The sequence below is a fragment of the Coptis chinensis genome, chromosome 3, assembly GCF_015680905.1.
Source record: "Coptis chinensis isolate HL-2020 chromosome 3, ASM1568090v1, whole genome shotgun sequence".
Lineage (NCBI taxonomy): Eukaryota > Viridiplantae > Streptophyta > Magnoliopsida > Ranunculales > Ranunculaceae > Coptis > Coptis chinensis.
This window is the reverse complement of record NC_141458.1, coordinates 93,046,083-93,118,171: the sequence shown is the minus strand read 5'-3', so window position 1 is coordinate 93,118,171 and position 72,089 is coordinate 93,046,083. Positions and strand designations below refer to the sequence as shown.

At 37.2% G+C, this 72,089-nt stretch overlaps 2 protein-coding genes, 2 long non-coding RNA genes and 1 pseudogene across 5 annotated transcripts; 1 reads left to right on the top strand and 4 right to left on the bottom strand.

Annotated features, from left to right (window-relative positions):
* The first annotated feature begins 22,600 nt into the window (after positions 1–22,600).
* On the top strand, positions 22,601–28,067 carry LOC147511710 (hexokinase-1-like). Its single transcript, XM_086603382.1, is given in 11 exon segments — positions 22,601–23,130; positions 23,233–23,383; positions 23,465–23,647; positions 24,027–24,101; positions 24,556–24,711; positions 24,886–24,984; positions 25,066–25,136; positions 25,138–25,194; positions 26,210–26,291; positions 27,364–27,420; positions 27,422–28,067. Coding segments are annotated over 11 exon segments (1,701 nt in total). The 5' UTR covers positions 22,601–22,651; the 3' UTR covers positions 27,713–28,067.
* Positions 28,068–28,911: 844 nt separating this feature from the next.
* Positions 28,912–32,450, bottom strand: LOC147511709 (uncharacterized). The gene is made up of 2 exons (XM_086603380.1): positions 29,683–32,450; positions 28,912–29,595 (listed from the first exon to the last, which is right to left on the bottom strand). Exons 1-2 carry the CDS (start codon positions 32,309–32,311, stop codon positions 29,129–29,131), a joined length of 3,096 nt encoding a protein of 1,031 aa, XP_086459506.1. The 5' UTR covers positions 32,312–32,450; the 3' UTR covers positions 28,912–29,128.
* A 5,536-nt stretch (positions 32,451–37,986) lies between these two features.
* On the bottom strand, positions 37,987–46,658 carry LOC147511708 (amino acid permease 6-like; annotated as a pseudogene). The gene is made up of 8 exons (XR_015219491.1): positions 46,530–46,658; positions 42,614–42,719; positions 40,803–41,036; positions 40,564–40,644; positions 39,810–40,052; positions 39,281–39,420; positions 38,965–39,175; positions 37,987–38,543 (listed from the first exon to the last, which is right to left on the bottom strand). The product of XR_015219491.1 is annotated as an amino acid permease 6-like (transcript).
* Positions 46,659–47,591: 933 nt separating this feature from the next.
* LOC147511707 (uncharacterized) lies at positions 47,592–60,960 on the bottom strand. Its single transcript, XR_015217059.1, has 3 exons — positions 60,651–60,960; positions 52,538–52,609; positions 47,592–47,800 (listed from the first exon to the last, which is right to left on the bottom strand). It is a non-coding gene; the product is annotated as an uncharacterized LOC147511707 (long non-coding RNA).
* Positions 60,961–66,821: 5,861 nt separating this feature from the next.
* Positions 66,822–70,571, bottom strand: LOC147511706 (uncharacterized). The gene is made up of 5 exons (XR_015219490.1): positions 70,407–70,571; positions 69,487–69,558; positions 68,320–68,459; positions 68,003–68,242; positions 66,822–67,109 (listed from the first exon to the last, which is right to left on the bottom strand). It is a non-coding gene; the product is annotated as an uncharacterized LOC147511706 (long non-coding RNA).
* Positions 70,572–72,089: the final 1,518 nt, after the last annotated feature.

Sequence of the window (72,089 nt, the reverse complement as noted above, 5' to 3'; positions counted from 1 at the left end):
TGGACACGTGTGTGGTATTCATTGGATGTGAATACTACTCCCTCACAAGAGAAAAGGAAAAGGAAAAGACTTTCCTTAGTTTTTGCATAACAAATAGTCATGGAAAATGAAAAAGGAAATAAAGTTTAATAAAAAAAATATGTAGTTTTATATTCATTTCTTTTCTTAAGTTTTGGCCTCACAAACATCATAGATTCCATTCCTAGGTTTTCCTTTCCTTTTCCGAAGTAACTAAATAGACACATCAAAAAGAAAAATTCATTACATTCATTTCTTTTTTATTCCATAGTAGACCACTTATGGGTTTTCCTTTCATTTCCTCAAGTGAGTGAGTAAACAAACGTAACCATATATATAACTTATTCCATAGTCGATCTTCCAGTTTGTGTTCAAGAACTCCTTCAACTTTTGCGACGTCTTCTTCTCTCTCATCACCAGGTATTACTACTTAGAAGTTTGCGTTGTTGAATTGTTTCAGATTGAATTTCATGGACCAAGTTTTTCATACAACAGAACAAGCAATAGAAGAAGAAAAGAGTATTACTAAATTACCCTATGACATCTTCCAAGAGATACTAATATGTGTTTCCACAGAGACACTTTTCACACTCAAACGTATCTAAGCGTTGGAACAAAACTATTTTTGATCCGTGGTTTGTCAAATGTCACCTCCTTCAGTCGAGATATCTTCCACCCGGATGGATTAAGCGTGATGAGATTACTTTTTCATACTACTGCAATAATGTCATTACTGGAGAGAGATATGACATATTTCATGACATGTTCAAATGACTCTTGTGATGGTTTACCTATGTTAGGTGTTTACGACAAGGATCTAGACCCCAATATTTATACATATCCTGATTCTTACCACATTGTCAACCCGGTCAGTCACTTTTCTACCAAGATACCTCCTCCCCCAAAAGAGGTATATGATTTTTTTCGACTAATCTATGATGATACTATATAGCAGTATAAGATTATATTCTTGATTGGTATATATGAGGCATGATGATGATGATGATTATTATTATTATGATGATAGGGAGGAAGATGAAGTATATGATACAATGAGAAACATTAGATCGTTGTTTGAGAATTATATGAATAAAATGTGGGAATATAATATCTCTACCGTATGACACATTTCACTACAACAGAACAAGATAATGAAGAAAGAAAAGGGAGTTGTTGATTCTAGGGGTGAAAAAGATGATGAAGATGTTAATAGTGTTTGTACTGATAATTGTGGAAGAAGCTTTCCAAGCGATCATACATTTCCTTGTGGTCGTCATCATCATCATCATCATAGGTGTTAGGTTTGTGGAACCGTCGAGCTTTGCTCTGGTGTCCGACCTTGTTACCTTCTGTTTTTTAGTTTGGAGAAGGGGGCACGACCCGCGCTCAACCATGCTTTGGACAAGGCGCGCCATGCGCTGAAAACACTAGAAGTCGGGCGCGACCCTACTCTACCATGCCTTGGTCAGGGCGCACCCTGCGCTCATGCCTTCCGGAATTTTGACAGATTTTCAAAATTTTCGGCCCAAAGCCCATTTTTCTCACCTTTTTCTATGTGTACCTATATAAAGGAAATAGAATAGGGTTTTGAGATAACTTTGAGAGATTCATTTCTTAGGTAGAGCTCTATTGAGCTAGGGTTTAAGTGGGGCCTATTCTTCTTGATTCTTGATATCTCTTATAAACTCTCCAATCTTTGTTATAAAGAAAACTCGGCTTTTGTGTGGATGTAGGTAATATTTACCGAACCACCTAAATCTTTGTGTCTCTTTGCATTATTTACTTCCTTATTTATTGTTTGTTTGTTATGGGTGATGATAAATTAGTTGCCTTGCTTGTTTGAGTTTGTTGTGATAACTACCAAAGTTTTGGGTGGTGGATTTTCTTGTTGTGATCTCCAAGTTGAAATCATTTGGGATAGAAAGTAACTAGATTGAGGTTTGACTTTCTAGTGAAATCTCCCAACAAGTGGTATCAGAGCCATGGTTTGAATCATTGGAACAAGGTGTGTGAGGAAAAACTCCACCTTTAGCAAAGAGGCTAAGTGTTTGTAGAAATTCCTCTGAGAAGTTCTCCACCGTTGTTTTGGTTCAGTGGGAGTCATGACGACCGACAAAGGAAGCTACAAAATAGAGAAGTTTGATGGTACAAACTTCGGCTATTGGAGGATGCAAATTGAGGACATACTCTATCAAAAGGATTTGTATGAACCTTTGATGGGAGAGAAGCCAGCAAGTTGTGAGCAAAGTGAATAGGATTTGCTAAATAGAAAAGCATTGGCGACAATCCGATTGAGTCTCTTGAAGTCTGTGGCCTTCAATATTAAAAATGAGAAGATGGCGGCGTCTCTCATGAAGGCACTAACGTGCATGTATGAGCAACCTTCGGCCGCGAACAAGGTCTATTTGATTACCAAACTCTTCTCCATGAGAATGTCGAAGAATGATTTCTTCAAGGACCACTTAAATGAATTCAACCAAACGAAAGACCAATTGGAGTCGGTTGAGATTACATTTAATGATGAAGTGAGAGCGTTGGCGTTAATAGGAAAAATGCCTCCAAGTTGGAAGGCTACGGTTGTGGCTATTAGTGGCTCGACGGGAATGAATAAGTTGAAATTCAACGATGTTGTTAGTATGATACTAGCGGAGGAAATTCGAAGGTTCGGATGGGGGCCTCGACATCGGGTTCAACTTTAAGTACCGAGAGCGAAGGGATGCATGTGCACAAGGGTCGTGGTAGACCGAGAAATAGAAGGGGGAGAATGAACTCTCATGCCCCTAGTGATGAGCCTAGAGATGATAGTATCATTATATGTTACAATTGTGGTTTGCCTGGCCACTATAGTAACCGATGCCAAGCACCAAGGAATGAGAACTACAAGAAGAATCAAGAAGCTAATGTAGTTAAAGTAGAAGATGATGCTTTGATATGTTTGATGGAGAACAATAAGGAGTCTTGGGTTTTAGATTCCAACTCATCATTCCATGTGACCTCAAATTGAGAGTTCTTTGTGAACTACACCAAAGGTGACCTTGGAAAGGTCTTTCTTGGTGATGACTAATCTTGTGCCATTGTTGGAAAAGGTGATGTCCGTGTCATGTTGAAAGATAGGACATGGTTATTAAGGGATGTTCGACACGTTCCAGATTTGAGGAAGAATTTGATTTCGATAGGTCAATTGGCTAGTGAAGGATTTGTTACAATCTTCACGAGGGATACTTGGAAAGTCTCTAAGGGTTCTTTAATAGTCGCTAAAGGCGACAAGGATGGTACTCTCTACATGACCGCACACGGGTGTGGATCAAATGCTATGGCAAATGGCGAAGAGGATCCAAATGTTTGGCACCACAGACTTGGTCACATCAGTGAGAAAGGAATGCAAGTCCTTCACTCCACTGGTAAACTCCCGTTAGAGTCGACAGACTTTGACTTCTGCAAGAATTGCATGTGAGAAAGGTAAGTTTTCAAGAGATGGGTCGAACTCTGAAAGCTAAGAAGCTTGAGTTGATTCATACAGATGTCTGGGGGCCAGCTAATGTCTCTTCACTTGGCAAAAAGTTATATTTTGTGACTTTCATTGATGACCATACTAGGAAAGTGTGGGTCTATTTCTTGAGACACAAGCCCAAGGTATTGGAAGTGTTCAAGATGTGGAAGGCCATGGTTGAGAATGAGACATGCTTCAAAGTGAAGAAGCTGAGATCCGATAATAGTGGAGAGTATGGTAATTCAGGTTTTGAGAAGCATTGTGCTAACAGTGGCATCAAGATGGAAAAGACTTTATGAGGGACACTTCAGGCAAATGGGGTCGCAAAGCGGATGATTAGAACACTGATGAGATAGGGCTAGGTGTATGTGTACACTAGCAGGCTTGCCTGAGCAATTCTGGGCAGAGAGTGTTAGCACAATAGCTTACCTGATTAACCGAGGACCGTCAGTACCTTTGGATTTCAGGATTCCAGAGGAAGTGTGGAGTGGGAAGGATGTAAACCTTTCCCATTTGAAAGTGTTTGGGTGTGAGTCCTATGTGCACACTAGTGACCAAGCTAGGAGTAAGCTTGATGTCAAGTGTACCTTCATTGGATATGGCGATGATGATCTTGGTTATCATTTTTGGGATGATTAAAACCGGAAAATTATTCGAAGTAGAGATGCCTTGTTTAGTGAGATGGTTTTGTACAAGGACAGAAAAGAAGCCTGACCCGTGGAGCCGGTTCTGAGACATGTGACACCGAAAGTATGTTGAGTTGGAAGGCTCTTATATGAGTCGTGGTGTTGTGGAAGTTCCACAGTCAGATGATGATAGTAGTGACTCGGGTGAAGAGACTACGCCACCAAGTCCATCTCCACCTCGTGCACTAAGGAGGTTATCCAGGCAAACCGTATTTGTTAGCATGAAGTATCCTCCCTCCACCTATTTATTTACTGATGATGGTGAACCTCATTGCTATGATGCGGCATTGGAGGTTGGTGATGCTAGCAAGTGGGAGCTTGTTATGCATGATGAGACGAAGTCCCTCGTCTTTAATGTCACTTGGGAGTTTGCCGAAGTACCCAAGGACATGACTCTACAGAGCAAATGGGTGTATCAAGTCAAGGAGGAACATGATGGTTCCAAGAAATATTTGGCAATGATATTCTCCCCAAATACTTTTCAGTCAGTGTTTAGTATTGTTGTAGTGGAAGGTTTAAATCTTAAGCAGTTAGATGTGAAAACTGATCACCTCCATTATGACCATGTTGAGGAGATTTACACGGGACAACTATTGGGTTTCCTACGGAAGGATAGAGAGAATATGGTGCGCAAGCTGAGAAAGAGCTTGCATGGTTTCCAACAAGCCCCTAGGCGATGGTACATGGTTTGCACGCACTTGGATATATCCCATGCAGTGGGAGTTGCTTGGAGGTTTATAGCTAATCTTGGCAAACATCATTGGGAAGTGGTGAAACGGATATTGTGTTATTCATGGAATACCACGGAGACATGTCTATGTCATGGTAGGGGTGTTGTGAAGATGAAGTTGAAGTGTTCAACTTCATCGGTCTTCTTGCTTGAAGACCATCTTGGATGAGCCGAGTGTCTCATTAGTAAATTGGATTTGGATTGAGTTATTACAATTAAGATGTGATGTGCATGTAGAATCTCGAAGGTTCCAAGTGGGAGATTGTTGGGTTTGTGGAACCGTCAAGCTTTGCTCCGGTGTCCGACCTTGTTACCTTTAGTTTTTCAGTTTGGAGAAGGGGGCGCGACCCGCGCTCAACCATGCTTTAGACAAGGCGTGCCATGCGCTGAAAACACTGGAAGTCGGGCGCGACCCTACTCTACCATGCCTTGGTCAGGGCGCACCCTACGCTCATGCCATCCGGAATTTTGACAGATTTTCGAAATTTCGGCCCAAAGCCCATTTTTCTCATCTTTTTCTATGTGTACCTATATAAAGGAAATAGAATAGGGTTTTGAGATAACTTTGAGAGATTCATTTCTTGGGTATTGTAGGAGCTCTATTGAGCTAGGGTTTGAGTGAGGCCTCTTCTTCTTGATTCTTGATATCTCTTGTAAACTCTCCAATCTTTGTTATAAAGGAAACTCGGCTCTTATGTGGATGTAGGTAACATTTACCGAACCACCTAAATCTTTGTGTCTCTTTGCATTATTTACTTCCTTATTTATTGTTTGCTTGTTATGGGTAATGATAAATTAGTGGCTTTGCTTGTTTGAGTTTGTTGTGATAACTACCAAAGTCTTGGATGGGTGATTTCCTTGGTGTGATCTCCAAGTTGAAATCATTTGGGATAGAAAGTAACTAGATTGAGGTGTGACTTTCTAGTGAAATCTCCCAACAATAGGCTCTAAGTGTTGACTTTAGATAGCACATGCATCCAAAAATCATCTTGGGAGAGAGTTGAGACTACCAGAGCATTGCCCGACTGGGTTTGAACCTGTGGTGTCTAACAAAAAAGTATATTGGGTTTCATATCTTAAAAGTGTTAAAAGACATATAATCCTTTCAATGGACATTGCAAGTGAGAAGATTGAGGAAATTGAAATGCCAAATCATGGCAAGTTCAATTTGAATTTGAGGTTGAGTTTAAAGTAAATGGTTGTTAGGGGATCTTTGTATCTAGTATTTGGTTCGATCTCTTGATTACCATTGTTGCATCATTTGGATTTTTGAAGACGCAGAGAGACATATATGGACTAAGCTTGACCAAAAGAAATATGAGATGAATCACGATTCTTGTGTTTGCAGCTCTGACTCCGACTATGTTATGATTCATATTATCCAAGCGCGAAGATTTATTTGTTTACACAACTGGGGGGCAATTTCGCATTTGAATAGCCTTTTCTAGTTGAAGAACGTACAATCTAGGATGGAGCAACTACTAGTTCATCCAAATCGAATTTAGCACAAAAACTAGATGCTGGGAAGGATAATCTCTTGGACATGCCTTATTACTACTCCTAAATGTTAGTAGGAATCAACTCAATGGTGAAATTCCAGAGGAGAAAAAAGGGTTTGCTGATGATTGGTATTTGGTAGCATTGAAGGCCTAGTGTCTCAGTTTTGGTTCTTCTGAGGCAACTATGACAGACTCCGGCAACTAGGGATGCAAAGCACTTCACCATCAGCTATGTCAACTCTGTGAGAGTTTTCAGGTGTTGCAGCTGCAACTGGGCCAAAGCAACGCCTCTGAGTAGGTCCAGTCATCTCTCATCTACATTTCATTGGGAAAAGATGCCTACATTCAGCCTTTTCTACAGGGCTTCTCTAGCTTGAGGCTCAAGTATGGCGGTGCAAGCTTTGCTCACATTCTGGTGAAACAGATGACATGGGTGGTCAAGGTACGGTATACCTTTTTTTTTTTTTTTTTTGTTCCGATAAACGTCAAGGTATACCTACTTTCTACTAGCTTCATGTAAATTTTCTTGAGTTAATATTATAAACTTGATAGAGATTCTTAATTTGAATACTTAAACAACATTGGAATCTGGTGTTTAGGATCTTAAATTTGCAGTGGAAATATCAGGAAGATCATCTATATGTGAATAGGACCACTAGGGTGTGCACCTCGTTTGCTGTGGGAGTCACATACAAATGATACCATTAGACACAAAATGCTGCCATGAAACTAAAACTTTGCACTTTGCAATTTATCAATCATTTCCCACATAAATACTAAAAATAAGCATGATCCTCGATTACAGGATTTTGGTTCTGTCGAAATTTACCAATGTGTACTGCGATTTGTCTTCTTGTGAAGTGTATATTGTAATAAACTAATAATAACTTTCGTAGTCGTTTCAAAGTAATTGAGAATGAGAGAAATAAAATCGAGCAACGCTTAATTAGACACAAAATTATACATTGAAACTTTTCACGTTGCGAATTAACAATCACATTTCCACCACAAATGCCCATAAATATAAGCGTGAGCTTCAATTATTTAATGTGAAACAACTCTTTCTTCCTATTTTCATAACCTTTGATCTAGAAAGACTTATTGATGGTACAGATATATGTCCACCAAAGTTTATTGCTACTAAAATTGAAGTCTCTACTTCTCAAATCAATCCTGAATATGTAGCTTGGGTGAAAAAGGATCAGATGCTTCTCATATGGATGAACACCACTCTATTTATATATGTTCTTCCATATGTGGTTGGAATATCTAACTCTAGGCAGCTTTGGAACACATTAGAAAGATGTTTTTCTTCCATCTCCAGATCTCATGTCATCCAGTTAAAATCTCAACTTCAAGTCCTTGTAAAAAGTAATTCTACAATTGCTGAATATCTTCAATCTGTTAAATGTATCGTTGATAAATTAGCAGCTGATGGTGCTCCTATTGAAGAGCAGATATTATATTTCATATTTTAAGAGGCTTACCTACCGAATTTGGTCCTTTCTCCACCTCTATAAGAACTCGTTCCATTCATTATCCTGTCTCTCTTGATGAACTACATGTGGTTTAATTTTTAGTGAAAAATTGAATATTGATGAACAAGCTCGAGGTATTTTACCCACTAATCATATTCAAGCTTTTGGTGCCTTTAACAATCAAAGTCACAGTCATAATCAACATACTGGTTCCGGAAGAGGCTCCTATATGGTCGAGGCCGCAACAGTTATAATTCTAATGGAAGGGGTAATGGTAGAGGTTACTACATCGACAATGGTGGTTCCAATGGATACAATAACTATGGAAGAGGCAGAGGCAATTTCTACAACAATGGTGGTTTTAATAGTGGTTCTAAATCTTGGTTCAACATTGGTACTTCTAGTTCCAACACCAATTCTTCCAGTTACAATGAATCCAACAATTACAACTCCATGCCTCAATGCCAAATCTGTAGCAAATACGGTCATGTGGCTATCGACTGTCACAACTGCATGAACCACTCTTTCATGGGTAAATCCCACCAAACAAACTTGCCTTGTTAACTAATATGAACGATACAAGCTCTTATTCAAATAGTTCTCAATATGCTTCCTCATCTGTCTTTAGTCCAAGGAGCTCTTACTGGTACGCTGATACATGTGCTTCCAATCATTTAACATTTGATCTATCCAATTTATCTCTCCACTCAGATTACAAGGGAAATGACAAAGTGGTGGTCAGCAATGGGCAAGGTCTGTCAATTCAATCTACACATTGGTTCTAATTCCTTTACATCTCCTAATTCCTCACATCTCCTCCACATGAATGATATTTTACATGTTCCTAATATAAAGCATAATCTTCTTAGTGCCCACAAATTTGTTTGGGATAACCATTGTGTTCTAATATTTACCCCTCATGCCTGTTATGTACTTATGTCAAGGACATTGCATCGGGGAAGATGTTTTTCCAAGGACCAACTAAAAATGGCTTCTATCCCTTTCATCTCACTTCCAGCTCAACTTCAACTCTAACTGCTCTCTTCTCCACCAAAGCTTCCGCATCAACTTGGCACTCTAGATTAGGACATCCTTCATCTGCTGTTCTTCTTAAGCTAGTTCAATCAAATTGCATTACAGTGCAGGACTATACTTTACCTTTTTGTAATGATTGTCCTATTGGCAAAAGCACTAAGTTATCATTTGGAATTTCTTATTGTAAAATCACTGATCCTTTACATCTTTTGCATATGGATTTATGGGGTCCTTCCCCTGTTTATTCAGTAAATGGTTTCAAATTTTAAGCTAGTATTATTGATGGTTCTTTCCTTTGTCTTTTAAATCTGAGTTCTTTGCCACCTTCCAATCATTCAAATCTCTTATTGAAAATTCTTTAGATGCCAAAATTAAATGTGTACAAACTGATAATGGAAGAGAGTTTACAAGTACTTTATTTGAGGAATTGTTGCTGCAATATGGTATCAGTCACCAATTTACATGCCCTTCACACTCCTGAGCAAAACGGAGTAGTTGAAAGAAAGCATCGTGATATTCACCAATTTATGTAAACTAACTATCTATGCGTAAACACAAATAATCAATCAACTAAGCAAATGCTTAGATCAATATTCCTACTCTCAAATAATAATGAAGTAATATAAAGAGTACGGATTAATTCCACTCCTAAACTACAGAGACATAAATAAATTCAACTAATCAAACACAAAGAAACAATAGTGAGAGTAATATTATATTGAGAGATTTCTATTCTACGATTATACTACGGATTCAAATAAATCTAAATTAACTAAACTAATAAAAATAGGGTTTTGATGGAAGAAAAAGTTATAGAGAAAAGTAATCAATCCACCTAATGATTAGTTTCAAGCAAGAATAGAATTATTCATTGAAAAGAGATCATCTTTAGGTTTTCACACAATGATCCAACCTAAAGCCTCAAACTTTATCATCCCAAGCAATAACCTACATCTCTATAGTCATTATGACTAGCATGTAGGATTATTACAACCAAGTCTCTCGACTTAATTACAACAATCCCTAGTTTAATTTACTATATGCTTATTTTGGAAGTCATACAATAAACTAAACTCATTGAAATACATACACAATTAAATAATTCTACTAAGCAATATATTCCTCATTAGGCTTCATAATCACTCCATCTAGTAGGGGGATTAGCATAATATCATTGGATTAATTAAACTAAAATAATAAAAGGAAGACATAATGTAAAAAAGAATTAATTAAATTGAATAAACTAAATATTTTATTAAAAGATTCTGATGGAGGCTACAAATTAAACTCATAAACTAAAACTAAAAAGGAGAGAGAGAGAGAGAGAGAGAGAGAGAGAGAGAGAGAGAATTTATTCTAACTAATGGAAGGGAGAGAGGAGAGAGAACCCTAATTTACGACTAAACTAAAGAGGGGAGTAGCCAAGTTTTGTTTAGCCTTAACCCTCTTTATATAAGAGAGGGTTAGGTTTATAATTTCATGCATGGGCTTTGGAGCTATGTTTTGGGCCATTAAATTGAGCCCAAAACCTAATTACTTAAGTCCAAAAAAAGGGTTTCTCTGCGTGAATTTATTGAAATACCCTTTTCGTCCACTTTTACTACTCTGATTGGGTCAAGTTTTGGACCATTAGAAAGTTCTTTTCGAGTCGGTTGTTTTGACATATAATAGGCCAAATTCCAAGGTCTGTGTCCAAAGATACGACCTGCGGAAGTTCTGTTGACTTTTCTACTCTTTTTCTACCCGCGTTGATTTTGACTTTTCAGCTTTGACTAGGCTTTAAAAAGATTTTTTCTCCTTGAAACTTGAGCTTTAATCATAGAACTTCTTAGCAACCAACCTTTGCTCCTTTCTCTTGCAAAAGTGACATATTTTTTCACATATTTGCCTCTAATACCTTAAATACACAAAAACATGTAAATAGTACTAACTCTTATTTATTATAAATATAATTGGTCTAAATGTAATATTATTAAGGGGTAAAAGTACAATTTTGGGCTCTTATCAAACCACCCCAAACAGCATTTTGCTTGTCCTCAAGCAAATATGTGAAATTAAAATAAGTGGCCAAAAATGTATTTTTAATTAGTCTCGTTTCGCTAAGTGCGACTGCATTGACCATATGCAATAAGGTCTTAAACCACTATGAATTTCCTAGTAGACGAGTTATAGCCTCATGAGAGTTTTCTAGAGAAGGTACTCACAAACTTCATTTATACTACAACGACTAAAAAATAAAAGTAATTGTTCCTTAATTTTATCTCATAATCTATACATCTCACTAGTATTTAAACAATGATGATCATTCTAAAACTTAAACTAATACATGTATAATAATCAAATCATATTAAGATAAACAACTATACAATGAACTATGATATGAAATGCAATGGCAAGTTTGTTTCTGAAACTTTTGGGTAGCGTGCCTAAGTAGGTTCTCACAAGGAATATGTCAAAACACAAAACACTCTGATTTTTCCACTCAAGGTTTCTAACTCCAGTGTGCAGTGGGCACACGTTTCCTCACAATCTCAATGACAATCCAAGAAAGCCAAGGTCGATCAAACACATCTACCACTTACTATCACACCAACATATTCCTAATTAAGCTAGAGGTCTTTATTAGGTGATACGGGGGCGTAGGTGTTGGTTAAAGAAAGAAGAAAATGGAGATTCAAAAAGACAAGTCTGAGAAAATAGGGTCTTCATATTATGTAACTAGATAAAACATCGTTCTTATTTTGCTTCTACACTTTGTTTCCATCCTTAGCCTTTTTATTTTGGTTTTTGACTCTTTTGATTCTATTTTTGGAGTTCTAACTTTTATTTTTCTTTCCTTTTGGAAACTTTATTTTATTTTCTTTTTCTTTTCTGAAGCAACTAACTAATTTTGTTTACACAGGTTTTTCTCTTCCCTTTTCTTCACTCATCATATTTCTCAGACTTATCCAGATAGGTAGGCTGATTTTATTTTATTTTTTATTTTGTTTTATTGGGTAAAGGATTTGTGGTTTGTGAAAAGGCTAATGAAAGGCTCAAAGGGGCGACTAGTGGAAAATAATTTCATATAGGTTTGAATTTATAGCTATATCGATCCAAAATGGGCCTAAATTCTCGCTTAGGATATGGTATAGTGATCAATCAAGTAGATGTGTGATTTCTCTACTCGAAATTTACTTCTCCTTTGTGTCATCACTCAAATATTTCACTCTTATGAGGTTTTTAGGCTAGATGCTCACAGGAAAAATACTCATGCATAAGTACTCTATTTCACTCTTATTAAGTACTCTAACTTAGGTCTCAGAAAAATACTGTCAAGTACAATCAAAGATGCTCATGCAAGATGTTTATGAAAAGATGCAATGACTATTACTTATATATTAATTTAAGTTTAAAAAATTAAATCATAATTCAAGTACTACGTGAGATTTTTAAACTAATATCATCATGGATAAGGGAACAATATCATTATCACTAAGTGCCTAGTATAAACAATATTTATGATTTTTAATATTTTATAAAGAAAAGTGCGTAATTTACATCCTAAAAGTGCCTAGTGTTTGCAAATGTTTCTATCCCACCCCCAAACAATCAAACACTTTGTCCTCAAAGTGTAAAGAGATAAGGAAAGAATTTACCATAGAAATGTGGCAATAATTGGTAGTACCTGTAACAGAAATATTGTAAAGATGATATGATAATATAAAGCACAATTAAATTGTTACGTACTAACTACATCAACTCTACTGGAGTAAACATGACAGACAAAGGGTGGCAAAACATTTGAAATAAAAGACCAAAATACGCCACCCCCAAACAAAATTGGAAAACTCTTTTAAAGTTTGAAATTTTTTGTTTGGCCTATACTCCAGAAAGGTGGTATTGTACAAAAACTTGGGTCTTTTAAAGTCATATTCCCTAGACTTTATCTAAAATATCTATTAACATGCAGTTTACTATATATCAACAACCTAAAGAGTTGTGGGTCTTTCCATAAATAAGTAACATGGAATGCACCATCAAGCAGAATGAAGCACCAAGATTTCCTATGATGTGGCTTAGTGAAATGGGAGTGAATTCTGATGGATCTAGAACCTAATCGAGCATACAGTTTCTTCTTTTTCCTCCTATGAAAGGGAGGCCAAGTGAATGAGCATGAGAAAATGGATGGTTTTAAAAAATACGTGGGATATGGATAAGTTTTAAAAAGAAATAGTGGAAAGAATGGTTGGATTCTATGAGGAATTAGCTCAGGTGAATGGTGGTCGGGTGGTGCTTTAGGTAGTGTTTGAGATGGTGGATCATCACAGGCTTTTAGAAACTCATAGAATTCCTCATCTAGCTTGGTCGCATCCACATAATTATGGTATTCATCTCCATCTTTAAGGAATTCATCTATCTCGTCTATTGTGAGATTGACTCCATCTCTCATAGGGTCAGTTATGTTCAAGGAGTCAAAATTGTGATATTTGTCTTCTTCCATAAGAGGGGTATCTACTAGTGTGAGGACGAGATCGTTGGAAGTACTAATGTAATATACAAAACTCTCAATGAAATCTATTTCTTCTTCTACAGGCAAATCTAGTTGTTCATGCTGTGTTTTATCCCTATACCTAACATGAGGGGGAACATATTTGTTAACCGTTGTTTTATCTTTTATCACTTTCCAACTAGATTTCCATATTGGAACCTTTCCAGGTGTAGGATCTTCAATTTCTATAGCAGTATTCGATATGGTTTTATTTTCAGCTTATGTTTGCGGGCGATCTTTAGGCATAGTTACTTTGTTATCAACTACTCTCCTTGAGTGAATGGTAGTGACTGTAGGAACCGTTATGGTTTCATGTAATGATTTATAAACCGTGAAAACCCATGCGCAACGGAATAAAGGGTTCTCACGATTTAGTTAGAAATCATACATTTGATCAGCTGTGATATCTCTGAGAATCCAAGCTCTACGAATCAGCAACCTCTTGATCTTCTGTTGTATTCCTATACTTAGAATGGACGTTGTGTAGGCAACAATCTACCACCCTTTCTTTCTCTCTTTGCCTCTCTTTTTAAATCAAGTGAACTGAATTTCGACCAAGAAGAAAAGGTTTCTTTATATAGGCTACAACAAGGACCATGAGGAGAAATTAGGGTTAGATCTCCTGACGGGCTTAGGCTTCCCATGTTCGCCTAGAACACACGGCCCAAGTCCGTCAACAAATAACTTATTCCACTAAAGGCCATTGTTGCACTACCACCTTAATCCCAAATTATGTTTATGGGCTCCATATTATATGCTCGTTGATCTCCCCGTGTTTAAGATATCGAATGCTCGTTGATTAAGTCAAGTTACTGACAACTACATTAATCAACTTCTTATGTCCTTGAGGAGTACCACTCAACCTCATTGTCATGTCGGATTAAATCTACCTACAGGGTTTACATAACAATCCTTATGAGCTCCTCAAGGGGACATCATCAACCCGACTTCCTGCAGGTCATGGATTCCTTCTATAATCAACAGCACACCTTACATATAATGTCATTACATACCCAATCCATCGAGTTTGTTGATTCACAAATGAATCTCACTCATTGATGATTTAAAGCAATGTACAATGCACGTAAGTGCCCGTTATTATATCCGGATTAAGAGGACAAGCATCCATAATAACAGAGGTGTTTGTTTTCTTATATAGTCAGTATAAAAAGAAATAACCTCATTTGGTCCAATTCAATACACATAAAGTGTACTAGTGTAATCATGTAGTCAAGATAGACTAATACCAGATTATACTACAACCGTACCAATGGTTTATCTAAATCCATCTAGGTTGTCAACGTTTACTTATACTTTATAAGATACTGATGATATGATCTTCTGTGTGTCACCACACACCATATTATCTACAACATAAAGTATTAGACGCATGCATATAACTAATAACATATATAATATACATAATATTTGCCTATATGATTTTTATTCAAAATATAAAGAATTAGAATTAATACAAAACTAATATTTTTAATATATAACCCTATCAATCTCTCACTTATACTCAAAGCATTGCTTTTTAGTATATTACTAACAGTGACTGCCTATAGGTCCCCTGGGGTTATATTACCATTACACTGAATATTGTTTATTTCGAAGGCGGTATTTGTTGACTTAGGATTAGGCACTGCTTGACCTTGAAACACGCCTGTTTGGTTATTATTTTGGTTAGGAGACATGTCAATAACCTTTTGGCATAAAGACTGCATCATTTGCATCATTTGTTGCATCATTTTAGAGTTTTGATCATGCTGATCTTTCATCAAGTTGGAGTTTTGTTGCATAATTTGATTTTGTTTTTCTAACAAGGTCACTACTACTTCGTCTGTAGATGGTTGAATTGGAATTAAGGCTTGTTGAGCGTTCATATCTTGATATTGATAGTTCTGGGTCATGGACACTAAACCTCTATTCTAGTCACCTAAGTTTCCTTGTCCTTGATGTGGAGTTAACTGGTTAAAGTTTGATGGTTATGGTGGTGGTTGTGCATAGACAAGAGGACAATAGAAGTCGAAATGCTCAAGACTAAAATAGACATTACAACGAGTAGATTTAATGTTCATGACTGGAGTGGGTTGTTGTTGAACAGAGAGGACATCTACCTTTTTAGTGAGGGCATCGATAAGAGTTTTAAGCTCATGATCAGGTTTAACCTCAAAAGAAGAAGGAGTGGAGCGGGAAGAGTCGTTACCTCCCTAATTGTTGTTCCTCTTAGATTGATCTTCTAAGAATTTATAAGCCTCTAAGGCTCCTTTACTAAGAAAACTATCCCCAGTCATAATATCTAGAGCTTCCTTATGATGATGTGAAAGCCCCTTGAAAAAGGTACGAACAAGCGTGTCTTTCGCAAGTTTATGATGCGGACATTCTATGAGAAGATCAGTGAAACGGTTCCAGGCTTCTGAAAAGGATTCATGAGGGTTTTGGTGGAATAAATGAATCTTTTGAAGCATTTCATCAGTCTTCAGTGGTGGGTAAAACTGTTCCATGAACAATTGAACAAGTTTAGCCCATGAGTCCACAGAGTTTGGCGTTTGGGCAGTTAACCAAGACGTCTCCTTGTCGGCTAGGGTGAATGGAAACACCCTAAGTTTAACTTGATCCGAACTTACGCTAGGATGATGGAATGTAGTGAGAACTTGTTCTATCCTACACATGTGTTGATAAGGCTTCTCGTGGTTTAAACCATGGAAAACCGGTAACAAATTAAATATATTTGGGGGAATTCAAAAATCCCCTACTAGGCCTGTAAGAATGATGCACGACTTAGGACCATCGTTTAGTGCTTTATAAAAATCAGAGAGAGGAGTCTATGGTTCTTTAGCCATTGATGCAGGTGTAGTGTGTGAAATTCTAGATAGGCGTGTGGTATTGCGTCTATGAAAACTAAGCCTGATTATACTAGAATTAAAACTCCTCTGACAGAAGAAATGAGGAATGGAAGGAGTACTTGAATGCCTCCTTGCTATCGCGTATGAATAACGTATTTGACACGTAATCTCAATGTATTTAAGAAGATGGAAACACTTAATATATATAAAAATATGAACAAAACGAGAGCAGTGACTAACCTGTGAAAATCGAGATTCCTTCAGAAGGGGCACAGGCACGCTCAAGTATAGGGTAAACAAGGGCGCGGGCGCACTCAAGGTACTGTTCACAAAAAAAATTCCAGTAACACGAGGGCGGGCGCGCTCAAATGATAGGGTTAAGAGGGTGCGGGCACGCTCCAAAAAATTTGAAATATTTACAGTAGTTTACAAAGACGTCTAGTAAGTCGTCTGTAATATTTCAGATCAATCGGAGTTATGAAAGTCCTTCTACTACTCTACAAAGTTTGTGAAATAGTTTTCAGACACAACACAAACAACCGAATGGTTAACCAATCAAAACATAGCAAAAAATCTCCAAAATTGTATTGGAGACTTCCGATAGATCATGCTTGTTACTGTAAAAAAATTAGAGCAATTGGAGTTCTACAAACCCTTCTTATTGGCTGTTTTTCCAGAAACTTACGGTGTGAAAGCTGAAATACAATAGTGTAAAGATGGTAATAGTTCACTAGGTAAAACAACTAGGAAAAATCTACAAATATTTCAGTAAACCCACAACACCTTAGATATTATGCCTGAAAATTTTCAGAATTTTCAGAAATTTAAAAATATATTTACCGCAGTATTCTTCATTGTGAGTCCGCAGTCTTAAGGGAGCGCGAGCGCGCTTTGTGCAAGGCAAAAGGGAGGGCGGGCATGCTCTTAGTTTAAAACAGTGAATTTCAAGCTTGACCAATAACGAAAATATGAGAAATAAGAATGAAAAATTAAAAGGGTGGGTGGGTAGAGAATGGGAGATTGCCCCTTGGATTCAACCAAATGAATTCTTGTCCTGAAGGAGTTTAAGATGGCAGCAGCGCGATTTGATATTCACCAATTTATGTAAACTAACTATCTATGCGTAAACACAAATAATCAACCAACTACACAAGTGCTTAGATCAATATTCCTACTCTCAAATAATAATGAAGTAATATAAAGAGTACGGATTCGTTCCACTCCTAAACTACCAAGACATAAAATAAATTCAACTAATCAAACACAAAGAAACAATGGTGAAAGTAATATTATGTTGAGAGATTTCTATTCTACAATTATACTACGGATTCAAATAAATCTAAATTAACTAAGCTAATAGAAATAGGGTTTTGATGGAAAAGAAAGTTATAGAGAAGAGTAATCAATCCACATAATGATTAGTTTCAAGCAAGAATAGAATTATTCATTGAAAATAGATCATCTTTAGATTTTCACAAAATAATCCAACCTAAAGCCTCAAACTTTATCATCCCTAGCAATAACCTACATCTCTATAGTCATTATTACTAGCATGTATAATTATTACAACCAAGTCTCTCGACTTAATTACAACAATCCTTAGTTTAATTTACTATATGCTTATTTTGGAAGTCATACAATAAACTAAACTCATTGAAATACATACACAATTAAATAATTCTATTAAGCAATATATTTCTCATTAGGCTTCATAATCACTCCCTATAATGGGGGGGATTAGCCTAATATCATTGGATTAATTAAACTAAAATAATGAAAAGAAGACATAATGTAAAGAAGAATAAACTAAATTGAATAAACTAAAGCTTTTATTAAAAGGTTCTAATGGAGGCTTTAAACTAAAATTAAAAAGGAGAGAGAGCCATAATTTATTCTAACTAATGGAAGGGAGAGAGAAGAGAGAACCCTAATTTACAACTAAACTAAATAGGAAAGTAACCAAATTTTGTTTAGTCTTAACCCTCTTTATATAGGAGAGGGTTAGGTTTACAATTTCATGCATGGGCTTTGGAGCTATGTTTTGGGCCATTAAATCAAGCCCAAAACCTAATTACTTAAGTCCAAAAAGGGTTTCTCTGTGCAAATTTATTGCAACACCCTTTTCATCTAGTTTTACTACTCTGATTGGCAGTACTTGGACCATTAAAAAGCTCTTTCCGAGCCGGTCGTTTTGACATATAATAGGCCCAATTTCGAGGTTTAAGTCCAAAGATACGGCCTACGGAAGTTCTATTGACTTTTTTGTTCTTTTTATACCCGCATTGACTTTGACTTTTCAGCTTTGACTAGGCTTTAAAAAAGTTTTTTTTCCTTGAAACTTGGGCTTTAATCATAGAACTTCTTAGCAACCAACCTTTGCTCCTTTCTTTTGTAAAAGTGACATATTTCTTCGCATATTTGACTCTAATACCTGAAATACACAAAAACACGTAAACAGTACTAACCCTTATTTATTATAAATATAATTGGTCTAAATATAATATTATTAAGGGATTAAAACTACAGTTTTGGGCTCTTATCACATCGCCATATTCTAGACATGGTTCGCACTCTCTTTTCTCAATCCTTTATACCACCAAAGTATTGGGTCGAGTTGTTTTCCACCTGTGTCTATCTCATTAATAGACTCCCTTCACCTGTTCTCCTTCATGAATCCCTTTTGCAGAAACTGTTTCACAAACCACCTCTCTCTATCAATCTTAGACCTTTTGGTTGTCGTTGATATCCATGGCTGAAGCTATATACATCTTCCAAACTTGAGGTTCAATCTAAACCTTGTGCTTTTATTGGTTACAGTTTAAATAAAAAAGGTTACAAGTGTTTGGACACTTCTACTGGAAGAATCTATGTCTCTCGGCATGTTGTCTTCAATATGCATAAATATCCTTTTAAACTTCCATCCATTTCTCCATCTTCACCTCAATTCATTTCTCTAAATAAATTTCTAACATCCGAACTCTGTAATGATTTTTCTTCTTCTAACATATCACCCACTCCTTCATTTCTTTCAACACTTTCTAACTCTGCTTCTACTCCCTCTGACATCCCAACCATTCTTTCTACAAATCATACTCCTCTCATTTCCTCTAATCCATCTACTTCGCCTACTTTATCCACTTTAACAGTTACGACTCATTCTATGCAAACTAGAGCCAAAAGTGGTATCTTCAAACCCAAATCATTTTTGGCCACCAAACATCCTTTACCACTAGCACTAAACATCATTCTTTATTCTTTACCACCTACACCCACCTACTTCACTCAAACCAATAAAGATCCTAATTGCCACACAACTATGGTAAATGAGCTTAATGCACTCATCAAGACCAAAACTTGGGTCTCAGTACCTTACTCTCCAAACCATAATCTCATTGACTCATAGTGGGTTTTTCAACTTAAACAAAACAAAATGGCAGCATTGATAAACATAAAGCCCACTTAGTAGCCAAAGGCAACAATCAGAAACCTGGCTTTGATTACAATGAAACATTTTCACCTGTTGTCAAGCCAACTACAATCAAATTGGTTATATCCTTAGCAGTTCACTTTACTTGGGATATCTGACAATTGGACATATCCAATGCCTTTCTTTGTGGTCATCTTAAGGAAGCAGTCTATATGAAACAGCCTCAGGGATTTATTGATCCTCATAAACCCACTAATGTGTGTAAGTTGCTAAAGTTTATCTATGGTTTGAAACTACAAGCTCCATGCGCTTGGTATGAAGAACTTTTTCAAGCTTTACTAGCAATTGGTTTCACTACATCTCAATTTGATCATTAACTGTTTATTAAGAAGGATTCTCATGCTATTACATATGTTCTCGTCTATGTTGATGATATATTGATCACAGGAAGTTCTTCCATTGTCTACATGGATATCATTTAGCAACTAAGTGCTACATTTTCCATAAAGGACTTAGGCTCTCTTCATTATTTTATGGGATTAGAAGCTCAAAGAGATTCAAGTGGTTTATTTCTATCACAAACGAAATATACTTATGACTTGTTATCTAAAGCCAACATGCTTCAGGCTAAACCTTGTTCAACTTCTTTCTCTACCAATCATACATTGGATAACCACACTGGAGAACCTTTAGCTGATCCCACTGAATTCAGATCAATTGTTGGTGCACTCCAATATCTTGTTTGGACAAGGCCTGATATTGCTTTCTCAGTCAATGTTGTTTGTTAATTCATGCATAATCCACGAGCTCCTCATTTGTTAGCAGTCAAGAGAATCTTAAGATACTTAAAGGGAACTATTGATCATGGTCTCTGGATTACAAAGAGTCCCCTCTTCATTCAATATGGGTTACAGTAGATTCCATGTGTCCTGCAAATAAAATCATTCGTTCATTCCTTACGGTTTCAAGTCTAGTGTGGACGTTTTTCAAGGTACTTGAAGAACAACCCTTGCTACCCGTACGACAATAAAATGATGCGCCATTTAGACAAATATGGAGCTACATAATGGAGCGAACTATGGCAAGCCGTTATCAACTGGTATGATGCTAAAGAGTGACACTTCACACGTGATGACCCTAGATTAGATGCGCCCTGAATTTACACATATATATTTGGCGTGCTCTTACCTTCTTGTTGTGTGATATTTTCAACTTTCTTTTTGCATGTTGTATCTTATGTTCGAATAACATTTTAATGCTTCACCGATGCTGACTGGGCAGGATGTCTGGCCAATGGATATAAGGTCAATCACTGGTTTCTGTATATACTTGGGCTCCAATCTTCTCTCTTGGTCAGCAAAGAAACAACACACTGTTGCTTGATCTTCTATTGAAGCAGAGTATAGGGCTCTAGCTCACACTGCTGCTGAGCTGTATTGGATTTGTCTCCTCCTTCAAGACCTCAGAATCCCTCTGTACTCCTCTCTATTGATTCACTGTGACAATATCAACGCCATTGCTCTTGGTAATAATCCTATCTTTCATGCTAGAACAAAGCGTGTTGAGATAGATTATCACTACATTCGTGAGTTATTCACCAAGAAGCTCATCAATTTTCAATACCTCACCACTAAGGATCAGTTAGCTGACGTGTTTACAAAAGCACTCTCCTCTTTCCAATTCAAGCAATTATCATCCAAGCTCTCAGTCAAGCAATCTGCCTTCAGCTTGAAGGAGGGTATAAAGCCACTGAAAGCATCCTGCCAAAGTTACAATAAGAATAACCTTACACAAGTTTAACAACTAAGGAAATCAGCACAACAAACCAATAATAAACATCTGTAATCAATCCAATAGCACACCTGTAACCAACCAATCCAACAGTTGACATATGTAATATGCTTTAGATTTAAATTTCAATGCAATCATGGGATATAAATATGTAATGAGAGAATGCTAACAACAGCTTTAATAAAACTGAAATGTTCTTCTTCTAAAATTTTCTTTACAACTTTGCATCAAAAGTGACTTTCTTCAACAAAAAGTGCAACATTTATATTTAGCCAGGTTTAATTTTCAATAGGATGGTGACCGATTATAAAAATTTTGTGGGCAAACCAGCATTCTTAATTTCTTGGCAACACCAACTGGGATGGCTAGACATATAATTATTAACACTGCACAAAAACTAATTCCAAGTCTCTCCTAAAATATTGATTGATCCAAAATATTCCCGTATCCAGATTCCTATTAAACTTTTCTATACACGCGTTAGTTTCTTTCAGAAATTCAGGAGGAGCAGAATTCCCATCAAAACTTTGGACCCACCATGAGTAAAGATCCACGTGTCAGAGATTTTTGCAGGGGTGCATCGGTGTCACGCAAAGATCCTTGTACTGACACCAAGCGAATCGTTGGTCGTAGTCTCGCATAACTCACATGACTACCCTCTTCTTACTATTTATCCATTTATCCAAAGTTTACTATCCAAAATGCCCTCTTCTCTCACTTATCTACTCAAATTGAAAGGACATATAAATCAGTCTAAGTTGACACTTCTAAATGACACTCTGAATTGAAACTCCTACCAAAAAGTGCACTTCTATAATGAATTAATGACTAACTTTTGATAAAGATGACCCTTTTACCACGTTGATCGTGTCTACAAAATTTCAATTTATTTCAACATCTCTAACATTGTTAAATTTATTTACAAAACTAAAAAAATATAGACGGTTAAATAAAATTGCAAATTTCAACACCTACAAACCTTGTTTGAATTAACATTTGATATTTTGGACCAACATAATTTTGCATTTAAACAATGAGGACATATCGGGGGCCGCCCACCAAATGCAAACAATAAAGATCCACCTTTTGTACACTACCACAAAATCTGTGGTGGTCAATGTCCTTAATTATTTTTAGCAATTTACCCAAAAACCATGGAACAACAAAAAAAATAACCCAACACAAAAAGGTCACCATCGCAATAAAATTAATTCCCCACCAACGTCCCTTTTATTTGACACTGCCCAAACACCAAAAAAAAGACCCAACCATTCCAAAATCTCGTTGTCCCGAAACATTCGACTCACCATTCAATCTATTTGATTTTGTAATAAGGATGGGGAAAGTAGCGGTGGTATGTGCAGCAGCGGTGTGTGCAGGAGCAGCGTTGGTAGTGAGACATAGAATGAATAGTTCCGGGAAATGGGGAAAAGCGATGTTAATATTAAAAGAATTTGAAGAGAAATGTTCGACGCCAATATCGAAATTAAAACAAGTGGCTGATGCTTTACTTGTTGAAATGCATGCTGGTTTAGCTTCTGAAGGCGGTAGTAAGCTCAAAATGCTTATTAGCTATGTTGATAATCTTCCCACTGGGTAATCTTTTCTTGGTTTCTTGATTCTTTTTTTAATATTTTTATTTAAAGAATTGCCATTTTGATTATTATTATATAGTAATGACTGACTGCATTGTTATAGGGATGAGCGTGGAGTATTTTATGCATTGGACTTGGGTGGAACAAACTTCCGCGTGTTGCGTGTACAGTTGGGAGGAAAGGAAGGACGTGTTGTTAAGCAAGAATTCACGGAAGTATCGATTCCTCCGCATTTGATGGTTAGCACTTCAAATGTGAGTTCATAATTTTCTTCAAGAATTTTGCATTTGGATTTCTACATAAAGTATCTTAGTTTTGGACAATTGTGATTACAGGAACTATTCGATTTTATTGCTGCAGAACTAGCAAAATTTGTTGCTACAGAAGGTGAAGATTTCCGAGTTTCTCCTGGCAAGCAGAGAGAACTTGGTTTCACGTTCTCATTCCCTGTGAAGCAAACATCAATCAATTCTGGAACTCTTATGACATGGACAAAAGGCTTTGCAATAGCTGACGCGGTTAATCCTGATAACTTTGTTTTTTTCTCTTTTGTATTGATGAATAAAACATTTGTTGTATACTGAGCATAAGTTAAGCACACAACTAGGACCTAGACATCCCAACTTGTTTGGTTAGGGGGTACCAAGCAAGTTGGGATGTCTAAATATATTGAAGCATCTTAAACCATACCTAAAGAACAAATTTTAGAACTTGAATGCCGGAGACAATGTATTCCAGTAACTATAGTACTGTACCAAATGCTAGCCCCCTTAATGTTCAAGTGAGAAGCTAAAGTTTCTTTTCTATGAAGTGACTTCGGTGGTGTCATTTTAATATGTCGATCCGTGGTTCTCTTTTTGTTTCTGATTTCAATTATAATGGTTTCTTCCCAATCAGGTTGGCCAAGATGTTGTGGCTGAACTGACCAAAGCCTTGGAAAGAGAAGGTGTTGATATGCGTGTGGCTGCTCTGGTAAGTTAATGCAATTTTTTTTTTGAAGTGAGCTCTTATACCACCCCAAACACATCATGACTTATCAACACATCCTAATGTCCTTTGTGGCACTTAAACCATAGCCACGTTATGGATTTCTTTAAAAGAAATTTAGATGTTTCATATCACACTAATTTCTGTAATTGTGTAGCACTTTTGCAGTGTTTTTATTTCTCTTTTACTGATCCAAAAAATGCTGTTTTTCTAATAAAATGTCTTGTTGTGTTTCATTAATACACTCCTGAGTAAATACAGTTGAACATCATATACATAATTTGCATCTGTATTTACGTCTGGTGTTTTTGAATGGTTTCATGGCACATCCCATATCTTTGTTGGATGCCAGGATTATATCCTGTTCTTGATTAGGTTGATGTTAGTTGTAGTGGACCTTGGGTATAGCGACTTACTGAACTAGCCCGTGTTGATGCAGGTCAATGATACAATTGGCACATTAGCTGGAGGAAGATACGATAATAATGATGTTGTTGCTGCTGTGATTTTGGGCACTGGAACAAATGCGGCTTATGTAGAGCGCACAAATGCGATTCCCAAGTGGCACGGACCAATGCCTAAGTCAGGAGAGATGGTTAGTATTTCTCTCCTTTTCATCTTTAGTACTTAAACACTCATATGAATGTACATACTATCTTCCTCCCTTATAAGTGGGGTTGATTTATATTGAGCTTTGAAACACAGAACTCAGCGAGAAATTTGTTGAAGTTTTTGAAGCAATAACAGTATTTGCACTTGAATATTCCAGGTCATCAACATGGAATGGGGTAACTTCCGGTCATCACATCTTCCTATAACTGAATATGATCAAGCATTGGATATTGAGAGTCTAAATCCCGGCGATCATGTAAATATCTATGCTTTTAGTTCTTTCATTATTGCTTTGGCACAGTGTCCGTGGGATAACATTGTTTGGTAATGTTTACAGATTTTTGAGAAGATAATCTCTGGCATGTACTTGGGTGATATTGTTCAGAGAGTCTTACTGCGAATGGCGAAGAAGCTGCCTTCTTCGGGATGCTGTTCCACCAAAACTCAGAGTTCCACTAATATTGAGGTATACAGTCATCCTCCCCACCCCCAAAAAAAAAAAAAAAAAAAAAATGTTTGGAGTACTTTCATATTTTTTTGTCCTAACCACTGCACCATAATTCTGTTTTTATTTTGTTTACCTAATTACCCACACCCACACGGCAATGGTTTTGGGACTCATTGGGCAGAATAGTGTTTCTTACTTTGAACTTTCTTTAATATGAACTATATAATGCATATCTCCATATAAAATTAATAAACTTTATCTTTCTTTAAATTGAGTTTTGAACTTTGATGACATGCTGTTGCCTGAATTTGATTTCGTTAATGACCTATATCTCCATAAAACATGTTTGCAGTCCTTCATACTCTTTATTGTACAGTTTCAGATAAAAGAATGAGAATTGATCCATATAAAATTAGCTTAACAATGATCTTGCACTTCCATGGTTTCTGCTTCAACCACTTTTTGCATCAACCAACACAAACATACTTGTTGACACATCTGAGCAGAGATGCAAATGTTACCTCATTCCATATCGATCCAGTGGATCTACCTGACTTCACGCTGTTAGAGTTTTTTGTTGTGTTGTTCACCAACACCAATGCATTTGTTGGCATACACTTCTAGCAAGAAAGGATGATTTTTGAGATGTTTAGTTTGTTCTATTCAATATCTCATGAAATTTGTGTGGTCCTCACTCCCTAAAAGGGAAGACCATGCAGGTAACACAAACTCTAAAAGATCTTAGAATTCATTTTAGAAAACCCTCATGCAACGGTGGTTGGATTAAATTTTTGAACGTCTCTTAGCTGTCTATTGCATATGTGCATACCAACTAAAATACTGAGCTTTTTGTTAGTGCTGTGTGAATATATTTCAGGCACCTTTGTTCTGCTCGTGGAATGCAATCAGAGCATTAAATTAAATGGTCTTCAAGTTTTCAAATCCAAATGTTTTTTTTTTGTCACACTTTATTAGTTTCGCAACAGTAAACGTGCTGCAGAACATTAAATTTCTCAAATTTTCAAATCTGCAGGACTCCTGAAATGTCTGCCATGCATCATGATACATCCCCCGATCTCAGAGTGGTGGGAACCAAATTGAAGGATATCTTGGGGGTATTACTTTAACTCTGTGCCCCATTTAAATTTACTCTATATTCCTCTCTCTTCAGTATATCTTGATTGTAGCTTGTCTAATTGGTTTTCATCATTGGACTGCATGCCTGAATTTCAAGTTAGCTAAAATTGAACAATAACTTATCCCCTCTAAATTATCATATTCAGTTGTTTCAGAGTGCCGGTTGTTGGCTTCAAATTTTTCTCTCAAAAACACTTTTTTAGTGCACTTCTGCACATGCACATACCTGGGGAAAATAAAAAATTAGGAGAAACTTCCACTCTTGTAAAATCCGTCTGAAACCTTAGTTGGCAAGTCAACTGTATAATTTATCCTTGTAATATCCATTCTCCTTGGTCCTCTTGTCAAAGGCTATTATAATTCTGAAATAAACATCTTAATTCTTATTTCTTTTTTAATTTTGACATACTTCTGGAAGTCGGATTATACAAATTCCATGCCTTCTTTACAAGGAAATGTCCAATTGTCTGTTTCTTTTTAGTCTTTAAGATTGGAGGAATTTACAGATTATTTAGCAACCAAATATTTTCCCACATGAAACCGTTTTTAGTCTTTCCTCCTCTTTCAACTTTTAGAACTCCTGAAAACCTTAATTTGACACGCAGAAGAAAATTTCGATGTCGCTGGAACCACCAAAAGATACCACCTCTTTCCTTTAGTATTATTAACACTCATTTTCAAAATACTAGACCGTAAGTGATTAGTTTGCCTCAGTTTTTGTGGTAAAAATGTCAATTTTGAAAGCTACTATATTTGTTATAAACTTTCCACTATGTTGTGACGATATCTATTCATTGGAATGTTATTAACACTGATGTTCTTCCTTAAGGTCTTGCTTAGATGTTGACAGTTTTCAACTACAAAAGAACATCATTAGATGTGGTTATGTTATGTATACAAAGAACATGTATTGCAGTCCTAGATTGAGTTTAAGGTCTTGCTTATTGCGTAGGCGGTGGCTCATAGAAACTTGAAACTATCATTTCTCAAGTTATTTTTTTGCTTTATGAGATTGCATTTTGTTTACTTGTTTATGCTTTCATATTTCAGATACATAATACTTCCCTGAAGACTAGAAAAGTGGTTGTCAAGCTCTGTAACATAGTTGATAATGCGTGGTGCTCGTCTATCAGCAGCAGGGATTTCAGGCATCTTAAAGAAACTAGGAAAGGACACAGTCAAAGAGGGTGAGAAGCAGAAGAGTGTGATAGCCATGGACGGAGGGTTATACGAACATTACACTGAATTCAGCAAGTGTTTGGAGAGCACTCTTAGTGAGCTGCTAGGTGAGGAGGTTGCAAACGCCATTGTCATTGAGCATGCCAATGATGGCTCCGGAGTTGGAGCTTCCCTTCTGGCAGCCGCTCACTCGCAGTACGCTGAGGTGGAGTCGTCCTGAGAATAACTGAATTGCATCGAGAGTATTTGGTGAAGAGAGGAAATCACTTTTCCTTTCACTTTTCTTTCACCACATCCAATTTTCACATCCCTTCCTTCAACCATTTCAAGGTTCTAATCATTCTGGCGAATCCTTAAATTATGGCTTTGCTGAATGTGGTATGAAGGTTGACCAGAAACTGTATAATTACAAGACCTGGAAGTTGTCAAGAGCCTTTGCGCTTCAGGCTGCGCTTGGTCGAGTTTCTTTTTTCTGTAAGCAATTGGTGTTGGGGATCTAATGGTATACTAAACTTACTTGTCATCGAACTCTTGAGAATAAATTGGGGAATCAATCAGTTCCTTTCTTTGTATAAGCTTTGGGGCTAATGATGCACTTTATCTGTTTAATTTCTGTTCTGAGGGAGTCTGCTATTTATACACATTTGAGTATTTGACCTCATCGGCTCATCCTTCCCCAACCTCTTAAATTTTCAAAAATAAAATAAATAAGAGATGCTGAATGATAAGTTGATGACAATCCTGCAAATTGCAGGCCTCGGTTGTTTCGGGCAGTGCCTCTGGAAAAACTTGAAAAAAGTCTGTGGCCTTTGGCAATTTTTAATTTTCCGATAGTTTTGTGACCATTGGCAATTTGGCATGGTTGTCTTGTCTAGTTGTCTTACGAAACCCATTACCCATCAAGGAATCGGCTAACTCCAATTGGTCTATTGTCTATTACACATTTGCACCTCGACATTCTGTCTCCAATTTTAAATGGGGAGCTGTACTGGTTGGCTCTAATCTGGGGTCAGTTACTATCGGCTTCGCCGCAGACCCTAACAAAATAATGTCCTACTTGGGCCGGTCAAGATTTGGATTGGGTCTTTATATCCTGAAAGGAAGTGGAGATACATTTGCAATATTTATCACACGCCTATCATAATTTGACAGAGAGAAGATTTTCGGAAGGATAGAATTCAGGTCATCGGATCTTTATGAAGACGATATTGATGTAAGGTTGAATTCTCTACTATGGCCTTCATGTGGGTCTGAAGGCAGAAGTACAAATTCGGTGAACAATAGAGAGTAGGTTGAAACAAATCCTTTAAGTGGACAACTAATTTCCATCTCTAGAAGACCCATATGCAGGCACCCTCTGGGATTCCAGACTCATCCTTCTATTAAAATATGTATGAAAAAAATAGTAACTCGTCTCTATTAACTGTATAAAATTGCGGAGTTTTATTGTATGCAGAGAGCATAAAATTGACTTTGCATTGCATGTATTCTACACTATAATATATCTGCCAGTCTCTCACTGTGGACTACTGGACTACTAGCTAGGACCTAATTCTATCGTGGAGCCACTACAGTCTCTTAGTTGTATCTGGCACATCATGTCATCTCTCAAATAACACTAGCATGTACAGAACGCTCAAACAATAGAAGCCAAACTATGTACTTCATCAGTAATATCGGAGGTGCGTTTCTTGCGACTTCCCTTCTTACTAGCAAAGTAGTCGGTGGTGGCAGTGAGAAGAGGAGCAACATCATTCTCAGTCTGAACTATCTTTTCTTTATAGGCCTGTAAAGAGCCATTCCTCAGAAGGATTTGCAGTACATCCTTCATGGGAGGCCTACTCGCAGGTAGTGTGCCAGTACACATGAGTCCCAACTTGAAAACCATCATCATTTCATCCAAGTAACAGGGTTCCTTGACATCCTCATCCAGGGCATTATCAATTCTGTTGCCATCTTGAATCAACTGACGCCACGCCCACTCAGCAAGGCATGTATTATTATCTCCTTCTTTGGCTTCTCTTCCTGTTACAAGCTCTAAGAGGACTACTCCGAAGCTATAAACATCGATCTTCTCATCTACCTTGGTTGTGTGGGCATACTCTGAATCCAAAACAAACCAAAATAAGTACAATGAACCAGAAAGAATCAGGAAAGCGGAAAAATGTTACAATTTAAAGCTAGCCTCACCTGGAGCCATGTAGCCAAAAGTGCCTGCGACAACTGACATTGTATCTGCTTCTCCTTGCTTTCCCAACATTTTAGCAAAGCCAAAATCTGCAATTTTCGCATTAAACTCAGAGTCCAACAATATATTGCTTGTCTTCATATCGCGATGAATGATTGATGGAGAGCAGCTATGGTGCATATAGCAGAGGCCTTGGGCAGCTCCGACTGCAATGTGCATCCTCCTAGGCCAGTCCAGCACAGAATGATGAACTGAATTGGTAACCAGTGACCCCCTTTTATTCCCATGGAGCCATCTATCCAAGCTGCGGTTCTCCATGTATTCGTAGACTAGAAACATCGACTTCTCATTTGAGATGCAACAAAGTAACTTCACTATGTTCAAATGGAGAATTGTCCCCAAGATTTGAACCTCCGCGTCATATTCCTTCTCCTGCATCTGATCTAATTTCCCTTTATTCCAAATCTTTTTAACAGCAACACAACTCCTGGTACGATTTATATCAACACGGTATACCTTCCCTGAACCTCCGCTTCCTATCACATTGTTCTCAGTCAAGTTGGACAATATTTCTGATTCTGTGAAGTCTAATCTCTGGAATGAGGTCAGCTTATAGGATGAAAGATCTCCTGCGTGCTTTCTTCTCTGGTAGTCTTTGAATGCAAAAAAAGCAAAGAACAGGACAATTAGCAGGATGGCTCCACAGAGAACTATGATCATGGCGAGAAGCCGTGCTGGCAATCTTTTTAAGCTGCGGGGTCCAGAAATGCAGTTATTGCGCAAGTTGATACCGCAGAGTCCTGTATTATTCAAGAAGCTGTCTTCATGCCCTGAATTCTCTAAACCAGTCGGGATTCTCCCAGTGAGTTGGTTTGAAGAGAAGTTGAGAAAATTGAGTCTCAAGCGCGCAATTTCAGATGGAATGCCTCCTGATAGTTGGTTGTTCGATAAATCAAGCACAGTCAGATCTGGTAGTGAGCCTAAAATAGGCGGGATCTCACCAGTGAGCTGATTCCTACTTAAATTCAGAGTAGTCAGTGATCTCCAAGAAATTATCCTTCTAGGAATCTGACCGGAAAGTCGATTCCCATCAAGGAAAAGACTGTCAAGTTGTCGAAGCGCAGTCAACTCAACAGGAACTTCACCCGAAAAGAGGTTGTTGCTTGCCAAGAACACCATTAAATTCGTCGACTCATTAATCGCTGAAGGAATTCTCCCAGAAAACCTATTGTTACTCATTTCTACCCGCGATAAGTTCCACGACAATCTATCCGGAAACTCACCGTAAAACGCATTATCATGTATTATCACTGTCAACAAATTAGTCAATGACCAGAATCCGGCAGGCACCTCACCTGTAAAGCTGTTATTATGAATATGAACCCACCTCAAACTATTGCATTTCTCAAGCGATTTCGGCAAACCTCCAGTCAAATTATTCGAAAAGGCCACCAAACCATCCAAAACACCACCAGCACATAAATTCTCTGGCAAATTACCCGTAAACAGGTTGTCGTTCACTTGAAATTCCTTAAGCTTTGAATATAGTCCAAAATCTGGTGGCAAAATGCCACTCAAATTATTTCTAAAAAGACGGGTACCAATCAACGATGGAAGCCGGCCAATACTGGCTGGTACTTCTCCGCTTAATCGATTCGCATACATATCGAAATGATTCAAATTCTGACATTGACCGAAACCTTCTGGTATAATTCCGATCAACTCATTCATCGAAAGGTCAATTTCAACCAAATTGAACGTTTCGATATTTCTAGGAATCTCACCAGATAACTGGTTATCATATAGATACAGAAGTCTTAAATTCTTCAATAAAAACAAATTATCAGGTAATTTCCCGGTTAAATTATTTGTCGAAAGATCCAACTGTTCAAGGTCGACTAATTCACCGAGTTCAACCGGAATCTCGCCCATCAAATTTGTCACATCCATCCTTAAATACCATAATTTCTTTAGCTGACCAAATTCCTTTGGAATACTCCAAGGAAGAAAATTATTAAAACCAATACTAAGTTCCTCGAGATTCGATAAATTACCAATTTCCCTTGCTGCGAAAGTTCCATTGAACTGGTTTTGTATCAAATATAGCTGTTTCAAAGCCGGTAAGTTGCCGAGAGAGGCTGGTACATTGCCCGAGAAGTTGTTCGCCTGGAGACTCAAATATTCTAGCGTTGTAGAAAGTCTACTGATATCAGCTGGTATTGGACCAATGAAGCGGTTCTGGGAAATGTCTAGAAACTGAAGTTTAGAACAGTTGTAGAAAACTGTTGGGAATTCACCTGGAATGTTGTTGTAAGAAAAATCGACGTGAGTGAGATTTTTGAGGTCGCAAATGAAGGGTGGGATTTTGTTTGCAATGGTTATGTTGTTGAGTTTAAGTTCGGTGATGGAATTGTCTCTGCATGTGACACCTATCCAGTTGCAGTGGTTGGACCCTGGTGAGTTGTTCCATGAACTGAGTGCTGGTGGATTGTTTAATCCTTGTTTTAGTTTTAGTAGGATTGTTTGTTCTTGGTTTATGGATTGAGAGTTGACGGAAAAGGGTAGAGAGAAGACATGGAGGAGGAAGAGGATGAAGGGGAATTTGGAGGATGGTGAGGGTGTTTTAGTCATTTGGTCTTTGTGCTGATTATCTTCTCATTGAGAATTGAGATGAGAAGGATTGGGTTTTTGCCGGGAAAGTGTTTGGTTGGTTATTTTAGTTGTGAGAAATGTGAACGTTAGTTATAATAGCATCTGACTTTATGGATTTAGGGTGCGCAAATAGGAATGTGACCCGTGGAAAAGGATGGATTATGCTTAGAGTTCACCTAATTTCTTCCAGAACCTTAGACTGGTATTTAGAGTTCACAGGCAACGCCTCTTTAACCATTTAAAGAGTTGCATTTCTTTTGCACCTTGTGTAAATTACCATTCCAGAATTTGAGACTCGTTTTGTAACCAATACAAAGTTCACAACTGGGTGGAATGTTAGTTCAGAGTTTCATGTTTGAGCCTACAAAAAGTGTTTTGCGAGCTAAAATATGGCATTTGATTTATCCGATGTCAGTCTGTGCTAGTATCACAATTAATTTTCCAATTATCACAGGACACTTCAAGTTCAAGGCTAACTAAGGGAGCCAATGAGCCATTAAATGCTACAAGAAAACCATCCCGGAAAGATGCATCAGGGCTCCCTATTAACAAAAAAAACAAATGACGTCTAACAAATTGTTAGTCAAATGATCGAATGCTCAATATAATATGCTTCAGGTAATTCTTTTTTACTTTTTATTATTGAGTTATTTCAGACATTTCATATTTGCGGAGTGAGAATTGTGCTTGTTGTATAGTGCAGCGATTTGCATCACGCAATTCCTCGGAGCAGTCAGTATTTGACTAAGCAAGTGAACCCCCACGAATATTCAAAATAAGCACGTGTGCTATAATTGGGTCAACGAAATCAAAAGAAAAGTGGTGAATTGGGAGATTATGAGTGGATGAGGGAGTTGCTTGATATTCCAAGAAGTTTCAAAGTTTGAATGGGGAGCCCATGTTGACTGAACACATTATAGAGGGTCAACCCAGTACGCGAACGATTGAAAATTCCAATTCCTTAGGCGAATTGTCCGTGAAGTCAAATCCATGTTCACATTGACTTACGTGGAAAGAGCGAAAAACTACCGAAGTCCCTCACAATAAAGGAAGCAGTTGGATCGTGCATTTGAGTAGAGTATTTGACGTATAACATGCAGACATTGAGCCCATTTTTGCTGCAATTTACTGTATGGCTAGTTTGCTTCTGGCCAAATAAAACACTGCCATCTGGATGAGAAAACAGACCAAGAGTTTTACTCCGTTTTTCATCACAGTGACTATGCAATTTAATGTCAGTCTTTTGTCCCTAGGCCCACCATAAATCAATTGTTTTGACTTTTGGTAATTCTCATGGAAGAAAACAAAATGTGCTCCCGTGCAACTCTCACGCCCCAAATTTGACCCAAACTGTTAGACTAAACATTTGCAAATTGCTCCACATTAAGACTAAACATTTTTTCAATCATTTTTTTTAATAAAACCACAAATTCACTAATGAAGAGGAATGGGGAATAGAAATTTCCAAAACCAAAACTTAAAAATTTTAGTAATATATTTTTTTTTAAGACCATCCAATTTTGATTTGTATTCTCGACATAAATTCACTAATTAAAATTTAAACATACGGTTTAGATGTGTGTGATGGATAGCAATATTTCGCCACAAAGAGTTGTCTTTTTATAAATAAAATAAAATAAAAATCCACGCACTAATGACAATATACTCAATTTTCACCGTTTTGTTTCATTTTATCTCTCGCAATAGTATTACCAAAATCCATCAATTATAAATGGTATTGTAGAAGGTAAAAAAAACAGAAAGCATACGTGTGGGTACGGGATCATTTTTGCTGCAATTTTTTGTATGCTGAGTTTGCTTCCGGTCCAGTAGAAAAATTCCACGTATCAATAAATAACAGATCCAAAATTAATCCCGTTTCTCAACCGAAAAGTCAATATTTTTCTATTCTTAGTAGTGCACAAAAACACAAAACTAGCAAAAAGACAAAAACAAAAATTGAAGCTGGATAGATAAAGACTTCGTTCTCTTTTCTTTTTCTTTTTTTTTAAGTGATTAAACTGTTTAGTGCGCGACTTATTGAAACTAGCTACTGTGCACGTGGATTTACAGATTTTTTTTAAGCTTATAAATGTTAAATTATTATTTTATCTCTCAAAAGTTTAAAAATAATTTAAAAATGTGAAATGACTAAAATACCCCTACATCCACACACATTTACTATTCACTCGACCCCTCGTTTTTCTATATATTAAAGATGAGGTGTGTAGTAATTAAAAAAAATGAAATTAAAATTTTATATAACATAATTTATCATGATTTGCATAACCAAATAATATAATCAATTTTATAAAATTGTAAACATGTCAATTTTATGAACAATTTTATAAAATTGTAAATTGTATAATCAATTTTACCATCTTTTTTCATTTGAGTTTGATATGAACAATTGCATATCAAATTTGATAACTTTTTTTAAAACTACAACACCTAACTCTCATTGGTCACCATATTTGTGTCGGACACGGTATAATATTGATACTTGTTGGATATTACTTTTTATTTATTTAAAAAAAAAACTAAAATAAAGGGGCACTCGCAAATGAGTTTGTTTTTCAGAGTAGGATTTGCAATTGCAAATAAAGGAACTCGCAATGCACTTTGTAGTGCGCTTGTCGATTTTCTCGTTGTAATTTGATTATATATCAATATAATATTAATTAAAGCAAAAAAATATGCAACAAAAAAAAATGTTAAATTAGTCAAACCAAGCCCAAAAATTCTAATCCAAGTGACCAACCCTAGTTGAGAGTCAAAGTTTGAGACTAGTTCCATGCCTCCATTTTCAATTTCCGATACTTAATTATTATTAATGTTTTTTTGTAGTATCACTTAGGGCTGTCAAATGGGTTTCGATAACCCGATAACCGACCCGAACCAAATCGATAAAAACAGTTTGATTTTTGGTAATTTGGTTTTCCTCTACTGAACCGAATTCGATAAGATATTGGTTTGGTTTCGGGTTGCCATCCATCGGACCGATAAGATGACGCTTTTAGTAATATTTATGATTAATTTTGTATAAGTTTATCAATTGTGTGGCTAAAATTAATCGATTTAATTTTAGATTTAATTGATTTTATAGTTTTCGATTCGGGTCGGTTCGGTTTCGATTTGTAATATATTTTATTAGTTTGGTTCGGTTTTGGGTTTCCAATTTTCTTATTGGTTCGGGTTCGGATTTTTCAAAATCCGACCCAAACCGATCCATTGACACCCCCAATACCATTTATAATTGATGGATTTTGGTAATACTATTGCGAGAGATAAAATGAAACAAAACGGTGAAAATTGAGTATATTGTCATTAGTGCGTGGATTTTTATTTTATTTTATTTATAAAAAGACAACTCTTTGTGGCGAAACATTGCTATCCATCACACACATCTAAATCGTATGTTTAAATTTTAATTAGTGAATTTATGTCGAGAATACAAATCAAAATTGAATGGTCTTAAAAAAAATATATTACTAAAATTTTTAAGTTTTGGTTTTGGAAATTTCTATTCCCATTCCTCTTCATTAGTGAACTTGTGGTTTTATTAAAAAATGATTGAAAAATGTTTAGTCCTAATGTGGAGCAATTGGCAAATGTTTAGTCTAACAGTTTGGGTAGGGATGTCCATTCTCACCAAAACCCAAACCCGCCTTCAAAACCCAAAAAAAACCCAAGACCAACCCCGCCTCGAGTCCGACAAAACCCGAACCCGAACCTGCATCGAAATACATAGGGTCGGGTTTGGTCACACTATCTAAACCCGGACCGACCCGAACCCGACCGATAATTTGGCCCTAAACCCGTTAAAAGGGTTAAAAAGCCCTAAACCATATCCGCACCGAACCCAACCCAAAACCCAGTTATATAGGGTAAAATGCCCGACCAAAACCCGAACCCGAACTGCACTATAATTCCCAACAACTATATTTTCATTTATTATCTATTTATCTTCAACAAACTTTTTAGTGCTTTTCGCTTCATTACTATTTACTTTTGGTCTTCAAGACAAATTACCTTTGACCGCACTTTACTACTCTTCTCTCTCTCCCCTCCAACAACTCCCCAAGAAAACAAGACAACCCAATCACACGCTTACGATGAAGAGATTGGGTGGGTTTGATGGTCTTCTTAAGTTGCAGATTCACTGTAAAATTTGCAAGACCTCCCTCAAATATCTCTTTTAAATGTGGTCACCAAGGCCGAAAGAAATCAACAGTCGGATTCACACCACCACAAAACCGAACTCCCAAAAGCCATCAATCTTATCATTAAATCAATGCGCCGATTCACACCACCACAAGTTTCGAAACTCCCAAAAACCATCAATCTTATTGAAGTTATTGTCTTTGGAATTGCTTGCTTTGGCTATTTTACTTTTTCTTCTTTCGCTTTTCAAAAAATGCAATCCCGTGTTTTGAATCTTTGACGATCACGCCGGCTTTATGATGTTAAAGTTAAAACGTGATCAAATCCAATAAAAGAAGATGGCTTTTGATTAATTAGATGAAAAAGAGATTTTTCTCGAGATCTAATAACCGAAAACAACGCTCCTCGATGAAGAGATTTAATATTCTTTTTATTTCATATATTTCGGTTTTACCATACCCTCGAAACCCGAACCCGAACCCGACGGCAATTCAAATATAGGGTTAGGGTAGGGTTTGGTCACATGTATCCAACAAATAATCTCCGAACCCTACCCGACCCAAGAAAGAATAGGGCCGAGCACAGGTAACCCGATACTCGCTCAAAACCCGAAAAATCGGGTTCGGGCCGGGTCGGGTACCCGTTTGGACATCCCTAAGTTTGGGTCAAATTTGGGGCGTGAGAGTTGCACAGGAGCACATTTTGTTTTCTTCCATGAGAATTACCAAAAGTCAAAACAATTGATTTATGGTGGGCCTAGGGACAAAAGACTGACATTAAATTGCATAGTCACTGTGATGAAAAACGGAGTAAAACTCTTGGTCTGTTTTCTCATCCAGATGGCAGTGTTTTATTTGGCCAGAAGCAAACTAGCCATACAGTAAATTGCAGCAAAAATGGGCTCGTCATCACAAGGTGGATCTTGCAACATGGGTTTTGTCGTAGAATGATAAGAAGTATCTCCCTGAATTTTGCACTACACTACTTTATTAATTGAAAGTTAAGATATATATAAAGTTATAATTGTCAAATGAAAATTGATATATATATATTTAAAAGGATGAACTAGTATTATCTCTTAGATGAGTTAATTAGATTTCCACTAGATGGGAAATTAGAGTCTCTTCTTAAATACACACAAAAAAAGTCGTCAAAGGTTGACCAAAATTTTTTTGTACAGATTTAGGAGGAGACCTAATTTTCCATCTAAAATGAAAAAATCCTAATTGGCTCATCTAGTGGGGGGGTAATACTAGTTAACCCTATTTAAAATTGTAACAAATGAGAGCATTTCAAATCAATTCTGTCTCTAACTTCAATAATTTTGATGTAAGTAAATGTAAATGTTGTAATATTTAATCCCTCGTCTGCATCGGACGTTGAAATCCCACCAAACGACCATGGAAATATGAGGAATGTTCATATATAGCATTCATATAATATGTTTCATATTCGCAGTCACGTATAATGTACCAAACGAGTGTGTCATGTGTATCCTTAAGAACTAGTACATCCTTATACACTATCATACAGTACAAATATAAAATCCCCCAAAACAGAAATAGAAAAGAAATATGAACATCTCTTCGACATTTTAATTCTGCTTGCAACATCTCCCTCATTATTTGCTCCTGAAGGGCTTAGAGACATGAAGTGCCTTGGTAATCCCTTGGATAGATCCACATGCAGCAGCCAGAGCAACAAGTAAGCAAAAGAAGTTGAGGATTTGGAGCCCAAACCACCTGTAGGTGAATCTTTGGATCTTCTTCTGTGAAATGTACATTTCAATAGGAAAGTAAACCGTAAGCGGCCAGTATCCAATGGCTCCAAGTAACGCCACTACATCGTTGAAGAAAGGCATGGCCATGGCAAAGACAGTTGTCAAAACTACAAATGACGTCCTCCATATAAGCCGAAACAAATTTATTTTGTACTTTCGATGCGTCCCCTTGATGTTTATGATATAGTCTCGATTTATTAACTTTGAGTGGCACCATCTCCAAGCAGCCCAAGTTTCAACTGCAGCGAACAGTGGTTGACTGAATACCTGTATAAATCCCGCGAATTATTAATAAACATCATCTCTACTCATATGATATCCACAAAGGAAAGATCCTGACAGTATAATGAATCTGGCTTAGCTTGGTTGAGAACATAGATTATACTGGATGGTTTTTGGCAGTGGAACCTAATGCCGATCGAGGCCCAAAGTATCAACATCGTTCACTATATTGGCCCCTGAACTTCCATTATATAGCGGCATTTTCAGGCCACGATGTTGATGACTATTCTACGATTAAATCTGTGGATGTAAGTCAGGATTACTATGACAAGCTTATCGGGATATTTTAGGCTATGAAGAATGTTAGCGCAAGTCAGGATGCCAAGTCTTTTTAAGGATTACCTCCACAAGCTTAATTAGTCCATTACTCCTAATATTGCAAGATGAGTTCGGTCAAGTGTAAAACCTGAAATGCACCCACTAAGTGCACAGCGATGCAGACATTTGCAAAGTCAACCAACCAAAAGGGCTCATAAAATCCGAAGCCAGTCAACACAACCACATCTTGCAGCATAGCCAACACAACCACACAAGACATAAAACAGAGTTGTTGTACAAATGCCTATCAAGGTTGCCTTCTTCATCTCCTTGTTTTCAGATGGAGGCCTCAAAGTATCCTAAGGGAATAGGAAATGAGGAAAGAGAGAAGAACCCATGCAAACAAATCAAAAATTCAGTATGGCGGTTCTTGGATATTAATTATAAGAGTTGAGCTTTCTTACTTGGATTTCAATCAATATGAGAGAAAATGAGTAAGCAAATGCAATATCTCCTAGCGCCCTGAACGCCCTCCACACTTTTTGAGCTCCAGTTAAATTTGGTCCAATTTTTACTCCTCCAAGAGTGGTCCTCCCTGATTTTCCTGTCTAAATCCCAGAAGTCGTTGTTCTCTGATCTATGGTAGTAGTTGATACATGTCTAAATTAATATATTAGGATCGTACTTTAACACATCGGTGGTGTGAGCGCATAATCTACTTGGTGTATTAACCGAAACACTGGACAGGTATACAAATACGCTGAGACAGTTTTGCTCGATCTACCTATTAATCCTGATAAGTAACAAGGCCAAATTAAATATATTTTAAGCTACCATCCCCGCTATTTGCACAAATATTCATAGTTCTTGCAAATGTCAAATAGTTGTGATTGTATCCAAGTCTGACTAATTAAAATGTTCTGCTCAAATATAATAACCTTCCATACATCAATATCTAACATTATTACTTAAATAAAAAAGAAAAGGGCTCACCAGAGATTATTTGCGCTACAGAAAGAGCCACTCCAATGAATGCGTAGCAAAAGGACATGATTGCTGCGACGCTGGAGAGCCACGAGAGCTTGTGAATATTTGGGATCTGAGACAGGACAACCTGAACGATCCCAAACGAAATCATGTAGGGATTGTTCGAGACTTTGCATGAAGTTTGATGACCTCTAAAGTGGAAGCAATTTGACTTCTTTACAGCCCGCCCTGAATTAGTATTAAAATTAACTAATTAAGACCTATAGCCTAGTAGTAAACCGTGTGCGTGACAGAACAAAATTTATGTTGTGGTGGATGGGGAGTATGTTGAATTCTAAGTTGAGGGTGCTTACAACATGCTAATTGATGCTGTAATTGTTACGTAAACGAATGCGGAAGCATGACAATTGGACAAAGAAGATTGAATGTGGTGATAGAAATCGACAAAAAACAAATCAATTAAAACACTTACCAATGCAAAGCGAATAACCAATAAAAGTGGAGACGAGATTTACGTGGTTTGGCGTTAGCCTAATCCACCAAGCAAAAGAGGAGAATTTTATTAATGAGATAAACAAATAGAGTACAATCACTCACAAACGAATCCCGAAGAATTCACAAACTCTCTCTCACAAATTGAACTTTACAAATCCCACCAACTGGTCTCGTATTTATAGAGGTGGGTATCAAATTAGAATCCTATTTAGAATAGGAAACCAAAACCTTAACCGTGTGGTTTATCCAAATCTGAGTCGTATACCAACAGTAATCATGTAGCCTATTACAATCCCAACAATGTTGACATATTGAGTGATTCCACAATCGATGTACCTTACTCCACCTGAAATAAAACATTTAATCTGGAAATCTGGAATACCTCAGAACTATCCAGCATCTTATAAAATGCTTTGTCCCATTGGAATACACCCTTCCAACCGTTGAGTTGTTTGTCCCAATGGTTGGTGTACTCAAGTACCTATTAAGTGCATCTAAAATTACCTGAGTTAGCTCTGACAGCCTCCATGTATGAGTAGTTTCTCTTTCCAAGGACAGGATCAGGAGATCTATAACAATCTGCTAAGAGACTTGAAGTGAAGTAAGTAATGAAGGAGAATGTGAACAGAGCAACAGGTCCAGCGAGCCATCCAAACTGTGCTATGGCCCAGGGCAAGGAAAGTACACCAGACCCAATGACAGCAGTGATAATATGTGCACTGCCAGTCCATACGGTTCCTATCAATCAGGAGAATATCAGTGAAGATTCATTGAAACGCATATGCAAGAGCTTTTTTCCAAAAGAAATAAAACCTCTTTATATACAGAGACTGTGACTTACCGCCCAACCAAATAGGTGTTAAACAAAGAAAGCAAGCCCATGGGTCGTCGCCATATGTGTGAGAGATCATAGATGCAAAACATGCGTAGCAAAATGTGATGTATATACTGTTAACATTTTAACAAGTACACTTCTATTCTAAAGAGTGAGGACTCCTACTCTAGTGATTGTTTTAAGAAGTTAAGAAAGTTTGACATTGTTCCAATTAAGCACTTAACTAAAAACAGAGTACATACATTGTTTTCTATTAACCTCTGAATCAATTGTTCGGTTTTGGTTTACCAGTTAGGAGTTGAGTTGCTGATTGCACATTTAATGTTTGATTTGTAAAAGGGAATCGAATCAAGTTGCTTAGTGTACCCTTATCTGATGGAACAGAAAGTTCATTTATCACGTAGATTCCCCATATATCGCAAATGGCCATATTCCTTTACGTTAGTGAATCTGATAGATTAAGAGTGACTGTTTTAAAATTTAAAGCTATAACTATGTCAAATATTATGAACAACTAAACAGGCCTACATTGGATCTTCCCATTCTTCATGATACCTCAATTTGGAGACAAAAAAGGTTACCTGTAAATCCCTGTAATCATTTGGTCCTCATATTAGGTTTCGGTATGTAGAAGCTAACTGATGATTTAATCAGATTTAAACTCCAGATAGGGTAAGTTTTCGGAGACTGCAAAAAACATGCCCACATACAGAACTGTTTTGGGACCATACAAGGATATAATTTGGTCTATAATTCGCGTAAGTCATCCTCAAATCAAGTGGTAACCAACACAGTGAAACGGACTATAGTACTATACTATCTTCCGGAAGGCTTGCTCTGGCCCCCGGGGCGCAGGAGGCGCACTTCCCTTTTCCACGGCATTTAAGCGCACCCTCAAGAATCATCAGGATTATCTCTTCTGCCAAGTGAATTCACCAATAAACGATTGGTTTTAATTGGAACTAATTGTTGTATAATTATCACTTTCAACAGACAACAGACCCTCTTAAATGCTCTTTGTCCTAGTCCAAGACATTTGTATCCATATATATCATGTCAATGTAATATAGCGTGACACATGCATTGTAATTCATGACACGTATTTGTGATGAAACTTAACTCTCTCCATCTCTAACTCATGCCACCGATCAAAATTTTGCCCCACACACGCAGTTGCGCTGATGAGTAAATTAATACGCTTGTCTATTAATTCTTGAATTATGGAGTTTTCTGTACTTTTTTTGGTTTTCATCATCAATTTTTGTTTTCTTATTTACACTTTTATTTTAATGTGTTGCTGCATAAGAAGAAGCAACAAAATCATCAAGCATGCAAGTGCCTAACCCAATAATAGTATTGAAAAAGAGTTGTTTATTAAAAGTAACGAACAATAAACCACGCAAGATGATTTTATAGACTGGATTGGCATGGTTAGAAATGAATATGTATATGAGGTTTATACGTAGAAACACATACTTACCTGATCTTTTTGGCCTTCCATCATCATCCATATTTTCTCCTTCTTTCTCAATATCCATACCACCCATGGGAATCTCTCTTGTCACGCCCATCGTCTCATTATCAATGTAGAGAAAAAGGGCGTTTTTCTCCTTTCACGGTCGGGCCAGCGGCTCAAAGAAGCGCGACTTCATCATGGTCCAAATTAGCGACCCTTCGCCGTATTTCAAAGGGAAGCGAGCCCAGCGCTTCAGTCTTTTGTTTTGCGGGCCTCATTACAAGAATCAGCGATTTTTGTTTTTAGTATAAAAACAAAATCGGTTTTTGGAAAACCTAACTTAACCAAAAAGAGAGAGAGAGATTGTAAGAGAGAAATTCTTAAATGTGAGTTGAGTGTTCATTCTTTGTGAGTGAATTGAGAGCTCTTGTAACTGTTACTCTGACATCTAGTAAAAAGCTTGGATCTCGCCAGGTGTGGAAGTAGGCAAATTTGCGAACCACGATATATCCTTGTCTTGTGGTTGGTTCTCTTTTGCATTATTATCTTTACTTTATATGCTTGTTAAATTGTAAGATTAATGAGAAGCGTTGGGATAGTATTTGGAGGGTATTGAAGTCTTGTCTATTGAGAAAGATCAATCTTTGTGTAGGATTGATCCGTTTGGTGTGGGTAACGCGTTGTTTCGCAGCTTAATTATTCACAACAATTGGTATCGAGGCGAGGTATCGACTGGGATTTTGAGTTTTGGTAAAGAACCATAGTGCTTCAAATTTATGTAGACAAGGTGTTCGATAAAATTCCCGAGTGAGATAATTTTTTGGGTTATTGTGTGTGACTTGAAAAAGGGGCTCCCAGATGTCAAATGCTAGATTTAAAGTAGAAAAGTTTGATAAAAGAAGCAAAAGAAAAGATGGCGAGGGTGATGTCGAATGAGATGACTTCCAAGCAAGTGGAAGGGTAGTTCGAAGAAGCCTTTAAAACATGTCGATGCTACTGAATTGCAAAGAAAAGGGGCATTATCTATGTGATTGCTCTAGCAAAAAGAGTAACAAGATGAAGTGGTAAGTTTGAGAATGAGGATGTTAGTGAAGCAAGTCTTGCTTCCGGCCCCCGATGGGAATGATGTAAGTCTTTTTCGGTGTCTACACAAGACGACCACATGACCGATATCGTGATTCTTGATTCCGGGTGTTCCTACCACATGTGTCCAAATAGGAAGTGGTTTGCTACCTATGAGAACTTGAGTGGAGGTTCCGTTTTGATGGGCAATGCCGTTGCTTGTAAGACGGTTGGGATTGGAACTATACGGGTCAAGATGCATGATGGTGTAGTGAGGACTTTAACCGATGTGAGGCACGTTCCTGAGTTAAAGAAGAACCTTATTTCTCTTGGTAGCTTGGATTCCAAAGGCCACAATTTTGTGGGAAATGGTGGAGTCCTAAAGATCCTTAGTGGCTCCTTAGTCATTATGAAGGGTCAAAGACATGGAAACTTGTATACTTTGTTGGGTAGTACAGTGATAGGTGATGTAGCAGTGAGTACATGTAGTGATGATTCTGAGTGCACAAAATTGTGGCATATCGCCTTGGGCATATGAGCCGAAAAGGATTGTCCGAGTTGTCTGGCGAGGGACTCTTGAAAGACTTGGAGAAACCAAGTATGGAATTCTCGGAGTATTGTGTCTATGGCAAGGTCGCGAGTCAAGTTCGGTACAAAACAAGCACAAGGCGAGGGCATCTGGATTATGTGCATACGGATGTTTGGGGACCTTCTAGAGTGGCTTCTAAGGGAGGTAACCGGGTATTATGTCTCTTTCATTGATGATTATACACGCCATGTGTGGGTATATATCTTGAAGTCCAGGATGAAGTTTTCGAGACATTTAAGAAGTGGAAGGCAATGGTTGAGAATCGCATACGATAGGAAGGTGAAGACTCTACGGTCGACAATGGTACCGAAAGTATACCTATAGGCCTTTCCAAGAGTTTTGTCTTGCAATGACGAGGAATTGCCGGACAAATCGACACCGATGAGGGGCACCACACGCCAGAATGGGTTAGCGAGAGAATGAATCGAACGCCGCTTGAGAAAGCTAGGTGTTTGCTTTCCAATGCCAATCTTGGCAAAGAGTTAAGGGCGGAATCAGATTAGCCATGGCGTGTTACTTGTATAATAGATCACCGGCTCCGGCGATAGGCTGCAAAACACCTTATGAGGTGTGGACGGGGAAACCAACCGATTATAGTACTTTGCGAGTGTTTGGATCTAGTGCTTTACTACCACATGAATGATAGTAAACTTGATTCTAAAGCTAAGAAAGCAATATTCTTGGGCTATGCAAAAGGGAGGAAAAGGGATACAGATTGTGGTGTCTAGAGAACCACAAGTTCCCGGGTCGTGATGAGGTTACCTTTGATGAGACTTCGGTGCTATTTTTAGCGGTAGGAGAAGGTTGGAAATCTTGGTGATTCTATACAATCTCAAGTGATTGAGATAGAAGCGTCGAGGATGCTAAAGAGAGTGAGGTTCTTAGTGAAAGAACTATTCAACAAGAAGTAGAGTTACAACAACTGAAGCGACAAACTTTGGCTAGATCAAAGCCAAAGAGAAGTGTGAAACAAGTATGAAGTACGGGCATGATAAACCAGTGAAGCATTATGGTCAACGGACTCGGTTTATGACCGAATATTGAAGATGATGAGCGGATAGCTTCAAGGAAGTCCGTTAGAGATGCTCATTACTGAGATATTGGTCGGTGGATATCACGAGAAAATGGTGGAGGCTCGTGACAAGTTTTAATACTTGGAAATTTGTTTCATTACTGGGGCAAAAAGGGTTTTAGGTTGTAGAAGGTTCTCTATGGAGTTGAGTTTCAACATTGGTTGGGGGTACTCCACAAATGGTGGAGGCTCATGCATTGTTGATTGATGCCTTTCGTAGGCATGGCCCTTTGTGGGCGTGATTGCTCTTTGTGAGCATGACTCTCTGTGAAGATAGCTCTTTGTGAGCATGACACTCTTTGTGGGTGGCTCTTTGTGAGCATGACACTCTTTGTGGGTGGCTCTTTGTGAGCATGACACTCTTTGTGGGTGGCTCTTGGTGAGCATGACACTCTTTGTGGGTGGCTCTTTGTGAGCATGACACTCTTTTGTGGGTGGCTTTTGGTGAGCATGACACTCTTTTGTGGGTGGCTCTTTGTGAGCATGACACTCTTTGTGGGTGGCCCTTTGTGGGCATAGCCCGCCAGGCGGTTGGCTACGAAGTTCGGATGGATGTGCTCTTCTTTGGATGTGTTAAACGGTTTTATGTGTTAAAACCTCACCGAGGTGGAGAATGTAGAAAAAGGCGTTTTTACGCTTTTTCACGGTCGAGCCAGCCAGCTCTCAAAGCGCGACTTCATCATGGTCCGATGAATTACGACCACCCGACCTTCGAAGAGGCCAGCGCCAGCTTCAAAGCTCAAAGGGGCCTTGCCGCCGGAGTCTTTTGTTTTGCGGGCCTCGCTTCAAGAATCGCGATTTTTGTTTTTAGTATAAAAACAAAATCGATTTTTTTTAAAACCTAACTTAACCAAAAAGAGAAGAAAGAGAGATTTGTAAGAGAAAATTCTTAGTGAGTTGAGTGTTCATTCTTTGTGAGTGAATTGAGAGCTCTTGTAATCTGCTACTCGGACATCTAGTAAAGCTTGGATCTCGCCGGTGTGGAAGTAGGCAAATTGCCCGAACCACGATATATCCTTGTCTTGTGGTTGGTTCTCTTTTGCATTATTATCTTTACTTTATATGCTTGTTAAATTGTAAGATTAATGAGAAGCGTTGGGATAGTATTTGGAGGGTATTGAAGTCTTGTCTATTGAGAAAGATCAATCTTTGTGTAGGATTGATCCGTTTGGTGTGGGTAACGTTGTTTCCGCAGTTAATTATTCACAACAATCAATATTTTCATTCATCTTTTTTCTTAACTAATAAGAGAAGCTAGGAAAAATGGAAAATGAAGTTACGCACAAGAAAGTGGTTGCTGGTAGAAATAAAGAGGGGGAAAGAATTTATACGGTTGGAGAGTGGGAGTGTTGTGAGTTTTGTCACTTTGTGTGCACGTGAGACTGAGAGTGGGAGTGCGGAATTAAAAGGGAAAAGAAAATTATGAGCATAGTGTGTAATTTTGTATACATCACAGAGGTCATCTCCAATGGGTGGTGTAAACCGTATAGAGTGGAAATTTTACACTCCAAATATAAAAAAAAAATTCTCTCCAATGAGGGTGCTATACCGTAGGTAATATTGTATTAGCTAATAGAAAGTGTGGGGAATTCCCCCTCTCGCTATTAGTTAATAAAAAACTCGGGCGACACTCGAATTGACGTCTGAGTGAAATAATTTTCGAACGTCACTTGGAGTAACGTCCCTTTCTAATTCTAAAGTAATTTTTTAACTCAGACGTCCCAGTTTAAATTAAAGAGAGACGTCACTTGGAGTGACGTACGAGTTTAAAATCTATTTTTTTTTACACTCTTCCATTGGAGAGTATAGAGTGTGGATATTTATAAGCTATACAATACTATACAATTAGAGGTGTAAAATCCTAATGACACCTACGTGGAGCCTAGGTGGAGGTATAATTTTACACCCCCCATTGGAATTAGGGAAGGTTAATTTTAGTGTGGAGTCATCCAGCCAATACATATCATCTTTTATTACACAATTCGGAGCATTTGCAGGTCCTAGCCTAGGAAGTTTTCATTTGTGTAATTATTTGGGCCTTTATAACAATTCCTTATTGTACATATTATTCGGTCATGTGAAGCAATTTTGGAACCATTCTTTAATGTAGTCGTAGAACTTTTCTGTGGAGTTCCGTTCGGTCTCTTATAGCCATGATTCATACACTTGTACGAACAGAGTATTAAGGTTTAGCTAATTTTCACATAAATGAAATTCATTGTCTTCTTGACTTATTTTGTATTTTTAATTTCACATAAAGTTATAGTTGAGAGACAATAAGCTTGTAAACCCTCAAACAGACCATTAATGAGAAATTAAAATACAACAGCTTCTAAGTTGAGCTTAGCCAAAGCAGTCCATGAAGTTATTGTACGTAAATTTCTGTATAGAGATGGTTCTGGTAGATTGGTAGTGCAGGGGATTCGTCCGTGCGCCAAGTTGCAATATTACCTGGAGGAGGATCACAGACATGAGCAATATTGCTTTCCTGAGATAGTAATAAGGCTTCAGAAAACAGACCAGCATAACATGGTGTACAGTGCCGGCTCATCTATTAGGCGACTTAGGCGGCCGCCTAAGGCCTCAAATTTGGAAGGCCTCAAATTTCCTTGTTTGTCCTTGCACATATTTAATATTACTATTTTTTTAAATGCAAAACAAAACACAAAAAGATAATGTGGTCAATTTATTTTCTCCAATTCTCCCGACCGCACTAAATTTCAGGAATTGAATTGGTTTAAAAGAAATAATATCCAATAGTCCACTACATTATTTGCATCTCAAAACTATATGACAAATCTAATGGTTACAAACGCGAACTAGTCTCATTTTTTTGTGGGAGTGTCCTCATCTAGTTAAATCTCTTAATTGGAAAGATTAAATGAAAATGGAAATCCCACATTTAAAGCAAAATCTCATGACGCCTTTCCACTTCTTCTCAAGTTAATTAAAAACAAATTTATCAATTTCTATATCAATCATCTCTTTCTAAAGGTCTCTCTCTCACTGCCCCTTCCATGTTTCACTCCCAACCATTGATTATCTTAAACTCACATTCTCACAAATTGGTCTCTAATACTTTTGTATTTGGAAGCTAATCAATTAGTTTAGAAAAAAAGCCTCACTTTGGATCGTCGCCTAAGGCCACATCCAGCCTTGAGCCGGCCCTGATGGTGTATATATATTGATTAAAACGGCTTTGTTCTTTGGTAAAACTTAAACAAAACAATAGTGTAAATACTGTGGATAAGTCGCTAGAGGGCCACAAGATCGCAGATTCGCAGACTTAACATCCATAGAAACCTTCGGCTCCTCTTCACCGTCATGGAATGGAAGCAGTTTTGGTAGTTGAGGCTGTAAATCGGCGTGGATGCTAAAGAAGCCAGGCAGAAGTAGTCAACCATTCCACAGTTGCTACCTTGGAGGAGTTCACCAAATGTGCAGACGATGTTTGACATATTAGAATGAAGAGTGCAACTAGACAAGTTACAAGTATATAGATTGGTGTGGTACCAATCTGAGATAAGGAAGAATCCTGCTGCAGAGAGAAGGATGTGAGAGATATTAAGTTTGGCATGGGCTCCTGTTTCTGCGAATCAAAATGCAAGGTAGAGGAATGACCGATTTACAGTTCTAACATGGAAAACCGGATTTCAGCAGAGCTTTCCAGAATCAAACAAAGTGTTGGAGTTATCCCTCACACTCACATGAGGAGAGGAGAGAAATTCAGTTTCAGCTTGTGTGGAGAAGACAGAGCGCGCCCCGCGCCCTCCACAAGTCTTTCTGGAGCACACCCTGCGCTCAAGCTCCCGGACATCATCTAAGGCAAGAGCGCACCCCGCGCCCTCGATAGCACAATTCCGAGCGTGCCCCGCGCCCATGCCTATTTTGGCAAAATTCTATTTTTGTGGAACCGCGAGTTTGCACTATATGTTTGGGTTTTTGACAAAACCAAACACACGAGAGGCAGCACAAAAGTCAGAGAAAACTCAATCTTGAAAACTATCAAGATTGAAAGATAACATTTACAGAGAGACAACCCTGTAAAGAGATAAGAGTGATCTAGTAAGGTGAGAGACTGAAAGGAGAAATTGTAATCTTCCTTCCCACTTTATAAAGGACTAACTCTTGTGGAAGTAGGCACCATTGGCCGAACTACGGTATATCTTTGTGTTGTGGTATCCGTTTAATTCTGCTTTACATTATTATCTGTTGTTAATAGTTGTTTAGCGAGTTTGGCATGTTAGCATAGGTTGTAGTTGATATTTAGAATTTGTCTGAAGTTAAATTATGTTCAAATACAAATTATTTGTGGAGTGGGAGAATCGATTGGTATTGGTATAAATCTTAACAAGTGGTATCAGAGCCTTGATTAGATTAGCCTAGGGTGTTATCCAAATCTTGGTTGGAAGGTGTTTGACAAAACTCCTGAGAGAAGATTTAAGTTTAAATAACTTGTAGAGATGGATCATTCCATAAACACTCGCATGACGAGTCTGAATAGAAAGAACTACACCATTTGGAAAGTTAAGATAGAATACTTGCTTTATTGCAAAGACTTTGCACAACTCATTGAGAATGGAGGAGAAAGACTAAAAACGGTTGCTGCGGTTGAGTGAAGCAAGCTTGATAGAAAAGCAATTGGGTACATTCGACAGTGGATTGACAATAGTGTCTTTCACCATATATCCCAAGAGACTACAGTTTTTAGCTTGTGGAAGAAACTCGAAAACCTTTATGAGAGGAAGTCGGGCGGAAACAAAGTGCTGGTCGTTAAGAAGTTTGCCGACACGAAGTACCAAGAAGGTTCTTCAATGTCTGAGCATCTTAACGAAGTATAAAATATCATCAATCAGATGCATTTGATGAAGATTAATTTGGGAGACGAAGTTGAGGCTTTGTTTCTATTAGGCTCTCTACCCAAAAGTTGGGAGACATTAGCAGTCTCTCTACACTGAGCCGCCAAGGATGGAATAGTTACCATGGAGATGGCTACCGCGTCTTTGTTGAATGAGGAGACTAGAAGGAGTTCAAAAGGCAGCTCCTCTCGCTCAGAGATCCTTGTCACAGAGAAACGAGGGAGAGGTAGATACAGAAAACCATCTCGTTCTAGAGGTGATGACAGAAGTAAATCTAGGGGTGAAGCTAGAACTCCTAAAGCAGAGAGGCAATGTTACTATTGTGACACCAAGGGCCACTTCAGATATGAGTGCAGAACACTAAAAAGGGATGAAAAGAAGAACTGTGTACATGAAGACATGGCGCAGAGGAACGGAAACACAGGCAGAGATACTACCGCACTAGTCGACGACCTATTGGGAATTGTGTCGACAGGTGAGTCTTTGTCTTAATACCTTTTATCGATACGAGTGGGTGATAGATACAGGAGGATCCTCCTATCACGTCACAATCAAGACAGAAATTCTTCACTACCTACAATACGTGGGTGAATATGGTGAAGTGAAGATGGGTAACAGTGGTGTCTTGAAGATTATAGGCATTGGTGATGTTCATGTAGAAACCAATGTCGGCTACACATTGACACTCAAGGATGTAAGACATGTCCCTAACATTCGGCTAAGCCTAATTTTGGCTGGAAAGTTAGATGACGATGATTTTGTAAACTCGTTTGGTAACGGGGTATGAAAACTGAGCAGAGGTTCCATTGTAGCAACCAGAGAAAAGAAAATTTGCTCTCTTTACAAACCACAGGCTAGTTTGTGTAAAGCGTATGAATCTTGTGAAGAAGCTTCCTCCCCGAACCGCGGGCACAAGAGAGACATTGTCATATGGGCATAAAAGGGATAGAAGTTCTTGCTAAGCAAAAGGCCTTGCCAGACATCAAAGGTACACATTTAAATACATGTACTCACTGTTTGGTAGGAAAACAACACAGGGTGTTTTTTCAAAGATTCCCGTCTCACAAAAGGACAATGTCCTTGAACTAGTGCACACAGACTTATATGGTTCTATAAAAGTGAAGTCCCACGGGGGAGCTTCATACTTCGTGACCTTCATTGATGATGCGTCAAGAAAGATATGGGCATATAGTCTGAAAACCAAGGATGAAATACTTGGCGTGTTTGAGAAATTCCATAGTATGGTGGAAAGAGAGACAAGAAAGTTGTTGAAGTGTATTCGCTCAGATAATGGGGGTGAGTACATTGGGCGTTTGAAGACTATTGCCAGAGTCATGGGATTCGTCATGAGCAGACCGTTCCCAAGACACCGCAACAAAATGGAATAGCAGAGAGAATGAACCGTACCATTGTAGAGATAATAAGATGCATGTTGTCTCACTCTAAGCTACCTAAAACCTACTGGGTAGAAGCAATGCGTACAGCCGTGCATGTGATCAACCTATCGCCGTCGAATCCTCTAAATAGTGACTATCCAGAGAGAGTATGGTCAGGCAAAGATGTTGATTATGGATACTTGAGGGTATTTGGGTGCAGGGCATTTGTGCATATTCCGAAGGATGAGAGATCCAAGCTTGATGACAAAGCCAGCGAAGGCTTTTTCTGGGTTATGGAGATGAAAAGTTTGGTTACAAACTCTATGATCCGATTAACAAGAAGGTAATCCGAATTCGAGATGTTGTGTTCTTAGAAGACCAAACCATAGCAGACTTTGAGGAAGGTGAGAAGCTACAGACTTTCACCAATGATCTTATTGATTCAGAACCATAAGTTCCTACTGTGGAACGTGCAGAAGGCATTGAGAATACAGAAAACCATAAGTTTGAAACTCATAATGAGAATCCTATTGCTCATGATGGGATAGAACCTATTGGTATAGAAGATGCAGATGAGATGCATGAACCACTATGTCACACCCCAAATTTTCAGATAATATTTAAAACAATTATATTCAATTATCTGGAAATTCGGGGTGAAACAAAACCCAAAATCCTGTTATCAAACACGATATATACAAAACTGAAATCAAAAGAAAACTTAAAGGAACAATCCTTAAATCACATTATTAAACTACAAAGAAACTAACCATTTCAACTTGAAAGACAATATAGTTCTGTTTTCCAAAACAGCGTGTAGTTTCTTCCCAAGTAAGATTTCATCCCCAATATACAAATTCTAATAATCTCATATAACAGTACTCATCATTCCCACTTTCCAAAATAACTCACAACATAAATAACACTTACATTCCATTTATTAAATGCACATATGATAACATAATTAAATCTGAGTTTGGTATACCTTACCTTTAAACCAACACGTCGTCTTAGGGTAGGATATTTACGTCCTTGCAGAAAAGATTAATAGATCCTACCCTCCTGCAAAACAGAGTTAGACATCACAATAAAATGATTTATCTCAGCCAGTCAAATTTCCATTCATAACCAAACCTCATTTAAGACATTTAAGTCTAATTAATATAACCTGGTTCGTCCTGCATATTCGGAGAATACTACTTATCATAATACCTATATCAAAGGTAGTCATTCATATGACATCATTACGTCATAAAGTTTCTACGTGAATAACCATAGATCTCAAACTATCACAAGTCATTAATATTTTTGTAATAACATATCAAGTTACACTTCACATCCATAACATTACACAATTCACTAATATTTTTACTTAAAACCCACTCGTCTACGTATGAAAACGGAAAAAATATCACACCCAAAGAGTATTACATTCATCCCTTGTGAGTATCAACTCATACAACCCACGTATATATTTCTCATAAGAAATCATATACCTCATATGCAATAACTCCATCACACGTAAAATCAATATTTTTACTTTGCTTATTAATTATCTTGTTGACTCATTTATTCAAAGACACGGCCCAACTTTTAGTTCCTACTCCACGATTTGCACTACACACATTTGTCAAATCACACATATCTGCATGTGCCTCACTCACACCGAGTACCACTACAAGACATATGTCCCAAGCGGGATATCGCTTCTAGGAAACATACTTTCATCTTATAAACTCGTAACTTGTGAGTCACAGCCATCTCTGGGCTTTCCATACACATAATCACAAAGTCTCCTTTGGGCATAACAAAATATCAGATCATTTATGGCACATTCAATGAATACCTTGGGTCATTCCCGTCACATTCAAGGAATACTCATCATAATACTAACAGGTCATTCATGGCACATTCAATGAATACCTTAGGTCTTTCCCACCACATTCAAGGAATACCTATCATAACACTAACGGGTCATTCATGGCACATTCAATGAATGTCCTAAGTCATTCCCGCCACATTCAAAGAATACCCAAACCTACATTCCCGTACATTCACACTACACCAGAATTGTGGATTAAGGACGAACCTATAAGACTGATTTTACTGTCCTTAATAAAGTACTTGTATACCCGTCGTACACTCTTCAAAACCGTCGCAAGGACAAAGTCCAGGAAGTCCAGGACTCTTTAAAGATTTGACCTGGTCATAATAGAAAACATGAAACCCAGCCGTCGTAATCCCAAACATTTTTCGTCGCCTTCCAAAATTCCCTTTTCTTTGGACCCGTGTTTCTGCTTCACTTGAACCTAAAAAAAAATCCTCTTCTGCCTTTCTGTCTGTGGAAGCCTCCCCATAATCCCTTGATTTGGGTGAAGAAGCATTCTTCTCTCATGGGGATCGATTCGGAATGGAAGAAGAACCATTTCAAAATCCTTTATTTAGCCCTAGTTATTCATCCAATGAAAACATTTCAATCAAAATTAGTACATCCCCATTTCTATTCCTCTTTCTGGAAACCTCGTCTCAAAGCACGCAGCTGTCCACGGTGAAGCTCAATTCCAACGCCCCACTATTCTCAACTCCTCAAAAGAGGAGCAACTTCTCGAATGCTGTTTTTCTAAAATGCTATAATAGAAAGGAATGTGTAGTAGCAAAATTTCTCGAATGCCCATCAATTGTTTCGAAGGCAAAGAATGCCGATGAAAGATTTGTTTCAAGAACGTGTCGGATAGTTGAGTCAAGTATGCGGTGTGTTGGATTGTCAATGGGGTGATGAAGGTAAAGGTAAACTTGCCCATATATATTTTGGTCGCTCATTTCGACGCCGTTGCTTCGTTGTCGTATATATATATTGTTGAAGGCAGGAAACGCTTATCACAAATCTGGGTGAAGAGGAACCGTTGGCCCCAAGGTCCATGGTGTTGCTATGAATCCTGTTAAGCATCCTCATGGTGGTGGTAATCACCAAAGACATTGTGCATGCTAGTCTTGTTAGATCATGATGCCCCTCCGGGATAGAAAGTTGGGCTCATTGCTACTAGGATGGTCGCCTCTCTGCTGCAGTCAAGTCACTTTGCTACTAATTAAAAAGAGAAGGCTTAGATATTATGCTTTCGTTCTCAACTTTTTCTTTGGAAGTGATCTGTGTCAGACATTTGTTATTCACATTTTGAGAAAAAAAGGTATATATATTGTTATTATTATTATTTTTCTAATTTATTGAATTTGTTTAGTGTTTTTCTTTTTATCTATATTATTTATATTAATATTGTCATTTTGATTTTAGTATGTAAGTTGGGATTATTTGATTGGGAAAATGTAGTCAACGTAATCGTGTTGTCTAAGGTGGCCCTTAAGCCGTTGTCATAGGAAGACCAAGATGTCAGTTGGGAAACCAGAATGCCTTGCTCATGACCAAATAGCTCAATGACTCTATCTCGGGGCAAGAGTGTAACTAGATGTAAATAAATTTGTAAAATGCATAGTGACTAAAGGTAGTTATCTGAAGAAGACTACTAGTGTGTACTAAGAAGACGAACTATGGGTTGTGATAGAAGGCTTTGGTATATTGAAATTACGAGTAGTGAAGGAGCAATATAGAAGTATAATATGTTGTGCAATTTACATGTAAAGGACCGAGTCATTTACATGAAATAATGTTAATTATTAGGTATATACACTTTGTAGGTGCTTGTTTATATATCTTATGTGGAAATGATGAAATGAGTGTTTATATACGCTTAAGTTACAAATCTTTTTCAGCTCTTGATGTCATCTAGTCTTGAGGAGGGATCATAGGAAGTGTTCGTCTGCTGATCTGTGGAACTATCTGATGATCTATACATTGGTTTTCCTGCGAACCAACTTAAGGATACAACACATATCTGCTTATCTGTACATTGGTTTTAAGTTGGATGCATCACCACCATTGTCAGATAGTTTGTGGAACTATCTGACATTCTGACCATCCTTTCACACTGAGAGCAGTTCAGGTATTCTATTATTATTTATAAAGATGTTCAGAGTCACTATAATGACTATTTTAGGGCATCGTCTTATGAGATGCGACTTCAAAGCATTCTTCTCTTGAAGTCTTCTTAAAAGAAGTCTTCTTGTCATGAATGATCCATCCGTTCTTTAGAATCACATATGTGTTGTATTATCTTTCTGTGAGACAATCCACAGTATCAAAATGAACGTTTTATCTCATGCAACTTGCTTATCTTTACTTGCTATTCTTATCTAGTATGTGCTGGCAATTGAGTTCAAGTTTGTGATATTGCGTTTAACCGATATCGACTCTGTCTTGTAAATTATTCGAATTGATCATACATATCATGGTTGAAAGTATATGCTTGGTCATTAAGAGTGTGACATTGAATGAAACTTTCGTAGCAAGACCAATTTTAATTTGCAACCAGAGACACCCATTTTGCTATTTGCTCACTCTACCATACATTCCACTGAAGTCACCTTGATACTAGTTGGTGCATCTCAATATTTGATGGGTTGTACGTGTTGCTACCATTGTTAAAGTTACATAACATTTACTGTTGAGTTTGTGATTAGTGTAGGTTTTCTCCTCATTTGTTTGTTGGAGAATTTCAAACGCCGGATTGTAATGTGAATTTTAAGAACCAGCAGGTTCATCTAATTCCATTCTCAACGAAAAAAATAGTTATGTCTTTTACTTTTGTTATTACTTTTTATTACAGCCAGTTGTATGGGCGAACATATCATTATGCAATGTTATATAACAAAGTTCCACTTGCCATATTTTGTGTCTATGTATGCTTCAATACCAATGTTATGGTGTCTGGTCTTGTAAATTATGTTAGAAAATTTTCTTTGTGAAAGCTCTTAACTTAATGCCTCATGGTAGTGATTTTCATTGCAAAACCAATGTTTCAGTGTATAGTGATTTTCATTGCAGATGTATAATTACTGGGAATTGAGGGACTGGGTACTCATATCTTGGGCGGCCCTGGGGACCGTTTGGGAAGGTGGTGTTTGCATACACATGGATGGACACATGCATTAAACATGTGGGATGGAATAATTGGGGGAAAGCTAAAAATGAAAGAAGTGCTTGTTTTTATGAGTACAGGTATCTTGCATTAAACCCTTTGTTACCTGCTTTCTTCAAATTTATACACTTTCTTCAAATTTATACCAACGCATTTGAACATGGGTTATGACAACTTGCTCAATATTCAAAAACAATATAATTTAGCTTACAACTTAAAGTGAGATGGAATGATTACTTGTCATTTTTTTATTTTGAAAATCAGCTGAGTGTAAGTTTCAGCTACTTGTTTAAACCAAAAAGATCTCGTTAGCACTGTCGATGTGATGCCCCTGAAATTTTGGGGGATCAAGTTAAGTAATCACTTTATATATTTCTAAATGACCTAGTATTTTGGAAAATTATGCTTGCATTCATATTAGAATGGTCCTATGTTATGTATCTGGATTCCAATGGAGGAGTTCTTTTCAAGTTGTGACGTAATGAATGATCGTTACAGTCTGAAATATAAGTTTCTACGTTCAGAGGGAATATCCTGAATATATGTTTTGATCATTCATAAATCATAACTCATAAGGGTATATCTAGGTATATAGATGTTTGTGGAATCTGATGACTGCGTGAGAACCAAGTAGTCTGCATTGCTTCGTCCAACTTAAGGATGTTGATCTGTACATTGGTTTTCCTGCGAACTCTTGCAATGGTGGTGATGCATCCAACTTGGACGAAGCTTTACACCTTAAAAGGTGAGCATGGCTAGTGAGGCATAGTGCCTGTCTGCTGTGCCATATAGGATATTTTAGTTTGAAAGCTTTATTAGGTTATAAAGTAGAAACAAAAGTAGTTGGTATGAGGTGATTACTTTGTTCCATAGTCTGGATATCTCTGAAGAAGAGGTATTGTTTTCGAGTGTCACAAGTTCGTATGGTCACTGATAAATCAACAAATAAGCCAAGAGGATATGCTTTCATCGAGTACACACATAAACGGGATATATATGAAATGAGTGTAAACAATATGCTTTTAAACCTTCCGTTTTGTTTTCCTATCACTGACGCTATAGTCAATTTAAGTGAAATCGTATTGATTTGATTATAGTTATGTGAGGATATTTGTGGCATTGATTAGGTACTTTTTTGTACATATCTCCCTCTATTTATAGGGAATGAAGGTTCGATTTTTAATTATCCAAGCAATATCTAAGGTAATGTTAATAATTTTTTTGAATTGGGGTTTAGTTAATTTGTGCTTCTCTTGTTTCTGTGCATGTTAGAATTTCAGCATATGATTTTTTGATTTTAGTTTTTTGTTAAATAAGACTTGTAACGTTACGATCTTGATGTTTAAAGACCGTTATCTAGACTATGAGTAAACAATAATTAAGGAAATTAATATGGAAGGCAAGCATAGAAATTAATAAGGGATGATTGTTCTAACCGATCAAATTAAAGTCATCTTTTCGTATCGGTATATTCGAATTTAGATTTATCAAGGGTTAGTCTAATTATTATTTTATAAGGTTATGATGCATGTTAAGGTGTACGTAGCTATGTGTGTGGTATTGAACGGAAGAAGACCGTTTTACTTCATGTTTAGAATTGTCTAAGAATAACTATATTCTAGCTTTTAAGTGGCTTTAAGTGTGATGAACTTCGGCATGGTGCCCTTAGATAACATTTTTGTTTATTAAATATATCATATCTTTAGATCCTAGAATCAAGTTATATCTTGTTAAAAGAATTTTTGTCGTTGCAGGTTCTTATATGCTACACAAGGGCTTATCGAGAATATGGTGCAAGTAATGGAAAGCTGAAGACTATAATTTGTTGTGAAGTTTAGTTAACAACTTTTTGATTTTTTTTTATTTGTTTATTTAAATTGTTGATTGAATGAGCCACTTAGCAGGTAATGTTATTTATACAATGGAGTTATAATATATTTTTTTAATTTGGTATGTGACCAATTGCCTAGTTGGTATGAGAACTATTGTGAAATAAGGGCGGGGATTTCCTTTGAATCAACTAGTGTAGCAGTTGCAGGTCATTTGGCCTGCACATTTTTTTTTAAAATACTTTTTCTGAAAAACGACGGTTTTGTCTGTCTTTGTTCTTGCGACGACCTTGCGACAGATGTGTTAGTCGTTTTCTAATTCCACTTACGACGGGCCTTACCCGTCGCAAATATTAACGACAGGGCGATTAACGACGGGACCTGAGACACTAAAAACCGTCGCAAATTAGGAAAAACGACGGACTTTGACCGTCGCAAATCACAAATTCTGGTGTAGTGTCAAGGAATACGACCAACCCACAAGGCAAATACCTTAGTTCCTCTCTAGGGCAGTCCAAACTATTGGGTCATTCATGGCACATTTAATGAATACCCGGGTCATTCATGACACATTCAATGAATACCCATTTATCACATGACATCACAAGTCATAAACATTTCTTTTCATCAAAGAGGCATGGAAAGATCTAAAGATGTGGGCAACACATTAAATTTTCACCAGACACTTTTACATTGGATTTTAACACTCGAGAGTTTTCATTTATTATAATATTTTTATTACAAAACAAGCATTGTCTCAAACAATAATTCATTACTAAAGATTCCAACCACAATAACTAATCAACTCACTTCATTATCAATTATATAAATCATAAATATCAAAAGGTTCAATTAGGAAAAACGCATTAGTTAAATGTCTCGTGAAAATATTTTAAACCACCACAATCACGTATACAATTAAGTACTAACATTGTACACATATAATTAATTATCACAATAACTAATAACTAATATATAATATATAATATAGTGTAGTGGTACGTACTTTTGCTTTCAAAGTCGCCTCATTATCCAAATCTTTTAAGATTGGAATCAAGCCTTCGTAGTTCTTATCAGCCACATAGTCAATACTATAATTTTTCTTATATTTATCCAAATGACATGTAACTTAATTATTTAGAAACTATGGTATGTAGATATATTTTTTCATGTAGAACTCGAAATCCCAACCTCAGCCCATCTAGAAGAAAACTTAGATCGAAAACGGTAAAAATCCTAATTTTCAGCAAACTAGATTTTTGACGGACTATCTTCCGAATGACACAACTCTTTTCACAGGTATCCAAACGCATCGAGGTTTTTTGTGTTGAAAATCTGACACACATAATTTACTTTCTCATGTTTTACAAAAATATTCAATCTCATTCTAAATGTGCCAAAACTAGGCTCGAACACGGTCTTGCTTGGCTGATTTCTGACACCTTTGTTTTCTGCCAGTCAAACTTCCATACACCATAATTAATTCCACAGGCCTCGGAATGAGATGAGGCCAATTGGAATAGAAAACAGACTTTCAAATCTTACTTTTTCATGTTCTCATAAAAATCTAGTTTAAATTCTAACTAAATTAAAACTAGACTTGAACACAGTGTTTAAAAACTGATTTTTGACACACTGTTTTCTATTGACCAAACTTCCAGACATTAGACACCAACAGATTTCATGTCTTTGCTACATGCTTTTCTAAGCACCTAAACTACATAATCCAAGGTGCAATTTGCCAACCCCTATCTGGCACATGAGTGGTCTGGAGGTCCACAAAATAGCTTAAAAATAACAGTAGCTAGAAAAACAAGCTATTAAAATATGGAAGCACGATAACTTTAACCTCGTTTCCTATTCCAGCAACTTCAACCTACTGCAGCTATGCTACATTCAATTAAGTAATTGATACAATAAGAATCTGTAAATAGCCAGACCAACATTTTCTGGTCTGTTTTTTTTTTTCATTATTAATAATAATCATTAGCTTTCTTATTTAAAGTGCATAGCATACAAATGCAACAGGGCAGCATACTCCATATGATTTATGTCAGTACCAATTCTAATCAATCTAAATGTAAGTCTTCAAAACTTAATATAGAACTGTAACTAGTCAGCAATTTTCTTTGCATGCTTCATAACCTTGAACATTTCATGATTGCATGCATAACACGTTTAAAAAGTTGCATAGTAAAATTTATAATAAATAAATAAATAAAAGTCAATTGAGATAAAATATACCAGCATCTCCATCAACAATAGAAGAATCCCAAGGATAAAAACCAAAAGAAGAATCATCATCACCAAATGGGTACCCATCGTAATTAAATTCTTTTGCATCACATTTGACCAAACGAAACGACTTGTTAAAACAAGTTTTTTTTTTTTTTTTTTTTGAAAGAGAAGGAATGAATGGATTCTTTTTGTTATTATTAGATTGTTTGGAGGAGCGAGAAATGTTTAGGAATGGAGAAAAAGTTGAGGAACAAAACGTAGATGTCTGCCATTGTTTGACGAGAGATATGATGTCACTTTCGGTGGTGCTATTCCCTAGTTCCCGAACCTCAAAGTAAGTTCTCTCCCTCCTGTAGTAAGTTCTCTCCCTCCTGTGTTACAATTTTCGGTGTAAACTAGTCTATGTGTTTTTTCATTTTGAAAATTTCTGAAAAATAGGGATTGGGGTTTATCCTTTTTACCCTATCTCTTTCTAATCTTTATAATTTTTATTTTATTTTTTTATTATTAATATTAATCATATATTATAAAAATAATAAATAGAAATAGCCGGGTGTTATACACCACCAGAGCAAGCAGAAGTGCATCCTCCTGAGACACCAGCAGATGGGGCAAGGAGGTCAAACAAAGAGAGACTAACTTCAACCAGGTATCCACCACATACGTACGTACTACTATCGGATGGTGGAAAACCTATGTACTATCAAGAGGCATTTGAAGGTACAGACAAAGAGAAGTGATTAAAGCTCATGCATGACGAGATGGATTCTTTGCATAAGAATCACATTTATGAGTTAGTTGAGAAACTGCAAGGACGAAAAATTCTAAAGAATAAGTGGATATACAAAGTCAAGTATGAGGAGAACAATCCTCACCCAAGGCACAAAGCTCGCCTTATTGTGAAGGGATTCGGTCAAAGAAAAGAGATTGACTTTAATGAGATTTTCTCTCCTGTAGTAAAGATGACTTCTATCCGGGTGGTATTGGGTATGACCGCAAGTATGAACTTAAAGGTTGAGCAGCTAGATATTAAGACAATTTTTCTTCATGAAGACCTTGAAGAAGATGTCTACATGGACCAGCCAAAGGGGTTTGAGGTCAAAAGTAAGGAACACCTAGTATGCAAGCTGATAAAAAGTTTGTATGGATTGAAGCAGGCACCGAAGAAGTGGTACATAAAGTTTTATTCCTTTATGGCGAAGCAAGGATACAAAAAGTCTGCTTCCAATCATTGTGTGTTTGTTCAGAGATTTCCAGATGGGGATTTCATAGTGCTATTGCTAGGGTTGTCAATGGATCGTTTTGGGTCGGGTTTTGGAAAATTCGAACCCGAACCAATAAAAAAATTGAGAACCCGATACCAAACCGAACCGATAATATTATGTTTAATCCGAAACTAAACCGAACTGATAAGATATATTGCAAACCGAACCCGAACCGACCCGAACCGAAAACTATAAAATCAATTAAATTTTAAATTAAATTAATTAATTTTAACCACACAATTGATAAACATATACAAAATTAATCATAAATATTACTAAAATGCTATCTTATCGGTTTGGGTTCATATCGGTTCGGTGGAGGACAAACCCAAACCAAACCAATATCTTATCGGTTCGGTTTTTGGTCGGTAGAGGGCAAACTAAATTATCAAAACCCAAACTGTTTTTTATCATTTTGGTTTGGATTGGTTATTGGGTTATCGAAACCCATTGACAGCCCTAGCTATTGCTGTATGTGGATGATTTGTTGATAGTTGGCCCAAACATCAACAAGATATCCAAACTGAAGAAATACTTGAGTAAGTCCTTTGAGATAAAGGATTTGGGTTAAGCAAAGCAGATACTTGGGATCTGATGATCACTTCGTGTGAAAAGAGTGGGAAGTTGTGGCTTTCTTAAGAAAGCTACATTGAGAAGGTGTTGAAGAGATTCAATATGGATCAAGCGAAGCCAGTCAGTTGTCCGCTTGGTGGCCAGCTCCGCATGAGCAAAGAGATGTGTCCAAAGGGTGAGCATGAGCAAAGTTAGATGGAAGAGATTCCTTATGCATCCGCAGTGGGTAGCTTGATGTACGCAATGGTGTGTACAAGACCGGATATTGCTTTCGCCGTTGGTGTTGTAAGTCGTTTTCTATCAAATCCGGGGAAGGAGCATTGGGAAGGTGTTAAGTGGATATTGAGATATCTTAAAGGCATTTCCAAATCGTGTTTGTGCTTTAGTGGAAGTAAGCCCTTACTTGAAGGCTACACCGATCTGGGACATGGCGGTGATATTATTTCGATGAAGTTTACCTCCTATTATCGGTTACTTTTGCGATTCTGCGGAGGAAGCGGTTTCTTGGCAATCAAAGTTGCAAAAGTGTGTTGCCCTCTTCACTACTGAAGCCGAAGTATATTGCGCCCATCGAGTGTTGCAAAGAGATGCTATGGATGAAGAGGTTCTTCGACGAACTAGGGCTAAATCGAAAACGGTTTTTGTAGTTAAATGTGATGGTCGAGGCGCCATCCATTTGAGTAAGAATCCGAGTTTTATTCTAGATCAAAGAACACGTTTATCATTAGATTAGAAAAGTATTCAAGACAAGCATTTGTATATCGAGATCCATTACAAGAACGGGTAAGATATGATGACCAAAGTCTTACCGAAAGGTAAGTTTGACATTTTTGTGCTCTGCATTTGGAATGGTAGCGGACTCTCCTCTGATTGATTTGGAAATTGCATGGAGGTATCCCCCTTCACTATTCGGTTGGGAGAGATTGTTGGAGTTATCCATCACATAAGGAGAGGAAAGAAATTCAATTTCAGCTTGTGTGGAGAAGACAGAGTGTGCCCCGCGCCCTCCACAAGCCTTTTTGGAGCGCACCCTGCGCTCAAGCTCCTAGACATCGTCCAAGGCAAAAGCGCACCCCGCGCCCTTGATAACACAATTCCGAGCGCGCCTTGTGCCCATGCCTATTTTGGCAGAATTCTATTTTTACGGAACCACGAGTTTTTTATATGTTTGGGTTTTTGGCAAAACCAAACACACGAGAGGCAGCACAAAAGTTAGAGAAAATCCAATCTTTAAAGCTATCAAGATTAAGAGATAACTTTTACAGAGAGACAATCCTGTAAAGAGATAAGAGTGATCTAGTAAGGGGAGAGACTGAAATGAGAGATTATAATCTTTCTTCCCACTTTATAAAGGACTAGTTCTTGTGAAAGTAGGCACCATTGGCCGAACCATGATATATCTTTGTGTTGTGGTATGCGTTTAATTCTGCTTTACATTATTATCTGTTGTTAATAATTGTTTAGCGAGTTGGGCATGTTATGATAAGTTGTAGTTGATATTTAGAATTTGTCTGAAGTTGAATTGTGTTCAAATACAAATTATCTATGTAGTGGAGGAATCGATTGATATTGGTATAAATCCCAATACAAAAGACAAAGAGAAAACAAGACCAATGCGAATTCGGTGGCTTAAAGATGCATTGGTTCCATTCAGTGTTCCAGCTTGGTCACAGTTTTCCATAAGAGTTATGACAACACGATTGCAAATCTGAATACCACACAAATATGTAGTGATTTGGATTGAACTCGTTTGAACCACCTGACCTCCTAAAGGAATTTGTACTGGGTGTGATGTTGGTAAGTATGCTCATTACAAATTTAGAAACTGATGACGCTTTCCACTAGAGAAAACTTGAAAATAAAACAGAGTCGGGTAGGCGAGTGCAAACACCTTCAGCCATGTCTCAATAAGCCACTTCCCGTCTTCCTCACATTCAATTGATTCAAACCAGGGCTTGTCATGGTCAAATTGAAAGAGAGTCATATTCTCAGCTAAGGCCTGCTCAAAAAATTCTGCAAAGAGCTCAGTTTGTTCTAGAGATAATAACATCAAACTAACGAAGAAAACAGTAGAGAAGTAGAGAACTTATCCAACAACAGCGTCCAACATTTTCGTTTATAACCCGTTTCAATCATTTGATAAGATTTCGTCAAACCTATAGTAAATAGAAAAGACACTCAGATTATGCTATGAGAAATCACATCCTCATTAGCTCATTCAGTAGGTGCCTACACATGAACTAAAATGGTTCTGGTGATTACTAATGGAAACCATCATATCACTCTTCAATGAAAAGCAAGCATTCTTTTGCACTTAATAGAGCAACAGGACGACTCAAAAATAGATATCGATGACCATCCCTCCTTTAAATCTGACTTTCAAAACTTCATTCCACACCGCAATAACTAACCTTATACCACACCGCAATATTTAGAAGACATAAACATGACAGAATTAGTTCCGAACGATACAAAGAACAGTACCCTTCGGCCAAGTTAGGTTGGTCAGGACGCAAAGCCACCATTTTGGCAAGTTGGTCAGGTAGCAGCTATCTTGTTGTTGTACTGATTTCTTATCTGATAAATTCCTAGTAGTTGGCACAACCCCAGATTGCATGTTCTCCAAATAGGCGAGGCTATGGAAATGAGAGAACTTGGAGTTAAATAACCGTTCTTGCGATTTAGACTTCAGTAGTTCAGTGGGGATATTGCATGCTGGTTTAAGTTATCCCAATCAAATAAGAAATCTGTTGTGAATATAACACTGCGGAAACAACGTTATCCACACAAATAGATCAATCCTACACAAAGATCGATCTTTCTTACTAGACAATACTTCAACACCCGCAAAGTACTATCCCAACGCTTCTCATTAACAATTTAACAAGCATATAAAATAAAACAATTAATACAAAAGAGAACCAACCACAAGACAAGGATATATCGTGGTTCGGCAATTAGTTTACGTCCACATTGGCGAAATCCAAGCTTTATTAGATGTCCAGAGTAACAGATTAAAAGAGCTCTCAATTCACTCATAAAGAATGAACATTCAACTCACTAAAAATTTCTCTCTTACAATCTCTCTCTTTCTTTCTTTTTTTTTAGATTAGATTTCTACAAAAAAAAACCTATATTTATATTATTTCAGAAAACTTCCGAAAAAATCAAAATTCGTGCTGAAATAAGGTGGAGCGTAGGTCGCGCCCTCGACCAGGCAAAGTTGAGCGCAGGTCGCGCCTAAATCACTGGAGGTCGCCAAAGCAAGAGCGCGGGTCGCACCTTGCCCAGGTGTAACTAGAGCGCGGGTTGCGCCCTTCACACCAGAATGAGAAAACATCGTTTTTCTCTACAGAATCCGAAGTATCATGCGTGATAGTCCATTTTTTTCTCCATGTCTTCGTAAGTCCAGATTGTATAACACTCGTATTCAAAACAATTACATTCACAAAGGAAATATAAGAGAAATAAAGATCCTTCTAACTCCTTTAAACTTAATGCGTAACCAAAATCAAACATGCAATAGCTTGGCAGTATAATTTCTACAATCTTCTCACTTGTTAGTTATGTCCATTGAAAGAATTATATATTTTCTGACACTTGTAACTTGTAAGGGAAGAAACCCAATATACTCTTCCGCTGCACACAGATACAGTAGACACGCATATATCCTCACCACAGCTTTCAGGCAGAATCAACTTCCTCCATGAAGCTGTATTCATGAAAGAACCACCTAGAGTCAACACTGAGAGCCTACCATAACGATCACCTTCATCCTTTTTATGCCAAACAAAAATCTTATATTGTTGTTGTGTGATGATTTTTCCTAATTTAGAAACACAAATATTTTGTTGATGATCAAAAAACAATGAGAAGTAGTATTGGATTAAGAAGAAAAAGAAGAGATGTAGAAGATGATGAGTTGAACCACCACTACACCATATCTGTTGAAAAAATACACTTTTGGGTGTCGTATGGTGACCCATTTTTTTTGCAGCCGTTTTTCTACAACACTTGACATGTGTCATTTTTTATTTTTTTATTTTTTTCATTTTTTTTTTAAAAAACAAGCCGAATCAAGGCCAAAAAAGCCCCTAGCCCAAAATCTACTAAATCATGGCATAATAAAGCCTACTACATACATACAAAGCCCAGGTCAATTGAGCCCAATTCTTCCTTAGCTAGCCCAAAATCTCTATAGAAGCCCAAATCAGAACAAAGCCTACATACAGAGAATGTCGAGAATGCCCAGTACATACCCATTCAATTGGATCAATTTCTATCCTAACACAAAATCTCTGTAGAAAGCCACATACTATAACAAAGCCACATACAGAGATAAGATAAAACAAGATGATTCAGATATTCTGCCAATTCAACTAGAAAATAAACATGATGTTTTATATTCTGACAAAAATCTACTAAATCATGGCCAAAAGAAGCTCAACACATAATTCAACATATAAGAAAGGGCTTTATATTCTGACAAAAATCTACTAAATCATGTGTCGGTTGACGCATTTTCAATACCATTGCAAGCATAACTACGATCCGGGATAGGCAAAACACTTCTACCCAAAGGAGGCTTTTGCAACTCCATGTCCTGCCTTTTTGAACATTTAAAATCCTGCAGAAACAAGGGGGGGAAATCAAAACAAGACACACAACCATCTGCATCAGAATCACATAATGTATAGTGCAAATATAGATACGTTGTTTAATATCCAATGCATCAAAAAACAAAACATATTATTGGCAACAAAGGTCCACAGCGTGTATCTCTTAAGGTAACAAAAAACATGAAATCTCAACTAAACAAAACTATTTAAGGTCACAGTATTCGGAGATTTCTAAGTCTTAAGGAGATTTCTAACTATTATTTCAACTAAACAAAACTATACCTGAGATTATGTGGATCAGATGTGCCACAGGTATCTGAGACGAAAATGAATTTTCTCAAGGCGTACAGCAGACCAATTCCTAGTATATACAACACTATGTTGCAGGAGCTAATTGTTCAATAGCATTTAATGAGGTACAAGAAGACATACTATTATGATGCTGTATTTGCTCTTGGTTTTGTTACTATGTATGATAAGCTCATGGAAGGTTACACGAGTAACGAAGATAGAGAAGCTATTTTCAAAGCATATATTCAGGCATTGAAAGAGGATCTTGAGAAATACAGGTTTGTGGACCATTTTTTATCAGTCAAAGAGTCATTAATTTTGTAGATAAGAGGTTATTATCTAGTCATTTTATATACATTGAAGGTTGGTGTAGAAGTTTATATGATTCATTGACATCATTACGAGCATCTATGAGAACCATGATAAAGTGTATGGACTGTTGACATGCTGTTAATTTCAACTCTTCTCTAGAAGTCTAGATTAGTGAATATACTTCTTATATATAGGTTTTCAGTATATTAACATGTATCAGACAATGATGCATTAGTTGAAATGATCTAGATTGCTTATCTATAATGAAAAGCCTACATCAAAGAGATAATCACAATACCATGAGATCACCAAGATACACGAATTTCCAGCCCTTGAGACTTGCACGAACAGCCAGGTCCATGTCCTCCACTGTTGTCCGGTCCTTCCAACCTCCAGCCTCATTAATATTTTTTCGTAAATTTTAAGCATGTGATTTTATTTTAGTCATCGTGGAATTAATAAGTAATAGTAAAATTACAAAAATCACAGTTAAACTAATCGCCGAGTAATTGGTCTGTATGCCGAGAAGAATAGATATCTGCACTGATCCTTAAGATGAATGTAAAACACGTAAAACTCGATCTGAATGTGACAAGAAGTTAAATTGATACGTACCTAGAAACGCTCCAGTTCCTGCTGCAGTCTATATGCAAAATAGTTTGTATGTTTTCAGTATCTCCCGAAAGTAAATCTTAAACAAATGATGCTTCAGGGCCACTAACAGGCTCTTCAGCTGATTCAGAGATTGCTGCTATCTGAAATAGAAGAATATCAATTTCAATTTAAGTTACTATTAAAAGTGAAAACTGAGTATGGCATGGAAGACAGGATTGAGGTTCTTTTTAGTCATAGACTTTTTATTTCAATCTTGTTATAAGTAAAAAATCAGTCCATGGATTGCTGTTTATGCATAGTTTGTGTCTTTAGAACATACGCTAAGCATCAGTAACCCTAAGAAAGATGCTTGTGGTAAACATTGCATGTGTGTGGGAGAGAGGGGTGATTGTGGTGTCTATACTGATGCATGATCATTGTGAACTCTAAAACTTCAACATAAAGTTAGAATGGTTATGCTATACCAAAGCCACATAAAAGCAAATGTACAATGACAAATAAAGGAGTCGCTATACATTTTTCGAATTAAAAAAAGTGCTACAAAACACTCCATCAGGAATAAATCCAAGATAAAGAAAGTCCTTTGCTAAGCCGACAGAGTCACGGTTAACATAATGCACAGGCTGAAAGACATTAGATCACCACTGTTAAAAAATGGAGTAAAATAGAATATCATGCGTTAGAACAAAATTGAAGGAAGACAAGACAAATTCACAGAGATTTTTATACATAAATCTACAGATGAGGGCAATAACAAACTACGAAAAGGAAAAACAAACCAAATGGAGATCAACTGATTTGTGAGCTGAAAGATTTGGCATGAAAAGATAGTGCTTAGACCCACAGAGGAAACATTGTGCATAATTAATGCAGACATTATGTCTTCTCAGCCATAAAAGATTCTCTAACCTTTGAACACCTGGCCTAAGGATGCAGCCGCTACGGGTTCAAGGCTGATATCAGCAAATATTTGTGAAACCGGTTAACCCAATTGAGACTCAATAGACTTGATAGCGATATGGGTCGGAAATGGAGGTATTTGATCCTAGAACGGACAATTTAGTTCCAATTGCAAGCCAAGGGAAAGCCATCCAACAGAAGAAACTGCAGAATCTATTGCATATTTAAAACGTCTAAAGTAGCAAATTGGACAACATGACTATATACCTGTAACTTGGCAAGTTCATGGCAGTAAACAGCTAGTAATATATCCGGTCGAGTACTCAAAGCTTGCCCAAGCTATCAAACCAAAGAAAGTATATATTACCGAGATGAATCGAAGAATAACCTAACTATTCAACAAATTAACTTGTCATTCCTAATAAATTATATATATAGATAACTGAAACCTTCTAAATGGGTAGCAACAATGTTTAGTGAAGACCGAGGTAATTCAATTGTAAGTCAGGGAAGAGCCCTCTTTGACAGCCTTTCCTCCTTTCCCTGGATCCCTACTGTCTAGCATACTTGTTGTGCTTATCCACAATATAAGGAAACATTATAAGCTACCAAATACAGGGGGAGTGATCCTCATTAACTCCCACATTACTAGGCAATTTATCAAATAAATACTCCAATTTTACAAAGAAATACAAATGCCTTCTGTTAATGGAGTATGATAAAGATAATTCTCTGATTAAAAAAAATCAATAGATTACAAGTTACCAAACACAAAACTTTCACTTAATTTTTTTATTATTTAAAATAGATATTCCCCAAAGCTCCTATGTCAAGACACCAAACAAAAAAAATTCCCACTGCTAAACATCATCAATAATATTACAACATTACACAACATGATTGCCTAACAAGTAATACTCGGCAATATCATCACAATGTTGAATTTGGTAATTTTTAATTTCTAAACTTTTAATTATGCATCTAGGTTTCATTACCAAATGCAAAACCAGCTGACAAATCAATGAATCACTAATTTCGAACCTGATTACAATACTACTCTGTTTAACTAATTTTGAATCTGATTACATGTTTGAAGATTATATGAATTAATCATTGACGGATTAAAAACGTTAAAATCTAAACGAAATCGCTTAACCAGGATAGTTGAAACAAATAATTGAAATTACCTGAAGAGATTGTAGATTTGATAAAGATAGTGATTTGCTGAAGATAGCGATTTGAGGATCGATCAAATGTTATGAAGATTTTGAGAGCGAGGGTTTTTTCTTATTTTGGTGAGAGAGAACGAAAGAGTGAAGAAACAGGTTATTTTTTTGGGACCCTTTATCTATGGGTTGTGATAATGTGATCCGACGCTTAGGGGGAGTTCAACGACACATGGTGGGCATGCTCACAAAAGGACAAAACAAGAGCGTCAGTAGCCTTCTCTTTTCTTTTTAAATCTGGTGTAGTGCACGTTCTTTAATGGCTACCTACGTATCCTATCAATAGGAATCAAACTCAAAACGTAGTTCAACTATTCTATTTATAAGAATAGATGAGGTTTCCCAATTAGTGTTTAACTAGGAGACTGTCTCTTTTCAAGTCTCATCTTGACGAATAGATAAGGTTTCCCAATTAGTGTTTAACTAGAAGACTGTCTCTTGTTAAGTCTCATCTTGATTCTTCTAGAAGCCACATGTTTCCCAAGTCAAATAGGTCTCCTTTATTGACTTAAACAACAGAAAAACATGTTTAGGTTCGGAGTAGTAGTTAGAGCTCCGAGCCTAGCAGTTGAGTTCTGGATTTGGAGTTCATAGTTAGGAGTTGGTTATATGAATCTACTACTCCAACTAGTTCCAAAACCTACGAACCTGCTCCGAACCTAGTAGTGGAGTTTCGGATTTGGAGTTCATAGTTAGGAGTTGGTTATACGAACCTACTACTCCAACTAGTTCCAAAGCCCACGAACCTCCTCTTCTTGCCTCACTTCCGAACCTAGGAAGTGGGAGGATTTGGACTTGAAGTGTGTTCTGGTACTTTCTACCCACACCAAGACCATATCCGAGGCTTAAGAAGATGATGTCACGTGTTATATATATATATATATATATATATTTGCTAAAATATGCACACACAGTTGTATGGTATTATCTGAAAGACTTAAAGACGTCGACAATAATCATAAGTCAGCCTTGGTGTAGAAGGAAATCACTAGGAGTGATCAAATTAAAAGACCAATAAATTCTTACTTTCTTTTTTGTGCTAAGAAGTCGTATCTCTCAAAATAGGATATGTTTCAAGAGTCCTACATCCTGCCAAAGTAAAAAATATTTTTGACATCAATGACCATGGATTTTGAGGCCTTATAAGAAAAAAAAATAGTATTAAACATGCATTATCGGTATGATTACAAAATGAAACCTCAACAATGATGTTTTGCTTTGCTTCAGTGTCTCTTTTTAGCGGGTAATTTCTCGATTAGATCATGATAATGTCAATTCCTTCTCAATTAGACCACGCCCACACATTTTGACTGTTTTGCCCTTGCACATACTTCTAGACGAGAACCACGTGGACCAGCAAATTTTCTTTTGTCAATTCCATCGGTTCCCAACGTGATGTGATTTGTGTTAATTAGCAACCAAACGATTATGTTGAGATGAAAACTTAAAAATGAAGGGCCAAGATCAGTTTTGCCATTTTGGATCAAATCATACAATTTCATCTAGATACAACAAAGGACAAAATCATTTTCGCCATTTTTTACTGTATATTGTTGAAAGTGAAGTTTGATGGTTTAAATGATGAGAAAGATAATAGACATATTATAGTGCAAAATGTATCAACAAGTGCAAAATAAAACAAGG

Coding starts and splice junctions, on each gene's coding strand:
- LOC147511709 (XM_086603380.1), bottom strand. CDS start 32,311: ATGACTAAAACACCCTCACCATCCTCCAAATTCCCCTTCATCCTCTTC. Junction 29,596..29,682: donor TTTTGGCTACATGGCTCCAG/GTGAGGCTAGCT, acceptor TTTTGGATTCAG/AGTATGCCCACACAACCAAG.